Here is a 72,089-nt window from a genome sequence, read left to right on the forward strand (position 1 = left end):
ACTCCCGGAGATGACCATAGTATGAGGAGTTCATGTATTCACCAAGTGTTAATGCGTTGGTCCGGTTCTTTAATAAAAGGAGAACCTTAATATCCTGTAGTTTCTATTAGGACCCCGCTGCCACGGGAGGGATGGACAATAGATGTCATGCAAGTTCTTTTCCCTAAGCACGTATGACTACATACGGAATACATGCCTACATTAGATTGACGAACTGGAGCTAGTTACTTATCTCTCCATGTTATAACTGTTACATGATGAATCACATCTGGCATAATCATCCATCACCGAATGCCTACGAGTCTTTTACTACTGGTCCTTGCTACGTTACTCTGTTGCTACTGCTGTTACTCTGCTGCTACTGGTTACTGTTGCGACTGCTGCTATCATACTACTTTGCTACCGATACTCTGCTGTAGATACTTAATCTTTCAGGTGTGGTTGAATTGACAACTCAACTGCTAATACTTGAGAATATTCTTTGGCTTCCCCTTGAGTCGAATCAATAAATTTGGGTTGAATACTCTACCCTCGAAAACTGTTGCGATCCCCTATACTTGTGGGTTATTAGTTAGCATTGATAATAACAGTATATACTTTCTTTTCATCTAAATAAGCATACTTGAGCATATTGGGAAGAGGTTTAAGAGCAAACATCGGGTCTTCTTTTGGTTTCTATAGAATTCACAAAGGCTCAACCGTAAGGTTGTGCTTCAGGATAGCAGGTTGTCTCAATAATATGTCGTCTAGCTCATTCCTTTCCTTCATATGCATATAATTCTCGTGGTCCTCCAAAAATTGCTGCAAAGGATCGTTAGGAGGAATAGCAATAGAAGCAATCTCTTCAATAATTTTATCATTACTAGGCAAGTAAGTACCACGAGTTTGCTTCTAGAATTTAGAAAAGTTAAATTCATATGGCTCACCATTGAATTCAACAGATACTTTTCCTTTCCTACAATCTATAATAGCTCCACAAGTTTTGAGAAAAGGCCTACCAAAGATAATAGGGCAAAAACTATCTTGCACTGAACCGAGTACTAGAAAGTCGGTAGGATATTTTACCTTTCCACATAGGACATCAACATCTCGCACAATTCCAATATGAGAGATAGTTTTCTTTGTTTGCAAGATGAATAGTAACATCAACTTCTTCAATTTCACATGGTAGGATCTCATTCATGATCTCTTGATAAAGTGAAAAAGGAATAGCACTAGCACTGGATCCCAAGTCACATAGCCTGTAATAATTATGATCTCCTATTTTAACAGATACAACTGGAGTACCTGAAATAGGGCCTTTATTCTTGGTTGTAACAAGGTTAGCGGAAACAACACAAAAATTTATATTGGAATCCTCAATATTACTAGTAACAAGATCCTTGACTAATGCAACTTGAGGATTGACCTTAATCAGGTCCTCATGCTCATCAATCGTTCTTCCACTTTTATTCAGTATGCCTGTGACAAAAGAATGCTCCCTCATTCCTGTGGGGAAAAGGGGGCTTTTCATGTAAAACTGCAGGCAAGATAGGGTCAGCAATATTGATATCAACATGTAGTTCCTTAAAAGGTTTATGGTGCTGATCCTCCTTCTTCCTAGAGGAATAAATATGAGAGGCAAAGTCTTTGCAAAAATCAATTAGAAGATGGGAATCAAGACCAATCTTATCACAAAAGGTATTGAAGTAATCAATTTTCACATAGCTCTCAATGTAATCATGCTCATAATTTATAACGGGTTCAATACCTTTATCAATCTCCCAATCTTTAGTGTTCTTATGGATCCTTTCAATAAGATCCCACCTAGCTTCAGTGCTTTTGTTGGAGAATGCCCCATTAGAGGAGGCGTCAAGCATCTCTTTTATCTTGACGAGAAAGCCTTGCATAAAAATTTGTAAGAATGATTTCCTTGGGGAGCTCATGATTGGGACATTTGAGCATTAGGGACTTCAATCTCCCCCAAGCTTGAGCGATGATTTCTCCGTCATGAGAACAAAAGTTATAAATATAGTTCCTGTCTCGATGTATTTCATGAAGAGGATAAAACTTGGCATAAAAGAGAGGCATACGATCTTGCTAATTTAGCAAATGAGAGTTATCAAGAAGCCTATACCAATCCAAAGACTTATCATTTAATGATAGATAGAATAGATTTCTCATAACAAAATCCATCGATATACCTGCAAGCTTAAATAAGGAGCAAAGTTGTGAAAGATATAACAAGTGTTCGCCTGGATGTCTATCTCCCGCATATCGATTAGCCAAGACACAATCAATAATACCATTTGGTATTTTAAAGGGCACAATTTCCATAGGTGGGGGAGGATTCTCCACCACAATAGTGGTGGGGTGGTTCCCCACAAGCAACAAACCAAGAGTAGAGTTGTCCATAGGGACAAAAAGCGGAAACATCAAAATAAACATGGCACGTACAGCGTAAAGGTTTCCTTACCAATTTCACTTACCAATTGCGCTACACTCCCCGACAACGTCGCTAGAAAATGGTCATGATGACCCACAAGTGTAGGGGATCTATCGTAGCCTTTTCGATAAGTAAGAGTGTCGAACCCAACGAGGAGCAGAAGGCACTGACAAGCGATCTTGAGCAAGGAATGATAACTTTTTATGGGTTCTCTGGTATAAGCAACAAGGAAATAAATGCAGGGAAAGTAAAGGGTGCTGAGGTGCAACAAGTGGCCCAATCCTTTTGAACACAAAGGATAAGCCGGGGGACTAAACTTACAAAGACTAAGGCATCCTTGAGGACACACGGGAGAGATAGTCAAGTGCTTTCGCCATATTCCGTCTAGTACTATGTTTTGTATTGATAAGTGTTATGTGGGTGGATCTTTGCTAGTGCATTGTCTAGGCTAAGATAAGTACACTCTTATGGTTAAACCCCTTGCAAGCATCCGCAAATACAAGAGAGAAATTAAGGCAAAGCCTAACCATAACAATAAACTTTAGGATCCAACACTACCTCATGCAAAAGTATGCGAACTGGGGTTCAGGTTTCTGTCACTCCGGCAACCCATCATAAGCATTCTTTATACACAATGCATTCCCCTAGGTCCTTAAAAATGCGAAGTGTTATGTAGTCGATGTTAAAGAATAACACCATAACTTAAATATCAATCAACACATATTACTTCAACATCATATGACTACTATCAACTAGACTTCACCCATGTCCTCAAGAACTAAAGGAACTACTCACAAGACATAAAAGAGGTCATGATCATAGGGGATGAAAATATGATAAACAATCTGGTCATAACAATAATTCTCCAACAAAATTCAATAGCATTCACCACAAAAGAGTAATCAACACCAGTAGAGTAAAGGGGATGAATAGTGCAAGGTACAACTCGGATTGCAATGGTAAAGTGAGATGGAGTGAAGATGGAGATGGTGGTGGTGATGATGATCTCGATGATGCCCGTGACGATGGTGATGACGATAAAGACGATCTCCCCCTCCGGGAGGAGTTCTCCCCGGCGGAATCTGCCCGTCGGAAAGGTCTTTTCTTCTCTGTAGGTTTCCACCGTGGAGCGGTGGCGCAACTCCGGAAACTCTTATCTCCTTAGGGTTTTTAGATCATGAGGGTCATATAGGCCAAGGGGGGCACCGGAGGTGGGACCCATCGCCCAGGCGGCCACCTAGCACGGCCTAGGAGGGGCCGCGCCACTAGGGCACCTGGGTGCATGGTGGCCCCCCTCCGGCCCTTCTTCGGCCTGTCTTCGTGATTTATTCGGAAACTTCTTCCCCGTAAATTTCAGCTTGTTTGGAGATGTTCTGATATGGCAACTCTTCATGTTCTTTTCTCCACTGAATCCTGCGTCTGCTGTCTCGACACCGAAAAGTTGTAAACTATGTAAAATAAGCCAAAACACTATAAGAACAACATCATATTGTGAAATATATCAATGAATAGAGACAAATTATAATACAAAATAGTGATGTATTTTGGACGTATCATGACCCAAGGGTGTTATTAAAGTCAGCGGTAACACTAAGCGATCCCTCCGAATTGAGGAACACATTGCGGTTTGGCAACCGAAGTACATGCCATGGATATGACTCCGAGGGAAAAGCTAACCATCAAGGATATAAACAGGCTTGCGCCCCGCCGCAATTACTTATCATGCCAGCTAAATAGGGACACAATCCCCATAGGAGCACCTTGCCTCCAGCAAAGTATGTACCTCGAAGACACAATTTTTCTCTCAAGATACCATGGGCAACTATGTGGATTAATAATATACAACTTATTTTTGGGTAAACCAAACCATGGCTAATATAGTCTTCGGACACATATAGGTACCGTTAAGGACCGATCTTTTCATTAAGCAAACCTATACATAGGTGGCTTCTCAAGACCGCCATTGTTTAAAAGGAGTTGTCTATTGAAGTTCTCCCCTTTCGAGGAGTATTCCCTGAGGAGTGAAGGCGTAGACGTGCAGCAGGGTGTTTATATCAACAGTAAGCCAGTTATATCAAACCCTGTGCAAACCTCTACTCTGCAAACCTTTTTACACACACACACACATATATACAACCTCTTAGTGAGTTTGAATTATACGATTAATTTTCTTGGAAATAAGGAACGCTATTTGTGATTTACGAGCTTCGCAATGTCTTTTGCCTCCTGCTTTTTTCGAACTGTTTTTCGAACACCAACACAAGCCTGTCTTCATGCACATCTTAGATTTTGGCTAAATTGACAGGTGGTTTGTCCGTCATGACCACCCTACTAACAATCACAATACTATTGGGCAATTTCAGATGTGCGGAGTTGTGGATTCGCATTATATGCATTGGTTCCGAATTACATCTTTGGTCAAAAGTTGGGTTTCCCTGCTGCTGTGTTCGCTCATTTACATTCCACCAGTTTGGCTAAAAGGGTAAAGGGAGAACCACTACGATTGTATTTCCAGCTAGTCTGGTTAAGTACCTCAGTGGATAAATCCAAAAACTGACCGACATGATAAGCGAGCAATGGTCTGCGATCGGAAGACAAGTGTTAAACTAAGAACCACCGTGGTTTCATCGTGTTCTGCGAAAGGTTTGAAATCATTCGCACCAAGTGATTATAGGTTTTTACACCATGGCATAAGCAAAACATTGCAATTTACAAAGGGTTCTTCTTAGTATCCACAGTTAAGAACTTATGGTTAAATGAAAGCGTTGAAGCCGAATAGTCCATTTGCCTACTTTTCTCCCACATTACCACCTTAGGGTGCCAATATGTTGGCTAAGGATAACAATGTGGAAGTTGAAAACACCCCAGCTAGTATCTGGCGGGGGGCTGAAGCCGCCGACTGGAAACATTCAATATCAAAACAACCAAAACATGAGTTGCAATTAAAAAGACATGGTGTGCCATGCAAAAAATCAAAGGGAATTGTATTATACAACCACTCTTTTAGGATAGGAGGAGCATTGTGCTTCTACTGCTCGGGCACCTTCCATGATAGTGGAGAAATATAGCTCGGGCATTTGTGCTCCTTCCCTGGCGGCGGAGGCACGGTGGCCATCTTCACAGGCTCTACCTTTGGAAAACGCATCATTATCCTTGCAAAGGCCATCTGAGCTCCCTCGATGCAGATGGCGCAACGATTTGAGGCGCAACGATAATCAACTTTTGCACCAGGCCGAAGTAACTGCTGGACATCGGCTAAGTCGGCCATAGCATGATGCACATGTCTTTCATGGCCGGCTCGGTCATCTTATGCAGCTCCATCAGTTGTTTCAACTGATCGGAAATAAGAAGAGGATGATCTGGAGTTTGGAATTGTGCCTAGAATATCCTTTGCTGCAATGCGCCCTCCTGGGAAGCATAATACTTCCCAGCTTCCGCCACACTCTTTGGGAGATCTGCAATCGCACATGAAGAATTTCACACTTGAGTAAGCAATGCAAATCTTCGTCCGCCAAATGTACATTATAGTAAATATCGCTTACCATCTGCAATTTGCTTGATCTGATGGACCTCTTTCCGAAGATTGTGTGCCTCCTTCTGTGTTTCTTGGAGTGTGATACGTTTCAAACATATCTATAATTTTTGATGGTTTCATGCTGTTATCTTGTCTTCTTTGGATGTTTTATGTACCTTTTATATCCTTTTTGGGACTAACTTATTAATTCAGTGCCAAGTGCCAGTTCCTATTTTTTCTGTGTTTTTGACTCTTTTCAGATCTCATTTTGGAACGGAGTCCAAACGGAATAAAAACCCCGAAATGATTTTTTCCCGAACGGAAGAAGATCAGGGGGCCTCTGGGCCAAGCCAGGTGGGCTCGAGGGAGCCCACAAGCTCCCACTCCGCCACCACGGGTGAGGCGGCGGTGTCAGGGCTTGTGGCCTCCCTGGCCACCCCCTGACCTAGATCCTTGGCCTATATATTCCCAAATATTCAGCAAAAAATCAGGGGAGCCTCGAAAATAATTTTCCACCGCCGCAAGCTTCCGTTTCCGCGAGATCTCATCTGGAGACCCTTCCCGGCGCCCTGCCGGAGGGGACTTTGGAGTTGGAGGGCTTCTTCATCATCATCATCGCCCCTCCAATGACTCGTGAGTAGTTCACTTCAGACCTACGGGTCCGTAGTTAGTAGCTAGATGGCTTCTTCTCTCTCTTGGATCTTCAATACAAAGTTCTCCATGATCTTCAGGGAGATCCTAATGACATTCCACTATCTTCTTTGATTGAGAGTAGCAACGCTAGTTTGGACGTGAATTTTGTTGGTAGGAACAATTTTGGCAACAACAATGCTTTTAGAGGAAACTATGTTCCTAGGACTTTTCCTAGTAACTCCTCTAACAATTATGGCAATTCCTATGGCAACACTTATGGAAATCACAACAAATTACCCTCTGATCTAGAGAGTAATATCAAAGAGTTCACCAACTCTCAAAAAAATTTCAATGCGTCCATAGAGGAAAAACTACTCAAAATAGACGATTTGGCTAAGAGCGTTGATAGGATGTCTTGTGATATTGATGCTTTGAAAGTTAGATGCGCTCCTCCCAAGGTCAACTTGGATGAAACTTTGAAAGCTATGCGTATCTCCATGAATGAGAGCAAAGAAAGAACCGCCCAAATTCGCGCTAGACATGAATGGTTTAAAAGGGTGCGTTCTAGTGATGCAAATCACGAAGATCTTAAAGTGCTTGGTCTGTCTCCTCTTGAATCTTTGTTTTCGCGAGTCAAACCTATTTATGGAGGGGCTGGATATGAATCCACTTTGGTTGAAAAACGCCCCAATGATTCGAAGTCCACCTATCCTGATGATAAAGGTGTGGAGAGTGGAGTAGAAGAAGTCAAAATTTTGGGTAGTAATGAAACTCCCACTTTGGATTTCAAGGAATTCAATTATGATAATTGCTCCTTGTTTGAATGCATTTCTTTGATGCAATCCATTGCAAACTCTCCACACGCTTATAGCCAAAGCAAAGCCTTTACCGCGCATATCGTAGATGCTATGATGAAATCTCTTGAAGAGAAGCTCGAACTAGAAGTCTCTATACCTAGAAAACTTCATGATGAGTGGGAACCTACTATCAAAATCAAGATAAAAAACTATGAGTGCAAAGCTTTGTGTGATTTGGGTGCTAGTGTTTCCGCGATTCCAAAGTCTTTATGTGATATTCTTGGTTTCCATGAGATTGAAGAGTGTTCTCTTAATTTGCATCTTGCGGATTCTACTGTCAAGAAACCCATGGGAAGGATCGATGATGTTCTTATTGTTGCAAATAAGAACTATGTACCCGTGGATTTCATTATACTTGATAGAGATTGCAATCCTTCATGTCCCATTATTCTTGGTAGACATTTCCTAAAGACTATTGGTGCTATCATCGATATGAAGAAAGGGAATATTAGATTTCAATTTCCTTTAAAGAAGGGCATGGAGCAATTTCCTAGAAAGAAAATAAGATTGCCTTACGAATCTATGATGAGGGCTACTTATGGTTTGAGCACCAAAGATGACTATACGTGATTCCATCACTTTTCGCCTAGCTAAGGGCGTTAAACAAAAGCGCTTGTTGGGAGGCAACCCAACGAATTTATCCGTTTTCTTTCTGTTTTATGTTTTCCACACTTTCATAATTCTGTTATGATTGTGTTTTTTGTGTTTCTTTTTGCGTTTGTGCCAAGCAAAACCGTTATGATTAGTCTTGGGGATGATCGTTTGGTCATGCTGGAAAAGACAGAAACTTTCTGCTCACGAAAAGAATTTTCATTTTTTTTCTGTAAGAATTTTTGAGTTAATTCTTTTTGCTGCTGATTTCTACGCAAAGTCTTCAGACTTTCGTAATTTTTCAGAATTTGTTAAGTACCAGAGGTATACGTAATATACAGATTGCTACAGACTGGTCTGCTGTTAACAGATTCTGTTTTTGTTGTGTTGTTTGCTTATTTTGATGAAACTATGGATAGTATCGGGGGGGGGGGGGTATTAGCCATGAAGATTGAAAGTACTGTAACCCAACATCAGCACAAGTAGAATTTAAGTTTGCTACAGTACCTAAGGAAGTGGTGGTTTGCTTTCTTGTACTAATGTTATCACAAGTTTCTGTTTAAGTTTCGTGTTGTGAAGTTTTCAAGTTTTGGGTGAAGTTCTTATGGACAAAAAGATAAAGAGTGGCAAGAGCTAAAGCTTGGGGATGCCCAAGGCACCCGAAGAGATTCAAGGATGCCGTAAAAGCCTAAGCTTAGGGATGCCCCGGGAAGGCATCCCCTCTCTCATCTTCAATCCATCGGTAACGTTACTTGGGGCTATATTTTTATTCACTACATGTTAGGCGTTTTTGTTTGGAGCGCCTTGTATCGTAGGAGTCTTTTATTTTTGTTGTGTCACAATCATCCTTGCTGCACACCTAGAGAGAGAGACATGCACTCACCGTGATTTTGTCGAGCTTCACTTATATCCTTTGGTAGACAATTCAGCTCACATGTGCTTCACTTATATCTTTTGAGCTAGATACTTTTGCTCTATGTGCTTCACTTATATCTTTTATAGCACATCAGTGCGTCTCTTGGTAGTTGATCTATGCTTTGAAAGTAGTCTCAAAAGGGGTAGTTATCCAAAGGGATACAAAAACTTCCACCTTCATGTGCATTGAATAGTTAGAGAAGTTTGAGTCATCTCATTTAGTTTTGAGTTGTGGTTATGGTAATATTGAAGTCATGCTAGTAAGGTGTTGTGGATCTAGAAATACTTGTGTTGAAGTTAGTGATTCCCGTAGCATGCACGTATGGTGAACCACTATGTGATGAAATCTGAGCATGATTAGTATATTGATTGTCATCCTTTGCGTGGCGGTCGGGATCGCGCGATGGTTTATATCTACCAACCCTTCCCCTAAGATTATGCGTTGAATGCTTTGTTTCGATTACTAATAAAACTTTTGCAACAAGTATATGAGTTCTTCATGACTAATGGTGAGTCCATGGTTTAGATGCACTTTCACCTTCCACCATCACTATCTTCTTAGTGCCGTGCAACTTTCGCCGGTGCACAAAACCCACCATTAGCCTCCCTCAAAACAGCTACCATACCTACCTACCATGACTTTTTCAAAGTCATTCCGAGATATATTGCCATGCAACTACCACCATGACATGTGCCACCACGTCTACATTGCCATTGCATGATCGTAAGATAGCTAGCATGATGTTTCCATTGATGTCTATGCCATGCTAGATCATTGCCACGGTACACTACCGAAGGCATTCCATATAGAGTCATAGTTGCTCTAAGTTTTGAGTTGAAAGTCTGATGATCATCATTAATGGAGCATTGTCCCATGTTAGGAAATAAAAGAGGCCAAAGAAGCCCACCAAAAAAAAGAGGCCAAAGAGCCCACCAAAAAAAATGAGAGAAAAAGAGAGAAGGGACAATGCTACCACTTTTTCCACACTTGTGCATATTAAGCACCATGATCTTCATGATTGAGAGTATCTCGTTTTGTCACCACCATATAGCTAGTGGGAAATTTTCATTATATAACTTGGCTTGTATATTCCAATGACAGGCTTCCTCAGAATTGCCTTAGGTCTTCGTGAGCAAGCAAGTTGGATGCACACCCACTAGTTTTCTTTAAGAGCTTTCACTTATTCTTAGCTCTAGTGCATCATTTGTATGGCATTCCCTACTCATTCACATTGATATCTATTGATGAGCATCTCCACAGCTCATTGATATGCCTAGTTAATGTGACTATCTTCTCCTTTTTGTCTTGCAACCTCCACCTTATTCCACACCATCTATAGTACTATAACCATGGCTCATACTCATGTATTGCGTGAGAGTTGAAAAGGTTTGAGAAAGTAAAGGTGTGAAACAATTACTTGGCCAATATTGGGGTTGTGCATGATTTAAATTCATTGTGCAATGATGATAGAGCATAGCCAGACTATATGCTTTTGTAGGGATAAATTTCTCTTGGCCTTGTTATTTTGAAAGTTCTTGATTACCTTGCTAGTTTGCTTGAATTATTATTGTTTCCACGTCAATAGCAAACTATTGTTTTGAATATAATGGATCTGAACATTCACGTCACATAAGAGGAATTACAAAGGACATCTATGCTAGGTAGCATGAAAGCATCAAAAATTCATTCTTTATCACTTCCCTACTAAAGGACGAGCAAGAGTTAAGCTTGGGGATGCTTGATACGTCTCAAACGTATCTATAATTTTTGATGGTTTCATGCTGTTATCTTGTCTTCTTTGGATGTTTTATGTACCTTTTGTATATTTTTTGGGACTAACTTATTAATTCAGTGCCAAGTGCCAGTTCCTTTTTTTTTCTGTGTTTTTGACTCTTTACAGATCTGATTTTGGAACGGAGTCCAAACGGAATAAAAACCCCGAAATTATTTTTTCCCGAACGGAAGAAGATCAGGGGGCCTCTGGGCCAAGCCAGGTGGGCTCCAGGGAGCCCACAAGCTCCCACTCCGCCACCAGGGGGGAGGCGGCGGTGTCAGGGCTTGTGGCCTCCCTCGCCGCCCCCTCACCTAGATCCTTGGCCTATATATTCCCAAATATTCTGCAAAAAATCAGGGGAGCCTCGAAAATACTTTTCCACCGCCGCAAGCTTCCGTTTCCGCGAGATCTCATCTGGAGACCCTTCCCGGCGCCCTGCCGGAGGGGACTTTGGAGTTGGAGGGCTTCTTCATCATCATCATCGCCCCTCCAATGACTCGTGAGTAGTTCACTTCAGACATACGGGTCCGTAGTTAGTAGCTAGATGGCTTCTTCTCTCTCTTGGATCTTCAATACAAAGTTCTCCATGATCTTCAGGGAGATCTATCCTATGTAATCTTCTTTGGCGGTGTGTTTGTCGAGATCCGATGAATTGTGGATTTGTGATCAGATTATCTATGATATATATTTGAGTCTTTGCTGATTTCTTATATGCATGATTTGATATCCTTGTAAGTCTCTCCGAGTCTTGGGTTTTGTTTGGCCAACTAGATCTATGATTCTTGCAATGGGAGAAGTGCTTGGTTTTGGGTTCTACCATGTGGTGACCTTTCCCAGTGACAGTAGGGGCAGCAAGGCACACATCAAGTAGTTGCCATCAAGGGTAAAAAGATGGGTTTTTATCATTGGTTTGAGATTATCCCTCTACATCATGTCATCTTGCTTAAGGCGTTACTCTGTTCTTATGGACTTAATACACTAGATGCATGCTGGATAGCGGTCGACGTGTGGGGTAATAGTAGTAGATGCAGAAAGTATCAGTCTACTTATTTTGGACGTGATGCCTATAGACATAATCATTGCATAGATATCGTCACGACTTTGCGCGGTTCTATCAATTGCTCGACAGTAATTTGTTCACCCACCGTCAACTTGCTTTCATGACAGAAGCCACTAGTAAACACTACGGCCCCCGGGTCTATTCACATCCATCGTTTACACCTCCGCTTTTACTTTGCTTTGTTACTTTTTTGCTTTCAGTTCTCACTTGGCAAACAATCTATAAGGGATTGACAACCCCTTCATAGCGTTGGGAGCAAGCTTTTGTGTTTGTGCAATGATCTTGAGATACTCCTCCACTGGATTGATACCTTGGTTCTCAAACTGAGGGAAATACTTACCAACTCTATGCTACATCACCCTTTCCGCTCCGAGGGAACACCAACGCAAGGCTCCAAGGACACGGGGGAAATCCTTTGCATACTTGCCTTGGAAGTCCCTTAAGGCGTAGCCGCAGCAGAAGGATCAAGCCAAGTATTCTCCCGTTGACGTGCCTATTGTTGGCGCCATTAGAAGGTCTTTCGTTGCAGTAGCAGAGTGCGGCGGTCATCGATGTCAGTTCAGACGTTTTTTCGTTGTCTTTCTACCCGAGGGCCTCATTTTTTGTGATGGCCTCCGTGAGCTCTTGTTGAACTTCACTAACCCGCACCTCACTTTCTCTCTAGCTGCCTTGGCCTCTGCGGCTATCGCCCTCTGCTCGACACCCTATTGCTTGGCCTTGCCCAGTTCGGCTTCAGGATGATCAACGTGAGCAGCAACGACTGTAGTAGTCATTCAGACATAATATACTTAGAAACAAAGATAGCAAACATCTCAATGAAAGAGCTAAGGTTTGCAAACTTACTTGGGGCATCTTCAAAATGCTTGTTGACTTAGCCTTGCCCAGTTCGGCTTTAGGCCGATCAACGTGAGCAGCAACGGCTGTAGTAGTCATTCAGACATAATATACTTAGCAACAAAGATAGCAAACATCTCAATGAAAGAGCTAAGGTTTGCAAACTTACTTGGGGCATCTTCAAAATGCTTGTTGATGCATTACAACTCCTCTTTGGAAACCTTCTATTTCCGATTCATTTTCGCCAATTCCAGGGAGTTGGAGGCTGCGGTTAATGTATATGCCCGAAGAAGAGCATTTTTTAAACTTTTGTAGTTCTCAGATTTTTTTTGAAATCCTCCGCGAGGGTGTTTATTATCAAGCCACCACAGCCTTGGGGGCTACACACAAGTTCTTCTTGAACTATCAACTTCTAATACTTGGCTCACCACAAGATAATTTTTTCCTATAATATTAGGTAGACCCTTCTTGAATACTGTCAATGCTCAAATAGATTGCAAAAAGGGAACCGTAAGTGTTAATTTTGGTGGTATGTCTCATGAGTTTCATTTCTCAAAGTTTATTAAGCAAATCCATGATAAAGAATTTCCTAGTAAGGTTGAAGTAATTGATCTTGCTTATATTGCCATTCCTCCTATGTATCCATTAGAACAATATTTGCTAGACCATGAAAATGATATGCATATCCATGAAATAAATGAAATAGATAATATGTTCTTGAGCAAAAACCTATCCTTAAACACAACTTGTTGAAACTCTAGGAGGTTTTCCTCCACCCAAAGGTGATCCTGTGTTTGAATTAAAGGAATTGCCTAACACTTTGAAATATGTTTATCTTGATGAAAATAAGATATATCCTATTATTATCAGTGCTAACCTTACAGAGCATGAAGAAGAAAGATTATTAAAAACTTTAAGGAAGCACCGAGCTGCTATTGGGTATACTCTTGATGATCTTAAGGGCATTAGTCCCACCGTCTATCAGCACAATATTAATATGGAACCATATGCTAAACCCGTTGTTGATCACCAACGAAGATTGAATCCCAAAATGAAAGAAGTGGCGAGAAATGAAACAGTAAAGCATGTAGAAGCAGGTATAATTTATCCCATAGCTGATAGTAGATGGGTAAGTCCCGTTCATTGTGTTCCTAAGAAAGGAGGTATTACTATTGTTCCTAATGATAAAAATGAACTCATTCCACAAAGAATTGTCACTGGCTATAGAATGGTAATTGATTTTAAAAAATTAAAAAGCTACTAGAAAAGATCATTATCCTTTACCGTTCATAGACCAAATGCTAGAAAGATTGTCGAAGCACACACATTTTTGCTTTCTAGATGGTTATTTTGGTTTCTCTCAAATACCTGTGTCACTACCTGATCAAGAGAAAACCACCTTTACTTGTCCTTTTGGAACCTATGCTTATAGACTTACGCCTTTTGGATTATGCAATGCACCTGCTACCTTTCAAAGATGTATGACTCCTATATTTTGTGATTTTTGTGAGAAGATTGTTGAGGTCTTCATGGATGATTTTTCTGTTTACGGAACTTCTTTTGATGATTGCTTAAGCAACCTTGATCGAGTTTTGCAGAGATGTGAGGAAACTAATCTTGTCTTGAATTGGGAGAAGTGCCACTTTATGGTAAATGAAGGTATTGTCTTTGGTGATAATATTTCCGAACGGTGTATTGAGCTGGATAAGGCTAAAGTTGATGCAATTGAGAAGATGCCATGCCCAAAAGATATTAAAGGTATCCATAGTTTCCTTCGTCATGCTGGTTTGTATAGGAGGTCTATTAAAGAATTTTCTAAAATTTCTAGACCTCTTACTAATTTATGACAAAAAGACGTTCCTTTTGTTTTTTATGATGGATGTGTAGAAGCCTTCAAAACACTTAAGAAAGCCTTAACTTCTACACCTATTGTTCAACCACCTACCTGGAACTTGCCTTTTGAAATTATGTGTGATCCTAGTGATTATGTTGTTGGTGTTGTTCTTGGACAAAAAGTTGATAAGAAATTAAATGCCGTTCACTATGCTAGTAAAACTCTACACAGTGCCCAGAGAAATTATGCTACCACTGAAAAAGAATTCTTAGCAGTTGTATTTGCTTCTGATAAATTCAGATCTTACATTGTTGATTCTAAAGTAATTTTTCAGAGTGATCATGTTGCTATTAAATATCTTATGGAAAATAAAGATGCTAAGACTAGACTTATTAGGTGAGTTCTCTTGCTACAAGAATTTGATTTTCATATCATTGATAGGAAAGGAGCTGAGAACCCCGTAGCTGATAACTTGTCTAGGTTAGGAAATGTTCTTGATAGCCCACTACCTATTGATGATAGCTTTCTCGATGAATAACTGGCTGTGGTCAATGTTTCTCATAGTACACCGTGGTTTGCTGATTATGCTAATTACATTGTTTCTAAATACACATCACCTAGTTTCACCTATCAACAAAATAAAAAAAATTCTTCTTTGATTTAAAACATTACTTTTGGGATGACCCACATCTTTATAAAGAGGGAGTAGATGGTATTATTAGACGTTGTATACCTGGGCATGAATAGGAACAAATCCTTCGGAAGTTTCACTCTGAGGCTTATGGAGGACACTGATACGTCTCCAACGTATCTATAATTTTTGATGGTTTCATGCTATTATCTTGTCAGACTTTGGATGTTTTGCATGCCTTTTATATATTTTTAGGACTAACTCATTAACTCAGTGCCAAGTGCCAGTTCCTGTTTTTTCCATGTTTTTGACCCCTTTCAGAGGAAATTTTGAAACGGAGTCGAAACGGAATAAAATCCCCGAAAAGAATTTTTCCGTAACGGAAGAAGATCAGGAGACTTGAGAGCCAAGGCAGGGGGACCCAGGGGCCCCACAAGCCCCCACCCCACGGCCAGGGGGGAGGCCGCAACCCACAGGCTTGTGGGCCCCTGGACACCCTTTGCCCTAGGGGTTGCGCCTATATATTCCCTAAAAATCCCAAAAAAATCAGGAGATCATCGAAAGTACTTTTCCGTTGCCACAAGCTTCTGTCTCCGCAAGATCCCATCTGGGGCACGTTCTGGTGCCCTGCCGGAGGGGGGATTCGGACACGGAGGGCTTCTTCATCAACACCATGACCTCTCCGATGATGCTTGAGTAGTTCACCATAGACCAACGGGTCCATAGCTAGTAACTAGATGGCTTCTTCTCTCTCTTGGATCTCCAATACAAAGTTCTCCATGATCTTCATGGAGATCTATCCGATGTAATCTTTGCTTGCGGTGTGTTTGTCGAGATCTGATAAATTATGGATTTATGATCAGATTATCTATGAATCTTATTTGAGTTTCTTCTGATCTCTCTTATGCATGATTTCATATCCTTGTAATTCTCTTCGAGTTGTGGGTTTTGTTTGGCCAACTAGATGTATGATTCTTGCAATGGGAAAATTGCTTGGTTTTGGGTTCATACCGTGCGGTGACCTCACCCAGTGACAGAAGGGGTAGTGAGGCATGCATCATGTTGTTGCCATCAAGGGTAAAAAGATGGGGTTTTCATCGTTGGTTTGAGATTATCCCTCTACATCATGTCATCTTGCTTAAGGCGTTACTCTGTTCGTCATGAACTCAATACACTAGATGCATGCTGGATGGCGGTCTATGCGTGGAGTAATAGTAGTAGATGCAGAAAGTATCGGTCTACTTGTCTCGGACGTGATGCCTATATGTATGATCATTGCCTTAGATATCGTCATGACTTTGCGCGGTTCTATCAATTGCTCAACAGTAATTTGTTCACCCACCGTGATATTTGCTATTTTGAGAGAAGCCTCTAGTGAACACTATGGCCCCCAGGGTCTACTCCACACCATATTTTCAGCCTTACACTTTTTACTTCGTTGCACTTTCCGCCTTGAGATCTCACTTTGCAAACAATCTTGAAGGGATTGACAACCCCTTTGAACCGTTGGGTGCAAGCTTGTTTGTGTTTGCGCAAGTACTCTGGACTTGACGAGACCCTCCTTCTGGATCAATACCTTGGTTCTCAAACTGAGGGATATACTTACTGCTACTGGGCTGCATCACCCTTTCCTCTTCAGGGGAAAAACCAACGCAAGCCGAGTCTCCGTCAATGTGTCAATTTCTGGCGCTGTTGTCTGTTGCCGTAGCAGACACCATGCGGGAGATAGAACTGCACACAAGGCATTACAATATAGATTTTATTGGCCTACTCTTTTCAAAGATGCTCATAAGTTAGTCCTCACTTGTGATGAATGTCAAAGAATTGGTAACATTAGTAGACGTCAAGAAATGCCTCTGAGTTATTCACTCGTCATTGAACCATTTGATGTTTGGGGATTTGATTATATGGGACCTATTCCTTCCTCCAAGGGGTATACACGTATTTTGGTTGCTGTTGATTATGTCACTAAATGGGTAGAAGCTATTCCAACCAATAGTGCTGATCATAACACCTTTATTAATATGCTCAAGGAAGTTATTTTCCCATGTTTTGGAGTCCCTAGATACTTAATGACTGATGGTGGTTCACATTTTATTCATGGTGCTTTTCATAAGTTGCTTGCTAGATATAATGTTTACCATAGAATTGCATCTTGCTATCATCCTGAGTCTAGTGGTCAAGTAGAATTAACCAATAGAGAAATAAAATTAATATTGCAAAAAACTATCAATAGGTCTCGAAAGAATTGTACTAAGAAATTAGATGATGCATTGTGGGCCTATAGAACAGCTAATAAAAACCCTATTGGTATGTTTCCTTATAAAATGGTATATGGGAAAGCATGCCATTTACCTCTTGAGTTAGAACATAGTGCTTATTGGGCAACTAAAGAACTCCACTATGATTTCAAACTTGCTAGTGAAAAGAGGTTATTTGATATTAGCTCATTAGATGAATGGAGAACCCAAGCTTTCGAAAATGCCAAACTACTCCAAGAAAATGTTAAAATATGGCATGACAAAAGAATCCAAAAGAGAGAATTCAAAGTTGGTGAATATGTTCTATTGTACAATTCTTGTCTTAGATTCTTTGCAGGAAAACATCTATCCAAATGGGAAGGACCATATATCATTGAAGAAGTTTATCGGTGTGTAGCTATTAAGATCAATAATCCTGAAGGCACTAAACCGAAGGTGGTCAATGGACAAAGAATAAAGCACTATATTTTAGGTACACCAATTAATGTTGAAACAAATATTATCCAAACCATGCCACCATAGGATCATATTAGGGAGACCTTCCAGAACACTTCAAAACCCTTAACAGGAAGATGTATGTGATATGGTAAGTAAACGAGCTTAGAAAAATCCATAATTTTTTTCTCGCAGTTTCATAATTTTAGAAAAAATAGGAAACTGAGAAACACATGAGAAGGCAACCAAGGTTTCCATTAGACACACGCGCTAGGCCCCCGTGGCACGATTTGATGTCTAGTGGGCCCCTCGGGTACCTTCCTGGCTCTGTTTTTCTTGTGGAGCATGTATTTCCTTGTATAAAAATTCTCTATATATATCTTCCAATGATTTGACCCTAGTACCATGGAGAAACCCTATGTTCTTGTTTCATGTTGTTTTTTGTTAGAACTATAAAGCCGGGCGTCATGTCTTCTTCCTCCTCAAACCCTCTGTTCTTATGAATATGGAGCTGAAAAAGGAGAAACCGGAAGAAACTATCAAATAGGAATTCACTTCTCCCTTTCAATCTAAGGGATGGCACGAGGAATTCACGAGCTCAGTCTTGCCAGATTCGATTAAACCTGCCAATGCTAAATTCATATCTTACAATAACTTGATAATGAGTGTTGCTTTTTCCCCTAACTGTCACCGGAAAACTACATATGGAAATAATAGAGCTCAAATAGCTAGTTAATAAGCTCAAGGAGGAAAATCGTATCATGAGGGGCATCATTGCCAAGAATTTACCATCTTCACCACCAAAGAAGGAGACTTGAGTACACGGGTATGGGCACTCCCTTTGGCTTGTGCCAAGCTTGGGGGAGGCGCCCCGGTATCGTATCACTATCACTCTTCTTTATCTTTACCAATCCTTGTTTGATCTTTAGTTATTCTGAAATCTAGTCAAATAAAAGTTCAGTTCAATCTTTTTCTTTCGAGTGCTAGTTTCGTGATATATCTATCTATCTATCTATGTAATCGAGTGAGAGTTATATAATAAAGTCTAGTTTGAGTTTCGCTTCTTTACTTCCTTGCTGCAATACAAATAAATAAATTAATGAAAAGATCATATGCCAATCTTATAGTGAGTAGTGACATCACATGGAAAAGTATAAGTGGTAGAATTTGTTGAAGGTTGACAAACATATCATTGGTCGGTGATGCAACACATGAAAGAATTATAAGGGAAGAGAAGATTTACATGAAAATACACTATCCTTGACATCTTTTATGATTGTGAGCCCTTACTAATTATAATATCCCAAAACTGTTAATATTGGACAAGGAAGACAACGTAATGATTTATTCTTGTTCACATTCACATAGAAGTTATATTGTTATAGACCCCCTAACATGTGGTGTTTTCCCAATACCTTTGCTAGCCAAAAACTCCGCACTAAGTAGAGATACTACTTGTGCATGCAAAACCTTAAACCCAAGTCCATGTTTCAAGAGTCCACCTACCTACCTATGGATTGAGTAAGATCCTTGAAGTAAGTTGTGATCGGTGCACAAAGCAATAAAAAATGCTTCTAAACATGTTTGATCATTTAGAGTAAGGGAAATTATTTTGTGCAAGAGTAAAATTATTTTCCTATACTTCCTTTATCTTCTCTTTGGCAAGAATCATGTGGTGGGGAAAGATCTAAACATATATATCCAGCTGAATATGGGTGGCCATGTGTTATTATTGTTGACATCACCCTTGAGGTGAATATGTTGGGAGGCAACATTATAAGCCCCTATCTTACTGTGTGTTTGGTTGAAACCTTTTGCTCATATGTATGCGGTGAGTGTTAGCAATCATAGAAGACTAAATAATGGTTGAGTATGTAGAGTTGCTTAAAAGCTCCGACATGTGACCCTTCCTGAAAATATGATGAATTGTGTTGCAAAGTTGACTCAGAACATAGTTTGTTAGTTTTCAATAGAGTTTATGCTTCATACTTCAATGTTGTGATGAATTGCTACTTGTTTATAAGAAGCCTTTATAATAAAAGTTATATGATGAGAATGCTGTGATGAAGTATTTTTAAAGTTTTATTTTTTGTTATAATAATGATCATGAAGCTGCTATGTCCGTATTTTTATTGACACCTCTCTCTCAAAGCATGTGTTCATGATTTTTTCTATCGGCTTTCGCTTCAGGACAAGCGAGGTCCAAGCTTGGGGGAGTTGATACGTCCATTTTGCATCATGTTTTGTTACTGTTATTTATATTGTTTTTATGCATTTTCCACTTGGTGGAGTAGTTCTAATGTCTTCTGTCTCTCATAATATGCAAGGTTTACATCAAGTGGGAGAATGCCGGCAGATGGAATTCTGGACCAAAAGCTACGTCAGAGATACCTATTCTGCACATCTCTAGTTGGGCTGAAAATTTATGGAGATTTATTTTATAATAAATAAAAATACTTTAACGAAGAAGTGCCGTAGGGAGCACCACACGACCACTAGATACCAGGGCACACCAGGCACCTCTGGCACGGGCTAATGTCTAGTGGCCCACCTGGCCAACCTTTGGTGCCTATCTTCTGGTATTAATTCTACATCACTCTAAAAAATTAATTAGAGGGCTTTCGGGATGAAGCGTCACCGTCTCGAGGCGGAACCTGGGCATGGGCACTTTTGCCCTCCGGCGGAGCGATTCTGCCGGAGGAAGTACCCTCCTGGAGGGGGAAATCGAGGCCATCGTCATCACCAACAACCCTCTCATCTTGGGGAGGCCAATCTCCACCAACATCTTCATCAGCACCATATCCTCACAAAACCCTAGTTCATGTCTTGTACTCAATCTTGTACCGGAACCTCGGATTGGTACCTAGGGTTTGTCTAGTAGTGTTAATTACATCTTGTAGTTGATGCTTTAGGGTTTATTTGGTGGAAGATCATATGTTCAGATTCATTATGCTATATAATACCTCTCTGATCATGAACATATTTATCACCTGTGAGTAGTTACTTTTGTTCTCGAGGCCACTGGAGAAATCATGTTGCAAGTAGTCATGTGAAGTTTATATTTGTTCGTTATTTTGATGATACGAATGTTTTGATTCCCTTAGTGGTGTTATGAGAATGTCGACTACATAACACTTCACCATATTTTGGGCCTAAGGGAATGCATTGTGGAGTAGTAATTAGAGGGTAGGTTGAGAGAGTGATAGAAACTTAAACCCCAGTCTATGCACTACTTCATAATGGGCTGATTTGGATCCCTATGTTTAATGCTATGGTTAGAATTTATTCTTAATACTTTTCTCGTAGTTGTGGATGCTTGCTAGAGGGTTAATCATAAGTGGGAGATTTGTTCAAGTAAGAACATCACCCAAGCACTGGTCCAGTCACATATCAAATTATCAAAATACCGAATGCGAATTAACCCAACATGACGAAAGTGACTATATGAAATTCCCGTGTGCCCTCAAGAACGCTTTGCCTATTATTTGTAATTGTTATGGCGTGTCCTTTTCCACAAAAGGATTGGGCTACCTTGCTAGACCTATTGTTACTATTGCTACTTGTCACTTGTTACAATTATCTTGCTATCAAACAACTTGTTACCACTATTTCAGTGCTTGCAAAAATTACCTTGCTAAAAACCGCTTCTCATTTACTTCCGTCCCATATTGGGTTCGACACTCTTACTTATCTAAAGGACTACGATTGACCCCCTATACTTGTGGGTCATCATGCCGCTCCGACAACTCTACTTGCAATCCGACGATCGACTATTCTTGAGAGATCGGACAAGGAGGAGACGACTCTGGACGCACCGCCCCAACTCTAATTCCATTGCACGACACTGCGCGTCTAGTGATAGCGATCCATGATCCATATCCGTAGGATGTTCTTGGTTGGTCTGTGCATACGAATTTTTTTATATTACATCTGATGCACGTATTGTATATCCCAACAGTGGTATCAGAGCCTCTGCTATAGGATTTGGTTCAGATTGGATGCATATTTGATATGTGGAGGTGGCAAATGAGATCTCTTGTCATTTAGGAGATCGACTATGTGCACGGTCGATGAGATCAACTGCACATCGGGATTCTTGAGGCCATGTTTTTTGTCAATCTGAATCGCTGAGGTCGTGACACAACCTACCCCTACCGGTCGGTTTGCGCCATTGGGGTTAACAGTGGAACATAAATCTGAATTAGATTCGCGGTGATCCATGGGAGTGGTCAAATCAGAAAATTCGGCGTGATCGTAGTATAGATTCGATATGTGATTTTTGAAAACGTCAGGAGCTGCCCACCCCCGCAAGGGGCGCCTCCCCTTTGAACACCGCACGCTATCCGGCTAGCGGGACCGCCATGTGCGTAGCACCATATATTTTGTACACGATCACTCAAACTAGTAGAATGTTATTATATGCATAACTTTGTTTTACACATTTGATGTGAATAGTATGGCTCATACATATGTGATGCATGGGTGTAATTTAACATGACCCGTGTGTCATGATTGTCAACCAACACGAGCCAAAGTGTTGTCATTATAAAGTATAATGACATGTGTTTCGACTTGTGATTCTCTATAAAATTCATTACTAGTTGTAGTACTTGGAGGGCAGAGATAAAGCTCGAGGCTTTGGCATCCCGGTGTGACGAACAATATGGAGTTCCTCCCTGGTCATTGGTGTTGAGCCGACTGATACTTGTGATCTGCATTTGGTTTTCTGTGAAGAGGAATGGGTGATGCAACATAGTATGGGTAAGTATTTCCCTCAGTAGAGAAACCAGGTTTATCAAAACAATAGGAGTAACAACCAACCCCCGTCTTCATCAACCGCATACAAAGAAGGAAACACTTGCAACCAACGCCGGCAAGAGAGTTGTCAATCCTCTTGGACTCGTTCTTTGCAAGCAAGTAAATTGTGTAGATGATAGTGGATAATTGTAAATTGCAAAGTAAATAAAAAGTAATAAATTGCAACATGGTAATTATAGCGTATGTAAACTTATAAGTGAATAGACCCGGGAGCCATATTTTTCCCTAATGGCATCTCTCATGTAGAAGGCATACGGTGGGTAGACAAATTACTATTGGGCAATGGATAGAAAAGCGCATAGTTATGTGACATTCACGGCCATGATCATGTATGTATAGGCATCACATCCATAAGAAAATAGGCCGACTCCTGAGTGCACCTATTACTATTACACCACCCATCGACCGCTATCCTGCATGCATCTAGAGTATTAAGTAAGTTGGAGAATAATGACATGATGTACTAAAAAAGAACTCAATCAATATGAATTAACCCCATCATTTTATACTTACTGGCAATAATACAAATACTTATCTTGTACTCTTATGTCACTAGGATATAGAAATCCATCACACTGAACCCACTACAACGCACCCTCCCACTGAAGAAAGATCAATCTACTTGGCCAAAGCAAATCAATAGATTAGAGAGGTTTACAAACCTATAATAATCATGCAAATAAGAATCACAAAGGAATTCAGAAAAGACTCAAATCTTTTATCATCAATAATCTGAACATGAACCCACAATTCATCGGATCCCAACAAACGCACTGCATGAAAGAATTACATCGGATAGATAAAAGCATAGATGCGATCATCACTATATTGAAGATCAAGAGAGAGAGATAGCCATATAGGTACTAACTACAGACCCGTAGGTCTATGGTGAACTACTCACACATCACCATGGGAGCAGCAAGGATGATGTAGAGGCCCTCCATGATCGACCCCCTCTAATAGGGCATCGAAAAGGGCTTCAAATGGAACACGGTGGACCAGAGACTTGAGGCGGTGGAAAAAGTGTTTTGGGAGGCTCTCGTATGGTTCTGGGATATTTTAGAATTTATAGGCCAGAGAGGTACATCGGGGGCCACTCGAGGAGGGAAGCACACATCACGGCGCGATCACCCCATGGGCGTGCCCTGTTGTGTGCTCCTCCCCTTGTCCAGCCTCTAGTTCCCCCCGAAGCTTTCATGTCTTCTTTTGGTCCAGAAAAAATCATATAAAAGTTTTGTGGCAATTAGACATTGTTTGGTATTGTTAACCTGAAAAGCCAAAAACATGCACAAAACAATAACTGGCACAAGGCACTGGGTTAATAGGTTAGTGCTCAAAAATAAGATTAATTGGTATATGAACACCCTGAAAGCATCCTAGAACGATAATATTATAGCATGGTACAATAAAAAATTATAGATACGTTGGAGAAGTATCATCGGAGTGGAAGGATGTCCATAAATGAGACGTACCATTTCACATATTTATGTTCATATGTGATTGCTATTGCTTCTTGTTTCTATGCATGTTATAATTGTAGAAACACACCGTGTTAATGTCAAGCATATTACCATTTCGGATGTTGCACCTTCACACATCAAGTATGTCTCCTAGTGGGCTCACAAAATCGAGGTGCTATTAGGTGTCCTTGAACCAGAGGGTTCATGTCGGACACAAACGTGCACTGTATCAGGTTAACTTGACAAGGCTATGAAAAAAGTTTTGGGCCTTGTGGTAAACAAGGTTGGGAGCTGTCGTATAAGATACCTACCCGACCGACAAGAGTCATATAGATATACGATTAGCAAGGAGTTGCTTATCAAACAGGCAAGTTGGCTAGTAGTGATGCTAAAACTGACTCTTCGCTCGCGCTAGTCGGATCATGAATCACTCAGAGTTTGCGGGGGGATGCCGACTTCAGTGGAAGTAGTTCTGCTTAGGGCTAGAATTACTCTACATAAACATATTTCTTAGTGACTGCATATTTTATGTTGTAGATCAATGGCACCACCTGCTCAAAACAACTTTGCGTTGAAATCAATTCTGGAAAAGGATAAAAGTGAATGGAACAAACTTTACCATCTGGCATAGAAATCTGAGAATCATCCTCAAGCACAATAAAAAGGACCATGTTCTAGAGGATCCACTTCCAAAGGTACCTGCCGATAATGCTAATGCCACAACCAAGAATGCCTACCATAAATTCGTTGATGAATCGAACGAGATCGGCCGTCTCATGCTGGCTTGTATGGAGCCCAATTTGCAGCAACATTTGGAAGATGTTGGGGATTTCGATATTATGTGGAGTATATTGGGGATTTCGATATGATCGAGAGTCTCAAGAACATGTTTTAGATGCAGGCTAGGACCAAAAGGTTCAATGTCTCGTGATCCTTGATGGATTGCAAGCTGAAGGAAGGTGATCCACTCAATCGACATGTGATAAACATGATCAAGTACATGCAAGCTTTGGATTGGTTAGGCTTAACGCTCTTGGATGATCTGGTTACTGATGTAGTTTTGGGTTCTCTTCCAACTAGCTATAGGACATTCATCTTGAACTGACACATGCACGACATGGATAAGAAGCTCACTGAATTGCATGGGATGCTCAAGGTGGATCATGCATCCATTTTACATCATGATTTCCAATTGATATTTGTATTATTCTTGCTCATTATTCCACTTTATAACACAATTCTTATGCCTTCTCTCACTAAGTTTACAAGGTACATCATAAAGAGGGAAATTGCCAGAAATTGGAATTCTGGACCTAAAAACCAAGAAAAAGGCTGAAAATTCACTAGACTCCAAATGACCTCAAACTTCACAAGGAATTTATGTGGGATATATGTGAATTTATGGACCAAAAATATACTAGAGGGGGGGCACGTGTTGCTACGAAGCCAACAGGGCAGACCCTCATGGCTTGGGACCACCTCCCAGGTGTCGTGGCCTGCCTCTTCTGCTAGAAGATGGGTTTTGACCTAGAAAAAATAATAAGATACTTTCGGGACGAAGTTCCTCCATATCGAGGAGGAAACTTGGGCAGTGGCCCTTTTGCTCTCCAGCAGAGCGGTTCTGCCGGGGAAACTTCCCTCCGGGAGGGGGAAATCAAAGCTATCATCGTCACCAACGCTTCCTCCTTCGTGGGAGGATAAATCTTCATCAACATATTTACCAGCACCATCTCATCTCAAACCCTAGTTCATATCTTGCATTCAATCTTCCTCTCAAAACCTCATATAGGTAGCTGTGGGTTACTAGTACTGTTGAGTACATCTTGTAGTTGTTGCTAGTTGGTTTACTTGGTGGAAGCTAATATGTTTAGATCCTTATTCATAATTATTATACCTATGACCTTGAGCAGGGTGATGATTCATGAGTTGTTACTTTTGTTCGTGAGGACATGGGAGAAGTCTTGTTTTATGTTTTTTTGACTAGAAACTATGAGGCAATAGCCACATAGTACTTTATTCATAGCCCAAAAAACTGCAATACAAAATGTATCAGAACAAAAGAAAAAAAAAGTAAAGCTACTTTCCTATGTACACCCATACATATTCACATAATTACAGTGTACATGCCATCTAGGGAAAACAGTTAATCCAGTTCAACAACAGAGGCTTCATGCTGGCCTTGAACCTGTGAGAGAGCAATGTAATATCATGAATAAAGCTCCTCTTCGAAGCACCAAAGGCGGCCTCTCATTCATGAAATTTCTCCCATTTCTAACCAACCAAATGTTCCAAGCAGACATATAGACCACCTCTCTAAAGAAAGGATTGCCAAAACTTTTCCGTGCACAAATTGGACATTCTCTCGGAAGTCTTGTTACAATAAACATGTGTAGTTAGTACGCGTTCGATATTTTGATGATATGTATGTTGTTGCTTATCTTAGTGCCGTCATGTGAACATCGACTACATGACACTTCACCATAGTATGGGCCTAAGGGAAGGCGTTGCGGAGTAGCAAGTAAATGAAGGGTTGCTAGAGTGACACAAGCTGAAACCCTAATTTATACGTTATTTCATAAGGGGCTGATTTGGATCCACATGCTTCATGCTATGGTTAGATTTATCTTAATCCTTCTTTCGTAGTTGCATATGCTTGCGAGAGGGGGTAATCATAAGTAGGTTGCTAGTTCAAGTAAGAACATCACCAAAGCACCGGTCCACCCACATATGAAATTATCGAAGTAACGGACGCGAATCAACTCAACATGATGAAAATGTCGAGACATAAATTCCCATGTGTCCTCGGGGGCGCATTTTCTTATATATGACTGCTTTCAGGCATTTCCTGTGCTATAAAAAGGATTGGGATATCTTGCTGCACACTTGCTACTATAGTTACTTATCACTTGATACAAATTATCTTGCTACAAAACTATCTATCATTTTTACTCACATCACTTGCAAAAAATACCTTGCTAAAAACTGGTTATCATTTCCTTCTGCTCCTTGTTGGGTTCGACACTCTTACTTATAGAAAGGATGATTGCTCCCCTATACTTGTGGGTCAAGACTCTTTTCTCGCGGCGTTGCTGGGGAATGAAGCGCCTTTGGTAAGGAAACATTTTCGGTATGTGCTGAAATTTACTGTTGCTTGTTATTATGGATAATAATCCCTTAAAGTGCCTATTTGGGTATCTTCACCCTAACCATAAGTGGAAAACGTTTGCCGTCAACCTACTTAGAATTCTGAAAATATTTATTATGAGATTCCTTCGGGTATGTTAGAGAAGCTGCTAGCTAATCCTTATGGAGGAGTCGATACAACTAATCCTGATTACCACTTGATATATATAAATGAGATTCGTGCATTATTTAAGCTTAGAGGTTTATCCAGGGAGAAAGTCAAGAAGAAGGTTTTACCTTTATTTTTGGAGGTAAAAGCATTGATGTGTTACATGCTATTGGATCATATTGGGTCATGGGACCGGAATCGCTTGAAGCTAGAATTTCATCAGAAGTTTTATCCTATGCATCTATTTCATCATGAATGGAACTACATATATAATTTCTAGCCTTGTGAAGGATAAAGCATCACTCAAGCTTAAGGGAGGATTAAATCTATGATGCACACTTGTCCCAACCATGACCTCTCAAGAGAAATGGTTATACAAAACTTTTATGCTCAACTTTTTTAGGATGATCAATTAATACTTGATTCTTCTTCCACCAGTTCCTACATGAAGAGAACTACCGAATTCAAATGGGATCTTCTAGAAAGAATTAAATGCAACTTTGAAGATTGGAACTCAACAAGGTAAATATTCATGTATAAATCTTGAGTGTGGTTGTGTTAAATATTTTATGGAAATTTATATTATTCATAAGTAGAAGTTGACTCTGAGATAGTAGCTTCTTTGTGTGAATCATTTGCTACTCATGTTGATCTCCCTAAGTAGAAGTTGTTTAAATTCCATCCACCTATAGAGAAATTATTATAGGAACCCATTAAGGAAGAAACAATTGTTTACCAAGTAGATCCAGTTGTGCCTACTGCTTACATTGAGAAACCCCCTTTTCCCGTTAGGACAAAGGAACATGCTAAAGATTCAACTATGGTTAATAAAAGTAATTTGAGGACACCTAAACCTTCTGAGAAAATAAAATTAGAACCTAATATTACTATGATTTATGATCTCCGAGTTGATAATATTGATGGTCATGTCATTTAGTTATGTGATGAAGCTGCTAGAATTGCAAAACCTGTTAGAAACAAACACGATGAACTAGATAAAAATAAACTAGTTGTTGGCATGCATGTTGTTTCTGTTAAGATTGGAGATCACTGCTATAATGGCTTGTGTGACATGGGTGCTAGTGTTAGTGATATACCTTTTACCTTATATCATGAAATTATGAATGATATAGAACCCTATGAGATTGAAGATATTGATATCACTATTAACCTTGCAAACATAGACACCATTTCACCACTTGTGATTGTTAGAGATGTTGAAGTCTTGTTTGGGAAAATTATGTACCCTACTGATTTCTTAGTACTTGATTCACAACAAGTAATTTTGGTCCCATTATATTTGGTAGACCTTTCTTGAATACCGTTAATGCTGAAATTAATTGTGTTACCGAAAAGTTAAAGTAAGCTTTGGTGATGAGTCTCATGAATTTAATTTCTCTAAATTTGGTGGACAACCACTTGAGAAATAATTACTAGTAAAGATGAAATAATTGTTCTTGCATCTATTTCCGTACCTCCTATTGATCCGTTAGAACAATATCTGCTAGACCATGAGATGATATGCATATGAATGAGATAAATTAAATAGATGAAATATTCTTTAGAAGAACACCTACTCTTAAACACAACTTGCATGGTTGATGTAAGGGAGATCCCATGTTTAATCTAAAGAAATTACCCGTTACTTTGAAATATGCTTATCTTGATGAAAAGAAGATATATCCTCTTATTATTAGTGCTAACCTTTGGGAGCATGAAGAAAAGAGATTACTTAAAACTCTAAAAAAGCACACAACTCTAATACGTCTCCAATGAATTGATAATTTATGATGTATTCATGCCATATTCACCTATGTTTACAATATTTTTATATTTTTTAATCCACCTTTTGTGATTTATTTACAACTAACTCGGAGTGACATTGTTTTCAGTAGAATTATAGTGTGTTGTTTTTTGTGCAGAAAATGAAAGTTCTCGGAATCACCTGAAACTTTTTGATGATTTTTTGAAGAACATATGAGCAATGTTGGAGCAAAGAACCACCAGAGGGGAGCCAACTTTGGGCCACAAGGCAACACGGCGTGGCCGCAACCTAATGCCTTGTGGGGCCCATGTGGATCCATTTAGCGCGATTCCAATGCCAAAAAATGCCATATATATATATAGAAACCCTGAGAAATAAACAAATAACTTCCGCTTCGTTGCCGCAACTCTCTATATCGATGAAAAACTCATCCGAAGACTTTCCAGTACCCTGTTGGAGGGGGGAAATCATCTCCGATGGCCATCTTCATCATCCCGACGGAGGCCATGACAAGGAGGGAGTACTTCACCCTCGTTGCTGAGGGTATGTACCAGTAGCTATAGGTCCAATCTCTCTTTCTCTTTCTCGTGTACTTGAGAAGGCACAATATTGATGTATCACATGCTTTGTTAATATAGTTCGATCATATTGTGTTCTTCCCTTGCTATTTTGTTGTGATGAATTGAATCTTTCTCTTTGAGATATCATTATGTTGGATTGAATATTGGTGAGATCACTTGATGTATGTCTTGCATACGGATACCTGTAGTGACATTTGGGTATTATATTAATTCACTTGATATATGTTATGGCATCAACTTGCGGATTTTGGTGTCCTTGGGATCTATGCATAGAGGTTGATTACACGTTTTCATACTATGTTCTTCGATAGAAATCTTGGGGGTATTCTTTTAAGTTGATTGTGTTGGATTGAATATGATGAATCTGAAATTGTTCGATCCATGCTGTATAATCAACACACAGATACTTGAGGTGACATTGGAGTATCTAGGTGACATTAGGATTGATTGATATCTATCATGGGTGTTGTCCGAGTACGAACTCTAGGGCTGTTTCTGACACTTATAGGAATATCTCAAAATATAGATGAGAAATAAAAAACTTTGAGGTGGTTCTACGACCTACACCAGTTTCTTCTTATGTTCTCCACCAATAGGAACTTTGGAGTGATTCTTTGTTGTACGTTGAGGGATGATCATATGATTGTACTATGTTAGCATTGTTGAGAGATTGCACTAGTGAAAGTATGAACCATAGGCCTTATTTCCAAGCATTTATACAACATTTTGGTTGCTGTTTTGTACCTGCTACCTTGCTGTTTTTATATTTTCAGATTACAAAAATCTATTTATACTATCCATATTACACTTGTATCACCATCTCTTCGCTGGACTAGCGCCATTGTACTAGGTGTGTTGGGGACACAAGAGATTTATTATATTTGATTGTAGGGTTGTTAGAGAGAGATCATCTTCATCCTACACCTCCCACAGATTGATAAACCTTAGGTCATCCACTTGAGGGAAAATTTCCGGTGTCTGAGAAAACTCTGCACTTGGAGGCCAAACAAAATCTACAAGAATAAAGTCGGGTAGTAGACATCAAGCTCTTTTCTGGCGCTGTTGCCGAGGAGGTGCGTGCTTGAAGGTATATCTTTATATCTTGCAATTAAATATTTTTGTTTTTTGTTGTTCACTAGTTTGGTTGTATAAAAGGAAACTACAAAAAATGGAGTTTAGGTTGCCTCATTTGTTTCGTCTTTATAATGCCTTCCGTGAAAATGATGGTTCGGAAAATTATGCTCAATTGTTAGAGGAAGAGTTTATGAAAATGCTTAATATGAATTCCTTAAATGGTGAGCATGATATTAATATTAATTGTTAGAGGAAGGACATGGATGTCGCCTAGGGGGGGGGGGTGAATATGTCCTTTTAAAATAATTACAGTTTAGGCTTGAATAAATGCTGAATAAAACGAACGTTTAATTAGTCAAGCACAAAACCTAAAACAACTAGGCTCACCTATGTGCACTAACAACTTATGCTAACAAAGATAACCAACTAAGTGATATCAAGATATATAACAAGAAAAAATATGGCTATCAAAAAGTAAAGTGCATAAGTAAAGGGCTCGGGTAAGACATAACTGGCACATGGAGACGACGATGTATCCCGAAGTTCACACCCATGCGGATGCTAATATCCTTTGGAGTGGTGTGGTGGCACAATGCTCCCCAAGAAGCCACTAGGACCACCGTAATCTCCTCATGCCCTCGCCCAATGCAAGATGCCGTCATTCCACTAAGGGACCCTTGAGGGTGGTCACTAAACCCGTACAAACAAGGTTGGGGCAATTTCCACAATTTATTTGGAGGCTCGCAACAACACCACGAAGCTTCACCACAATGGATTGTGGCTCCGAGATAAAGTCAAATTCTTGGGGCATTCTCCACAACCTAATTGGAGACCCGACACTTTCCTGGAGCTGTACACCACAACGGTTGAGCTCCGAGGCACCACCAAGCTTCTAGGATGCCAAAGCACCCATGAAGAGCAAGCTCTAGGGTACCAAGCACCCAAGAGTAATAACATTCTCAACTTTTCACATCAACGTATAAGTGGTCAAGTCCCTCACACTCAAATCCCTCCACAAAAACAAAAGCTATGGAGGAATATGAGAGGAAGAACAAGGAGCTCACAAAGAACTCCAAGATCAAGATCCAAGGGGTTCCCCTCACATAGAGGAGAAAGTGATTGGTGGAAATGTGGATCTAGATCTCTCTCTTTTCCCTCAAGAAATAACAAGAATCATTGGAGGGATTGAGAGTTAGCAAGCTCGAAGAAGGTCAATGCTACTGCAACAAAAGACCTTCCAACGGCGCCAGAAACACGTGGTGACGGGAGACTATTCTTGTCTTGATACTCCTCAGCAACGGCACCAGGAATCCTTCTACTACGGCTACGCCTTTAGGGACTTCCTAGGCAAATATGCAAAGGATTCCCCCCGTGGCCTTGGAGCCTTGCGTTGGTGTTCCCTTGAAGTGGAAAGGGTGATGTAGCACAACGGCGGTAAGTATTTCCCTCAATTTTGAGAACCAAGGTATCGATCCAATGAAGGAATATCACAAGTACCTGCACAAACACAAAGAGCTTGCTCCCAACGCTGTGAAGGGGTAGTCAATCCCTTATAGATTGTTTGCCAAGTGAGAACGGAAAGCAACAAAGTAACAAAGCAAAGTAAAAGCGAAAGTGGAAACAATAGGTGTGAATAGACCCGGGGGCCGTAGTGTTCACTAGTGGCTTCTCTCATGAAAGCAAGTAGATGGTGGGTGAACAAATTACTCTCGAGCAATTGATAGAACCGCGCAAAGTCGTGACGTCATCTATGGCAATGATTATATCTATAGGCATCACGTCCAAAACAAGTAGATCGATACTTTCTGCATCTACTACTATTACTCCACACGTAGACCGCTATCCAGCATGCATCTAGTGTATTAAGTCCAAAAGAACAGAGTAACGCCTTAAGCAAGATGACATGATGTAGATGGACAATCTCATATCTACGATAAAAGCCCATCTTGTTACCCTTGATGGCAACAACACAATGCGTGCCTTGCTGCCCCTTCTGTCACTGGGAAAGGTCACCACACGGTATGAACCCAAAACCAAGCACTTCTCCCATTGCAAGAATTATAGATCTAGTTGGCCAAACAAAACCAAAGACTCGGAGAGACTTACAAGGATATCAAATCATGCATATAAGAAATCAGCAAAGACTCAAATATATATCATAGATAATCTGATCACAAATCCACAATTCATCGAATCTCGACAAACACACCGCCAAAGAGGATTACATCGGATAGATATCCATGAAGATCATGGAGAACTTTGTATTGAAGATCCAAGAGAGAGAAGAAGCCATCTAGCTACTAACTACGAACCCGTAGGTCTGAAGTGAACTACTCACGAGTCATTGGAGGGGCGATGATGTTTATGAAGAAGCCCTCCAACTCCAAAGTCCCCTCCGGTAGGGCACCGGGAAGGGTCTCCAGATGAGATCTCGCGGAAACGGGAAGTATTTTCGTGAAGTCCCCTCCAGTAGGGCACCGGGAAGTATTTTCGTGGATTCCGCTATTTTTTCTGTATTTTAGGGAATATATAGGCGAAGGAGCTAGGTCAGGGGGGCGCCAGGGAGGCCACAAGCCTGGTAGCCGCCGCCCCTGGTGGCGGCTACATGGCTTGTGGCCCCCCTGTAGCTCTCCTGCCTTGGCCCTCAAGCCCCGTGATCTTCTTCCGTTCGGGAAAAATTTATTTCGGGGATTTTATTTCGTTTGGACTCCGTTCCAAAATCAGATCTGAAAAGAGCCAAAAACACAGAAAAAACAGGAACTGGTACTTGGCACTGAATTAATAAGTTAGTCCCAAAAAAGATATAAAAGGTACATAAAACATCCAAAGAAGACAAGATAACAACATGAAACCATAAAAAATTATATATACGTTTGAGACGTATCAGTCAACAATGGGGGAAGAACATGAGATCAAGAGTTGGGCACCAATGGGGAAGAAGACCCCCTTTTATTGGACCCCAAGAATCTTCCCGTTATGTGCATAATAACATAGGAGCGGTACAACCGCTATAAGTACCGGTACAACCGCCAGGATCGAGCACAGGTGGTGGCTAAGTCCCAGCAGTACAACTGCTCAAAATGAGTAGACCAGAACAACTCGGACACCATCGCCCAAGTACCGCACAAAAACAGAGACTAGTCTGGTGGTGGGGCAGTACAGTGCCGGTACAACCGCCTCAAGCCGCCTCACAGGGTTTAGCCAGATTTTGGCGCTACAACCGCCCGGAGGCAGTGATACAACCACTGGCAATAACCTAGGAGCAGCAACCCGAGGGTATCACCCCTAGGGCGGTAGTTCCACCGGACATACCGACCAAGCGATACAACTGCTAAGACAAGCGGTACAACCGCTAGCACGAGAACACGTAACACCAGAACTGCCATAACTTGTGCAAATGAGCTCCAAATTAAGCAAACTCAAGCTTGATGGATTCAAGATGACAATAGCTATCCAACGCGTAGTTATGAAAATGCCAATTATATATAGATGTGAAACCTATATGAATGAAGAACCGAAAAAACTCCAAAATTGAAAACCTCATAAAAGATGCAAATGAAGTCGTTTTTCGATGAACTCGAGCTTGTCATGAAGATGACTATAAGCTCAAGAAGCCATATAGATAAAGGCCGACCAAGAACCAAGAAATATTATGATGCCAAGAATGCAATGCTTTGAGCTCTCAACAAACGATACGATCAATCTACTCACTTGAGAGCCCCCTTGATAGTACGATAATCTATCCTATAACCCGGTCTCCCAAATAACACAATGAGACTGGTAAAATAGAAAACCTATCAATGACAAACCTTTGCCTTGTGCAAAGTCCACTTGAGCTAGATGATTGCGATGTTTTCCTCCTCAAGATGGACCACCTTTATTGATCGCCCCGGCTCGATGAAGACTAGTAGATTTCTCACCATACTCCATTCTTCTTAAATCCATTGCCATGACAATGGACGGTAAGCTTCAAGCATGATGTCTTCGTGATGCTCCACTTAAACTTGCACACCGCAATCTTCCATGAGTTGAATGAGATCTTCCTCTTGACGCAAGCCCATGGAAACACACCTAACCCCTCATATATATCACAACCCCAGACCTAGAATTGTTTGTCATTGCATCTCATGCATGCATTCCTATTTTTATCTTTTGGAAATGAAATGAGGAGTGATCAAGCCTAATCATTTAAATTTTTTTCAAACAAGCAACATAAATATTGCTTCAAATTGATTCAAGGAAATGTCCCTGATTTTCCAATAAAATATTGGACTGAAATAAAAATGTCAACCAATATTTTGGATCATAGAAACTTTTATTTTGGATTTTTGAATTAATCAAACAACTATTTTAAATGGAATTATATTTTCTATATATAAAATATAGCTTTATAAATACTGAAACTATTATGTGGTATTGGACATTTATATTTATGCCACATAAAAATATTATAAGGATTTTGCAAAATGATTTGGATTTATTTTCAAATCAACACAAATGTTAGCAAATAGAAAACAGAAAAGAATAAAGAGAAGAAAATAGAAAACCTTACCTGTTGCCTACCTGCTGCCCCAGCCCACCAGGGGCACCCCTGTCTTCTACCTCTTGCCAGAAGGCAGAGGAGAAGCACGGGACGGCGAGCTCGTGAGAGCGCCACGCCTCCTGCCTGCCTGGCCTCCCCGCCGACCTGGTGGCTAGGATAGGCTCGGGAGAGCCGTCCCGATCTCCTCCCCCTCCTCTCCATTTCTCTTCCTTTCTTCTGCCCTGCTCTCTCTTTTCTTCTGCCGCCATTGGTGAGCTCGGGCTCGAGCTCACCACCGTGCCCTCCGGCCCGTGCTAGTCCTATCCGAGCAGCCCAATCTATCCGCCATGACGTGCTGCACCTCCCCGTCGAGAGAATCGAGCCGGAGCCCCCTGGCGCTGCCATCGTCTTCGTCTTCATCTCCGGTCACCGAGATCCGCCGCCGTCGATCTGCTGCCACCGGGATTCTACGACCTCCCCGATGCCAAAAATGGAACCCCCGTGAGCCACTACTTCTTTCCCCCCTCTTTCCCCTCGCTCTCCCGCACCGTAGCCCCGTTCCCCACCATGTCCGAGAGCTTCTCGTCACCGGCCATGTCGTCGTCGTCGCTGTGGTGCCTCACTTGCGCGCTCGAGCTAGGGATCGAGATCCTGGAGCCGCCAGGAACGTGTTGAGCCCGTTAGCCGCCCTTCTCGTGCCCTGCAGCCATCACCCGCACAAGGCCGAGTGTCGGCCACCGCTTCGGCTCATCGCCAGCACTCTCTCCGGCGACCCTAGCTACTTCTAATGGCCCTCGTCGATCAGGCGCTTCGCCAGCTTCGCGTAGCCGCAAACCACGCTCGATTTGGTGCCCCGTAGCGCCGTTTAGGTCATCTCCGGCGATCCCTCCGCCGCGGCTATGGTCGCTGGCGACCACCCTCTAGTGGGGGCCGACGTGGTCAGCCTAAGTAACCCACTAACACCACCCCTAACCGCTGATAGTGGGCCCTAGGGTGGGTCAAACCCCAGTTAGGGGCTGGTCAACTCGGGGATTAGCCCCTGGTCACTGACCAGTGGACCCCACTGGTCAGGTTTGACCTGGCCCAGCCCCTGTTGACCAGAGACGTCACTGTGACGCAATAAAGGATTTTCTAATATAAAATAAATTCCAAAAGAATAGAAAAACTTGTAAAAATCATAGAAATTAAAATATAACTCGAATGAAAATAATTTATATATGAAAAAGGATCAGAAAAATCCAAAGAATCCGATTATGGCATTTCCATGCATGTTTGAAAAAGTTAACATCACCAAATAGGAAAAATGGTGAATAGGATAAATTTCATATTTAATTTGGAGATGGAATTTGATACTTATTTGAATTCCACTTCAATTGTTATGACCAAACATTGGTCAATGCAAATCAGTACCTCAAAATACTAACTCCATACATGTTGGAACAATTTGTTATGAGCATCAGGTCGAATCAATTATAAGGGTAATTGGAAAGATACCCGGCTTGAAGTGATGTTTGAATCCTAATTCAAACCAACTTCAACTTAAGAAATGATAGCCACATTAGCCCTGCCACCTTTCATTTCATGTCTTGAGCATGCATCATAGTGTTGCATTTCCGTGAAGTAATTGTTGTTCTTTCTTGTTTGTCGGTGTTGTTCCCTCTCGGTAAACGATGTTTCCCACGATGTGATCGTTGACATTGATGAAGACTCATTGCTATCTTCAGACGTGTCAGTCAAGCAAACCCCCCTTAAGCATATTGATATAAACCCACTCTCTCGCTCCTGCTCTCTTTTACTCAATTAGGACAATCACGATTCAGCTGTACATGTTATCGGTAGTTGAACCCATTCCTGTGCATGACCTGATTTTGTCACAGTAAATAGTTGAAACCACTTAGCATGAGTAGCAACTGCTTGAGCCTTGTTGTGCTTACTCATCCATGCTTTTTTACAATGCCTGCTATGCTTAGAGTCGTGTCGGGTCTGATCCATCTGGATGATGAATCGGAATGGTTGTGTTCATGTCCTATAGTCTGAGAGTAAAGGTGTGAATCTGATTTGGTAAAGGTAGCGATGAGAGGCCATGCAGGAGTACATGGCGGTTTGTCTCATTGGGACCGTCCTTAAGAACTGAGTTCTGTGTGTGTTATCCAAGACAAGATACTACCACACATTGGGATACTTAATTCACCCTCTCATCTTATTAATCGCCTAGATCTCTGTCCAGGAGTTGCAAATAGTTTCTGGTGTTTGTAGGAAAAGTGTTGGCGGCCGTGTTTAGCTCTGCCCGATGGGGTAGGCTTCTCTGAAGTAGATACACAGTGGCACGGTGTACCAAGTGGCACCCGGATGGTGGGCTTGGGAACCCTGCGCACATCGTTTGGGGCCGTAGAGGAAACCCCGGCCGGACTTCCTTGCGGGTTCAGTCTCAAATAGGCGATAAATCTGGACTAGGGTCTTGTGTGGTTAACGGTCGTGGCCGACACCCACGCCAGTGCTTCCGCTTGAAGGTTGCCGAGATACATGACGTGCACATGGTGATAAGTGGTGGGAGCGTGTGTGAAGAAGTATACCCCTGCAGGGTGATTCAATCTGTTCGAACAGCCGCGTCCTCGGATATGGACTACTTGGAAACATTACGTGGTACATAGAAAATTTAAATGGATACTCTAAAACATGCAAGATAAGTGTGAGTGCTATGGAAGGCTTTCTCGTAGGGAGACGAGAGTGGATCCATAGTGGTGTATTGCATTGGTGAATATGTGGACTCGTGTGCGCTATCCCACCTCAAAGAAAGAACTTGTAGCCGTAGTACAGGTTAGCCAAGAGTCAAAGCTGGCTTGCTGCAATCAAACCCCACAATCCTTTCATTGAAACATGATGCATATGTAGATAGTTCTGATGTAAGACCTGCTGAGTACCCTTGTACTCACGGTTTCTTTATTTATGTTTTGCAGAGAAGATTTAGTCTCATTAAAAGGTTCTACGCGATGTGTTCGATGTTGACCGGAATAGCTTGAGAATCCCAGACAGAGGTCTGGCTCCTTTGGTAGGGTCGTAGTAGCTTTTCAGGCTCTTCCAACCACTTTTAGTAGATGTCTGTACCCAGACATGATTTGCTTCCGCTTGTTGTTTGTATGACTCGAGTGTCGGGTCACGAGACCCCTGTTTGTAATATCATACTATGTTGACTCTTATGAGTCTTTAATAAATGCTTGAGTCATAGAGTTATGTTGTGATGCCATGTTGTATCTACACATATCGTGCATAATGTGTGTATGTTTGAAATGCATTATATGTGTGGGATTCGACACCTAGTTGTTTGCCTTTAGTAGTACTATTTACAGGGAAATGCCTCTTTGTGTTTCCAACTACTGCTCGGAACACATTGATTGACCGGCATGTATCCTTCTTTGCTGCTATGTCTGTCCCCTCGGGGAAATCTCACGCGGTGTAATGGAGTCCTTGTAGCTTGCTACGACTCGTCTACACACGCTGATGACCGACACCTGCTTTGCTGGGTTATGTATGCCTATCCCTGTACGGATGTACCGCTTGGGTTTATAACTAGTCATGTCGACCCGGGTTCTTGTCGTTTGAACGCTAGCGACACATTTATATACGTTAGCCAAAAGACGCAAATGGTCCCGGCCAAGGTAAGGTGGCGGCCGAGGAGTTTACCGTACGTGAGGCCACAAAGTGATGTGATGTGTTACAGGCTGGGTTCTTATGACCTAGGATCGGGGTCCCGATAGCTTTGGTATCAGAGCTTGACTGCGTGTAGGATAACCAAGCCAAACTGGTCGATGTTGAGTCTAGCAACTCTTTAGTTATATAAGGGAATTGTTTGTGGAAGGGAACGTAAGGCTCTTTTACTCCTTTCCTTGTGTCATTCTTATTCTGAGTCACCATCTTCTTATTTCTACGGGGTTTAAGAATTAGGCTTTCTCATCTATTCATTAGGATGACGAGTTACTATGCTGGAGACTTATAGAAAAGTTGTTATCTTCCTGGATCAGTGTCTCCATAAGAATTCAATTGTTATGTTGTTAGTTTTCTTGCAGGTTGCCTCATATTTCATGCCCGTACAGCCGTTATGCTATCCGAATTTTCCAAAGTTCCCAAATAATCTGATGCAATTGCAAATTCCCTCCTCCCGAGTTAATGTCTTTGGCCAGACAAAGCACACTAAGCATTGTGTTGAGGTATTCTATTACCTCGACATTTTGTTGAAGTGCTAGGAAACCATGTTACTCTGAAAACCACCCAATAGTCTAGATGTGTGCTATGTCTTCAGTGTGATAATTCTCGTGATGTTATTTAGTTTTTGGGTATTCCATTTCTGGGTCTTTGAATCCAAGGATCATTCTGCTCATCTCTGTTGATAGTGTTGCTAGTTCCTTTAGAATGATTAGTAACCTTGTTGTAGTTCCCAAGGTTCATGGTATATCATTCTTCCAACACCATGAGTCATCTTTGGCAGAAGTTCTCCGTGAACTAAAGATCATAACAAGAGTGCTCGTGATGAGTTCTCTACTCCATATTGTGATTCTGCCTACTTCCCCCTTCTGCATGGGTTATCTGAAAGAATTATGTTGAACCGTCCGACATGCTAATCCATGCATCCACAACTCAGGAAACCATGTGCTCTTGAGTTGGCCCTATCTAGTTGTATTCTGACCTTCATCATTGAAAGGATAGTCAAGAGTAGTTGTGCATTCATGTCATCAATGTCTTCCATTCCTGTGGTCTGGCAAGTTGTGCTATTTTCAATTGACTGGGAGAAGTAAACTTCACTGCCTCATCCATTTCTTGGATTGGGTCAAAGTAGTTGTATTCCACAGATCGAAATGCTAAACCAGCTTTTGTTCCGTTCTATCTTGGAGTATTACCCTCTTTTTGTCAAGATTGTTATGAGAATTGCACCATCTCTTATGAGCTCTTGATGTAGTGATACTTTTCGTTATGATTGTTCATTCCTCGGTCTTCGTGTTGGTTGTAACCGAAATATCGACAAGTGAGCCATGATGTCTGAAATCAATACTCCTAACAATGTTATTGCTTGCTAGCTAATGGACAATAAATTCACTCTTATGGTGATGATGATTGAATCATCATCCTAAGATTGACCGTGCTACCTAGTCCATGTTTCATGGTGCACTTTCGATCAATGAATTAGGATTGTGTCAATCCCTCGCTCTATTGATCACATCATCTTGCCCTGAAAAGCGAGATTGTTCCCGACCTTAATAACATATCGGTGGTTCGTGATTTTCCGAATATCTTCTCGGAAGTATTACCAGGTTGTTTCCTGACTGTTATGATAGAGCTCGTGATCAAGTTGGTTTTTCTATAAACCAACCCCTTCTCCAAGAATCCGTATTGGATTCCCAGAGCTAGTTGGTTAAGCTAAACAACAACTTGGAGAGTTGGAAGATAAAAGCTTCACCTAAACTTAGCTCATTTAAAAGGGACATCTTTCCTGTTGTGAGAGTCTTGAAGAAAGATGATATTGTCATCAGATGATTCGTGTGATCAATTGTTGCATATATTATCTTGTTCAATTTTGATTTGAGTATGGGCTATTGTCAAATCAAACTCGGAGCCAAAGATTTTCGTAATGGTGTCTTGCTCAAGGATTTCCTTGAGCCTACACTATTGTATTCTTTGATCTGACCAATGCTATTATCTTGCTCACATAGTTGTGGAAATCCATTTACATGGGTATCTTGATGAATTGTTGTTGAGCCCATCGGCAACATTCTCATTTGTTCCATGATCTATGTTGGACATTAAGCTAGTGCTGGAAACTTTGTAGACATTGTCTTCGTGTCTCGAGCACGAGGTATATGTTAGGTGTAAGAAGTGACTTCCTCTAATTCATGTGCATCTGATGCAAGTTGTCGCCGTGAATTCGAGAAAAGTTAATTTGTTTTCTTCGGAATCATCTCAAGTCAGTCATGCACGTGCGAAGTATTCTATGGTCTGAGAGATTAGCTACCTCCATTCCATATGTATTTCCTAGCACACCAAGCCACTGATTGATTTGTTCAAGGAAAAGAAGTTAAGTGCCATTCCTGAAGGTACCAGACGGACTTGCACATGGCTTCGTTATCCGCAATGATGGTTCCCAAATCAGAACTCAGTAGTGTTTTGTTGTAAGATTTATATGTGTTCACATTTGTCTTGGGCAGTGTGTTCACGTGGGTCTTGCGATCCAGCTCATGTTTTGGAGTTGTCTTCCGTAGTTCGTTTCCTGAGAATCACGCAACGTTATCTCGTCAATTTGTGTTGCAAACTTTCTTTTTGGACATGCTGAGTCTGAAGCATCGTGGCACAAACCGGAGCTGAATCTCAGGCAGTTATAATGGTTGGAAATTTCCCCAAGAATTATAATATGGGTCTCTATGTAACCCGGTAAAGGGATGTAATGGCTAATACATCTAGCCGGAAGACATAATATTATAATATCTTGTATCAGCAACCTTAGCCATCTCCCCGTGAGGACTATGTATGACTTATTTCAGAAGTTGTTCCTCATGGACCTTTTGAGTCCCGAAGTCCGACCTATACTTGATGTGCTAAATATCAAGCATGATCTATAATTGGGTTGTGCTAGTACATCAAGGAGAACATTAGAAGCGGAGTGCTAAATGTCTCTCGGTCGATCAACCAGATTTCGTTCCCTTGGCACAGCTAAGGTGAAGTCTGAGGAAGTGTTGTCTTCCTTTGCATCTGCATCCTCCATCACTGTTCATCATGGTAGTAGGTTGTGTCACCAAGATCTTGGCACATATATTGGTAAAACTTTGATGAATATGGAAATGCTCAAGTTCTTGAGAGCACGCTCAGACACTAGGTTATATCCTCGGTAATACCTGGAATGTGCCTTCCGTTCGCCGAGTTGTTCTATAACTCAAGTTTCTTTCCAACTGAGTATGCCATTCTTTCAAATTCCTCCAACAATCATTTGTGAATTGCCTTACCCTGGTATGAAGAGTTTCAATGATCCTTGGATCAAAAGTAATTCTTTTGCCACTTAAGGGAATAACTCTATGAGTCACCTTCCTAAGGTGCCCCTTTGTGGTATGAAGGGCAACTTAATCCTCGCTACTTTGAAACCTCGCCACCATCTGTTTTAAGCCTGGATTTGTTGCCTACCAATTGAACCTCTGTCATATGTCCCATTTCCTCGTCTGTGTTATGTGTGTTGTGTCTCAGCTCAAGGGACGTTCCTACGTCTCATTCTATGAGTTGATCTTGAGTTGCTCGATCTTCGAGGAGATCGAATCTTATGTCTTCTCTCTGTTCTTTTGTCGACAAGCTAGATGAAGACCTCAAGGACAAAGATGTCAAGATCAACATGGTGCGATGAATCAACGTCCTCGAGAGGAGAAAATGGATCGTGAAGATTGTGATAGTTTAGTGTCCCCTCTTCCTCCTCCCGACTATGCCTGAATCTCGGGACGAGATTCTTGTTTAGTGGGGGTGAGTTGTCACAGCCCCAGACCAGAATTGTTTGTCATTGCATCTCATGCATGCATTCCTATTTTTTTTTTCTTTTGGAAATGAAATGAGGAGTGATCAAGCCTCATCATTTAAATTTTTGTCAAACAAGCAACATAAATATTGCTTCAAATTGATTCAAGGAAATGTCCCTGATTTTCCAATAAAATATTGGACTGAAATAAAAATGTCAACCAATATTTTGGATCAGAGAAACTTTTTATTTTGGATTTGTGAATTAATCAAACAACTATTTTAAATGGAATTATATTTTCTATATATAAAATATAGCTTTATAAATACTGAAACTATTATCTGGTATTGGACATTTATATTTATGCCACATAAAAATATTATAAGGATTTTGCAAAATGATTTGGATTTATTTTCAAATCAACACAAATGTTAGCAAATAGAAAACAGAAAAGAATAAAGAGAAGGAAATAGAAAACCTTACCTGTTGCCTACCTGCTGGCCCAGCCCACCAGGGTCACCCCTGTCTTCTACCTCTTGCCAGAAGGCAGAGGAGAAGCACGGGATGGCGAGCTCGTGAGAGCGCCACGCCTCCTGCCTGCCTGGCCTCCCCGCCGACCTGGTGGCTAGGATAGGCTCGGGAGAGCCGTCCCGATCTCCTCCACCTGGTCTCCATCTCTCTTCCTTTCCTGTGCCCTGCTCTCTCTTTTCTTCTGCCGCCATTGGTGAGCTCGGGCTCGAGCTCACCACCGTGCCCTCCGGCCCCTGCTAGTCCTATCCGAGCAGCCCAATCTATCCGCCATGACGTGCTGCACCTCCCCGTCGAGAGAATCGAGCCGGAGGCCCCTGGCGCTGCCATCGTCTTCGTCTTCATCTCCGGTCACCGAGATCTGCCGCCGTCGATCTGCTGCCACCGGGCTTCTTCGACCTCCCCGATGCCAAAAATGGAACCCCCGTGAGCCACTGCTTCTTTCCCCTCTCTTTCCCCTCGCTCTCCCGCACCGTAGCCCCGTTCCCCACCATGGCCGAGAGCTTCTCGTCGCCGGCCATGTCGTCGCCGTCGCTGTGGTGCCTCACTCGCGCGCTCGAGCTGGGGATCGAGCTCCTGGAGCCGCCAGGAACGTGTTGAGCCCGTCAGCCGCCCTTCTCGTGCCCTACAACCATCAACCGCATAAGGCCGAGCTTCGACCACCGCTTCGGCTCATCGCCGGCACTCTCTCCGACGACCCTAGCTCCTTCTGATGGCCTTGGTCGATCAGGCGCTTCGCCAGCTTCGCATAGCCGCAAACCACGCTCGATTTGGTGCCCCATAGCACCGTTTAGGTCGTCTCCGGAGAGCCCTCCGCCGCGGCTATGGTCGCCGGCGACCACCCTCTAGTGGGGGCCGACGTGGTCAGCCTAACTAACCCACTAACACCACCCCTAGCCGCTGACAGTGGGCCCCAGGGTGGGTCAAACCCTAGTTAGGGGCTGGTCAACTCGGGGATTAGCCCCTGGTCACTGACCAGTGGACCCCACTGGTCAGGTTTGACCTGGCCCAGTCCCTGTTGACCAGAGACGTCACTGTGACGCAATAAAGGATTTTCTAATATAAAAGAAATTCCAGAATAATAGCAAAACTTGTAAAATCATAGAAATTAAAATATAACTCGGATGAAAATAATTTATATATGAAAAAGGATCAGGAAAATCCAAAGAATCTGATTATGGCATTTTCATGCATGTTTGAAAAAGTTAACATCACCAAATAGGCAAAATGGTGAATTGGATAAATTTCATATTTAATTTGGAGATGGAATTTTATACTTATTTGAATTCCACTTCAATTTTTATGACCAAACATTGGTCAATGAAAATCAGTACCTCAAAATACTAACTCCATACATGTTGGAACAATTTGTTATGAGCATCAGGTCGAATCAATTATAAGGGTACTTGGAAAGATACCCGGCTTGAAGTGATGTTTGAATCCTAATTCAAACCAACTTCAACTTAAGAAATGATAGCCACATTATCCCTGCCACCTTTCATTTCATGGCTTGAGCATGCATCATAGTGTTGCATTTCCGTGAAGAAATTGTTGTTCTTTCTTGTTTGCCGGTGTTGTTCCCTCTCGGTAAACGATGTTTCCGATGATGTGATCGTTGACATTGATGAAGACTCATTGCTATCTTCAGACGTGTCAGGCAAACAAACCCCCTTGAGCATATTGATATAAACCCACTCTCTCGCTCCTGCTCTCTTTTACTCAATTAGGACAATCACGATTCAGCTGTACATGTTATCGGTTGTTGAACCCATTCCTGTGCATGACCTGATTTTGTCACAGTAAATAGTTGAAACCACTTAGCATGAGTAGCAACTGCTTGAGCCTTGTTGTGCTTACTCATCCATGCTTGTTTACAATGCCTGCTATGCTTAGAGTTGTGTCGGGTCTGATCCATCTGGATGATGAATCGGAATGGTTGTATTCATGTCCTATAGTGTGAGAGTAAAGGTGTGAATTTGATTTGGTAAAGGTAGCGATGAGAGGCCATGCAGGAGTACATGGCGGTTTGTCTCATTGGGAGCGTCCTTAAGAACTGAGTTCTGTGTGTATTTTCCAAGACAAGATACTACCACACATTGGGATACTTAATTGACCCTCTTGTCTTATTAATTGCCTAGATCTCTGTCCAGGAGTTGCAAATAGTTTCTGGTGTTTGTAGGAAAAGTGTTGGCGGCCGTGTTTAGCTCTGCCCGACGGGGTAGGCTTCTCTGCGGTAGATACATAGTGGCACGGTGTACCAAGTGGCACCAGGATGGTGGGCTTGGGAACCCTGCACATATCGTTTGGGGCCGTAGAGGAAACCCCGGCCGGACTTCCTTGAGGGTTCAGTCTCAAATAGGCGATAAACCTGGACTAGGGTCTTGTGTGGTTAACGTTCGTGGCCGACACCCACGCCAGTGCTTCCGCTTGAAGGTTGCCGAGATGCATGACGTGCACATGGTGATAAGTGGTGGGAGCGTGTGTGAAGAAGTATACCCCGGCAAGGTGATTCAATCTGTTCGAATAGCCGCGTCCTCGGATATGGACTACTTGGAAACATTACGTGGTACATAGACGATTTAAATGGATACTCTAAAACATGCAAGATAAGTGTGAGTGCTATGGAAGGCTTTCTCGTAGGGAGACGAGAGTGGATCCATTGGTGTATTGCATTGGTGAATATGTGGACTCGTGTGCGCTATCCCACCTCAAAGAAAGAACTTGTAGTCGTAGTACAGGTTAGCCAAGAGTCAAAGCTGGCTTGCTGCAATCAAACCCCACAATCCTTTCATTGAAACATGATGCATATGTAGATAGTTCTGATGTAAGACTTGCTGAGTACCCTTGTACTCACGGTTGCTTTATTTATGTTTTGCAGAGAAGATTTAGTCTCACTAAAAGGTTCTACGTGATGTGTTTGATGTTGACCGGAATAGCTTGAGAATCCCAGACAGAGGTCTGGCTCCTTTGGTAGGGTCGTAATAGCTTTTCAGGCTCTTCGAGCCACTTTTAGTAGATGTCTGTACCCAGACATGATTTGCTTCCGCTTGTTGTTTGTATGACTTGAGTGTCGGGTCACGAGACCCCATGTTTGTAATATCATACTATGTTGACTCTTATGAGTCTTTAATAAATGCTTGAGTCATAGAGTTATGTTGTGATGCCATGTTGTATCTACACATATCGTGCATAATGTGTGTATGTTTAAAATGCATTATATGTGTGGGATTCGACACCTAATTGTTTGCCTTTAGTAGTACTCTTTACAGGGAAATGCCTCTTTGTGTTTCCATCGGGCCTTGGTAGCTTGCTACTGCTCGGAACACATTGATTGACCGGCATGTATCCTTCTTTGTTGCTGTGTCTGTCCCCTCGGGGAAATGTCACGTGGTGTAATGGAGTCCTTGTAGCTTGCTACGACTCGTCTACACACGCTGATGACCGACACCTGCTTTGCTGGGTTATGTATGCCTGTCCCTGTACGGATGTACCGCTTGGGTTTATAACTAGTCATGTCGACCCGGGTTCTTGTCGTTTGAACGCTAGCGACACATTTATATACGTTAGCCAAAAGACGCAAACGGTCCCGGCCAAGGTAAGGTGGCGGCCGTGGAGTTTACCATGCGTGAGGCCGCAAAGTGATGTGATGTGTTACAGGATGGGTTCTTATGACCTAGGATCGGGGTCCCGACAATATAACTCTCACGAAGACCATGGGTTAGTACACAAAGCGTAATGGACAATGGTTATCATACCATGGGATCAATTGCTCCCTCTTGGTACATCTTGTACACTTTGTGTGTTGATCAACTTGAGTAACTCTTTGACTTAGCCTTGATCAACCTTGTGTCTTTATGACCAATCTTTGGATAAAACCTTGAATACCACCTTGGTCATCATATAAACTCCTTGAAACAAATAGATGGACTTCAAGAAGTGCTTATGGACAAATCCTTCGAATAAACTCAAGGCAGTCATTAGTCTATAGTGATGTCATCAATTACCAAAACCACATATGGAGAAATATGCTCTAACAAGTATGAATTCTCCGAATATCATGATGCTAATGATAATTGCACTATACATGATAAAAATATTTCCTATAAGCATGTCAACTTTTGTGGAGTGAATAAAATTTGTAAAGACATGCCATATAGGGATGATAGATTTCGTGAGAAGTATAAACAAGATCAAACCAATTGGTTGCTTGACGTGATAGACGAATTTGCTAGAACATTATACTCTCTTCATCCCATTACCTGTGAAATTTTTAATAGGGTTGGTCATCTTAATTTCAAATGCATTTATTTTTAAGATCAAACCTTTTCCAAATACTGTGACAATTTGATCTCTGGTGAACTCTACAATGAACTTAGTTTATTTTTGGGGTGTGAAGAATTGTCACATAAAAATGATTGGTTTGATATCTTCCTTACCACTAATGAAAATGAAACTAATCTACAAGAAATATATTTGTTTTGCATAGTAAAGTGCAAGGAGAATGCTTATATTGCCAACTATAGAGATATGGTAAAACCAATAGAATGTAAAATGAATACTAATGAAAGGATGAAGGTCTCCTAATACTCTCCTATTTTTTCTCCTAGTGAGCCAGGTTGCAAGGAGGAGCTTCCCATATATTCAATAAAAAGCTTGGATAAATTACTAAAACCCACACACAAGGTGGTGATGAAGAAGAAAAGAAGGAAAGGTAAAGGTAAAAAGTTATCCTTCTTAAGTGATGTTGCTCCTATAATTGTTGAGAATGAATCCAAAATAAGTATGGACAATGATACACTTGATGATTTGTTTATGCCTACTACTTGTTGTGATGATGATGTTTGGGAAGATAATGATACTCCTTATAATATTGATTTGTTTTGCACCAACTTGGAAAATTATGATGATAATAACTGTTCACTATTGGTGATATTCATGCTAGTGATGATTATGCTAATGATATGAAAACCCACAAGCTTGGGGATGCTATGCTTGATGAGATTGACATATTTTAGAATATATTTACTACAATTAATGTGTGTCCCAAGCTTGGGGATGCTATGAATAATGAAGATGATCTTTTTATCCCCCCTACTTTGAATGGTCAAATTTGTTATGACGAATGCGTGCCTCCTATTTATGATGATTGCAATTTTTATGAAAGTGAGTTTGGAAGAGTGTTAACTCTAGGTACTAACGATCCCACTATTTTGGAGGGTGTTGAATCTTATTATTATGATAAAATTGAATTTGGAGAGGTCATTACTTTATTTAGTAATTATTCTACTAGCTTCGAAGAGGTTTCAATTGATTATGATGAGAACAAAGTTGCTACTTGTGATGACTATTGTGAGGATACTTATGTTATAAAAAGTAGTGATGCTTATTATTATAAAACTTCTCATAGTTATGAATACCATTTTTCTGAACATTACTCTTTTAGTGCGGAACCAATTTATAGTATTCAAGTTTCGTATGATACTCCCACTATTATGTATGAGAAGTTTGCCTATGGGGAGAGTAATAAATTTTCTATGCTTGTGGATAATGAAGATAATGATTTATGTGATAGTTATATTGTTGAATTCCTTCATGATGCTACTTAAAATTATTATGAGGGAGGAACATATGCTTGTAGGTATTGCAATAATATCAAGTTTCCTCCCTACGTGTTCAATGTCTTGAAGATATGCTTGTTTTGCATTCCTATGCTAGTTGATTCTTGCTCCCATAAATTGTTTTCTCATAAATGCCCTATGCATAGGATGTGGGTTATACTTAAATGTGATTTTCATGTGCATCATGATGCTCCCTTTGTGTTTCAATTCATTAATTTTGTGTGAGCGTCGTTGAAATCATCATGCCTAGCTAAAAGGCATTAAAGAAAAGCACTTGTTGGGAGACAACCCAACACTTTTACTTTATGTTATTGTGTGTTCACATGATTAATATACTGTATTAATCATGTTTTGTGTCTTTTATTTCAATAAAGTGCCAAGCAAAACCATTGGGATAGTGTGGATACTTGCTAGTTTGATTTTGTGCAAAAAAACAGGAACATTTACGTCTAGTGCAGAATTTGTATGATTTTACTCGAGAGTCTAAAAATACCGAAACTTTTACATAGTTTTGATATGAAAATTGTGTGTGTTTTCCTAATGTTTGAGAATTTTTAGAGCTAGGTAAGTATGGTATTCATTTAGATCTTGGCAGGTTGTTTTGTTTTTGAAAGATTCTATTTTGCATGCATAGTTTGCTTATTTTGGTGTTCCCATAACTTATACTTAGAGATATAAATTATGAGAATGATATTATATAGTAGGTACTATGTTATAACCCTTATTAATTTTGTCTTGATAGTATCTAAGTCAATGATCTATATTGATCACACTAACCCATCTCACGAAGTTTTGTTAAGTTTTTGTGATTGAAGTTTTCAAGTTTTGGGTGAGATACCGATATAAGGAGAATAAGGAGGATCAAGAACCTAAGCTAATCCCCAAGGTAATATCCAACGAATACTCAAGCGTCTAAGCTTGGGGATACTCCGGAAGGCATCCCCTCTTTTGTCTCAAACATTATCGGTATATCTTACTTGGAGCTATATTTTCATTTTCATTCGTCACATTGATATGTGTTTTAATTGGATCATCATTTTATTTTGTTGTCCTCCGTTATATGTTATTTATAATATTGTTTTTCAATAAAAATTTCAAAGAATTGCCTTTAGAATGCTTAAATTGCATTGTGTAATGTGTGTTACACAAAAACAGAAACTTTTGCTGTAGTATTTGAATTATTAGATTTTACCGGAACGTGAAAAGTTTCTGAAGTTTTTACACAGAGCTTTCGTACAATTGTTTTATACTTTTCTAAATTTTTATAATTTTTTTAATTACATAGGTACACTTTCGAATTAATTTCTAGAGACTGTCCTGTTTAGACAGATTGTTGTCATAGTTTTGTTATCTACTTATCCTATAGTTTCCATAGCATTTATTGGTATATACAAATTGTGGAAATGATAATAAACAGTAGATTATATTTTAAAATTATTATTCAACTTGTCTTGGCACTACATAAAGGGTAGATTTATTCTTATGTGCACTAACCTATCTCACGAGTTCTTTTGAAGTTTTGTGTGGATGAAGTTTTTGAGACAGGTGAAACCAGTATATGAGTGGAATGAACGAGATACAAAATCTAAATATTGGGGATTCCCAAGGCACCCCAATTAAATATTACAAGAAGTGTCAATCATCTAAGCTTGGGCATGCTACACATCCAACCTCTGTTCGTTAACAAATATCGGCTAGCCTATGTTGAGCCTAAATTTTTATTTGTCCACATGACATGTGCTATTCTTGGAGTGAATATTTTTTCTTTGCTGTTTTAAATAAAATATAAAATCTGAAAATCTTTATTGATAGAGAGTCCTCACATAGCTACTTTATTGTTTGACTACTCGCAGATCTTGACTTATATCTTTTTGAGAGTAGTTTGAGGTTTACTCGCAGATCTTGACTTATATCCTATGAGTAAATTGTGAATGAATGAAATATCATAAATCTGAAATAATCAATGTGCTTTATGATTAGTGGTAGTTTCACATTTGGTTTAGAAAGTAAAAAACTATTGAAGTTTGGCAACTACAATATTGGTCATACAAGCAATTCATGAATGATTAGTAGATGAAAGAGTATTTCACATACAAATATATTATCTTGGACATATTGTGTGATTATGAATAACCATTAATTATTTCAAACCTTGATCAAATTGCTGAAGTTGGACAAGGAAGACAACCTAATGGTTATGGTTGTGTATATTTGCATAGAAGTTATATTGTTATGGATCCTCCAACATGTGGTGCTTATTTATAACCTTTTGCTAGCCAAAACTTTGTACTAAGTAGAGATGGTACTTGTGCATCCAAACCCTTGAGCCAAGTTTGTTCCATGAGAGTCCATCATATCTACCTATATATGGCATTTCACTGCCATTCCAAGTGAATTTGCATGTGCCACCTCTAAAAATTCAAATAGACATCCATTTTGTGTGCTCTTACCGCTCATGGAGCGACGGGGCGGTCAGTATCTTCCATGCTAAGCAAGTTATTCTCATGATGAGTGTTTATTCACTTGTCATTGCATGAGACAGGCTAGTAAAAAGGATTCCCAGTCCTGCATAATACAACGATAAATAAACAAGAACCCCCCTAGAAAGTTGAATGTTTGGAGGGCACCTGTGGATATGGCAAGCCATGGAATGTGTTTGAATGGTTGAGGGGGAGTAAAATTGAAATTCTGTCTAGGAACCGCAGTAATGTGATTAGCATGGAAGATATTGAAAACTCTGTTGTGACATTGACATGAAAGGCACACCACCCAAAATTACATATTCATCTATGCTTTAAAACAATGAGCTGTCGCACCTGTGTAAATCCCTGCTTCCCTCTACAAAGGGACAATCTCTTTACTTTCATCTTACTTACTTTTCATGTTGAATCAACTTCTCATTCCAACATCAATCTATTAGTTGGCAAGCACCATGTGGTGGGGAAAGATCCAAACGCATATATCGTGTCAAATATATTTGATCATGATTCATTATTGTGACAATTATCTCTATGATAAGTATGTTGGGAGGCAAAAGTTTAAGCCCCTATATTTCTTTGTGTTCGATGGATCTTGTTTGGTCTAAAGATATTTCTTGAGTACAACAATCATAGAAGACTATATGATAATTGAGTATGTGAAGCTCTTACTTAGACTTGATAATACATTGAAGTTGTTTGGTGACTAAGAATATGGGTTGTTAAGTTTCAAGAGAATGCATTGTTTGAACCATGACATGTGAATTGAGTGCGCCTCTGTTATGTTATGTTTTATGAGAAAAATTTGTTGGTTATTATGCTAGAAGAAGTGACTGGAGTTATCATTAATCAAACTTACATACTATGCTAGCATTCACACTTCATAAATTATTTCTTTTATCATTTACCTACTCGAGCACGAGTAGGAATTAAGCTTGGGGATGCTGATATGTCTCCAATGTATCGATAGTTTATGAAATATTCATGCCATATTCAACTATATTTACAATATTTTTATATGGCTTTGATGCACCTTTGTTATTTATTTAGAACTAACCCGACTGACGCTATTTTCAGCAGAATTATCGTGGTGTTGTTTTGTGTGTGTAGAAAATGAAAGTTCTCGTAATCGCTTGAAACTTTTTGATGATTTTTTCTAGAACATATGAGCAATATTGGCGCAAAGAACCACGAGAGGGGAGCCACCTATGGGATACAAGGCAACAGGGTGCGGGCACCCCCTGGCCACGCCCTGATGCCTTCTGGGGCCCATGTGGCTCCGTTTAGCATGATTCCAATGATAAAAATACCATATAAATATAGAAACCCTAAGAAATAAACACATAACTTCTACTTCATTGCCTCAACTCTCTGTATCAATGAAAACCCATTTGGAAACTTTCCAGTACCCTTCCGGAGGGGGAAATCATGTCCCGTGGCCATCTTCATCATCCCGGCGGAGACCACGATGAGGATGGAGTAGTTCACCCTGAGGGATGAGGATATGTACCAGTAGCTATGTGTTCAATCTCTCTTTCTCTCTCTTATGTTCTTGAGATGGCACAATCTTGATGTATCACGGGCTTTGTTAACATAGTTGGATCATATGGTGTTGTTCCCTTGTTATCTTGTTGTGACGAAATGAATCTTTCTCTTTGATACCTCGTTATGTTGGATTGAATATTGGTGAGAATACTTGATATATGTCTTGCATGCAGATATCCGTAGTTAGATTGGGGTATCCTATTGATTCACTTGATATATGTTATAGCATCAACTTGCGGATTCGTGTTACCTTGGGGATCTATGCATAGGGGTTGATTGCATGTTTTCATACTAGGTTCTCTGATATAAATCTTGGGGTACTCTTTGAAGTTCTTTGTGTTGGATTGAATATGATAAATCTAAAATCGTTTGATGCATGTCGTATAATTAACCCACAGATAGTTGAGGTGAAAGTGGAGTATCTAGGTGACATTAGGGTTAATTGATATGTATCATGGTGTTATTCTAGTACGAAGTGTAGGGTTGTTTATGACACGTAAATGAATAGCTCAAAAGATTGATCAGAAAGAATAACTTTGAGGTGGTTCTACTACCTACACCTATTTCTTATTATGTTCTCTGCTAATAGGAACTTTGGAGTTTTTCTTTGTTGCACGTCGAAGGATGATCGTATGATTCTACTATGTTAGTATTGTTGAGAGATCGCACTAGTGAAAGTATAAACCCTAGGCCTTATTTCCAAGAATTTATACAATGTTTTGTTCACTGTTTTCTACTTGCCACCTTGCTGTTTTTATATTTTCATATTACAAAAATCTATCTATACTATTCATACTACACTGGTATCGCCATCTCTTCGCCGAACTAGTGCACCTATACAATTTGCCATTGTATTGGGTGTGTTGGGGACACAGGAGATTTCTTGTATTTGATTGCATGGTTGTTAGTGAGATACCATCTTCATCATACACCTCCGACAGATTTATAAACCTTAGGTCATCCACTTGAGTGAAATTTGGTGCTGTCCTACAAAACTCTGCACTTGTAGGACCAACAACGTCTACAAGAATAAAGTTGCGCAGTAGACATCAAGCTGCTATTATACATACTCTTGATGATCTTAAGGGCATTAGTCCCACTCTATGTGAGCATAAGATTAATATGTAACCATATGCTAAACGTATCATTGATCTTCAATGCTGCTTAAATCCTAAGATGAAGGAGTAGTAAGAACTGGAATGTTAAAGCTTCTAGAGGCAGGTATAATTTATCCTATTGCTAATAGTAGATGGGTAAGTCATGTTAATTATGTTCCTAAGAGAGGAGGTATAATTGTTGTTCCTAATGATAAAAATGAACTTAATCCCCAAATAATTGTAATTGGTTATATCATGGTAATTGATTTTTTAAATTGAACAAAGCTACTAGAAAAGATCATTACCCCTTGCGATTTATTGAGAAAATGTTAGAAACATTATGTAAGCACACACACTTTTGATTTCTTGCTGGATATTCTAGTTTTTCTCAAATACTTATGCCAAAGGAAGACCAAGAGAAAACTACTTTCACATGACCTTTTGGAACTTATGCTTATAGACATATACCTTTTGGTTTATGCAATGCACCTGCTACTAATTTTGTCTTGAATTGGAAGAAGTGCCACTTTATGGTGAATGAAGGTATAATACTTGGGCATAAATCTTCAGAACGAGGTACTCAGGTAGACAAAGCTAAAGTTAATGCAATAGAGAAATTGTGATGTCCTAAGGATGTTAAAGGTGTAAGAAGTTTTCTTGCTCATGTTGTTTTCCATAGGCATTTTATAAAATTTTGTCTAAGATTTCTAGGCCATTAACTTATCTTCTTCAAAAAGATATTCCATTCGTTTTTATGATGATTATCTAGAAGCATTTGAAATACTTAAGAAATCCTTAATTTCCGCACCTATCGTGCAACCACCTAATTGGAATATACCATTTAAAATATGTGTGATGCTAGTGATTATGTTGTTGGTGGTATTCTAGGGCAAAGAGTAGACAAGAAAGTGAATGTTATTCATTATGCTAGTAAAACTCAAGGCAATGCCCAAAGAAATTACACTACTACTGAAAAAGAATTTTTAGCAGTTGTGTTTGCATGGGATAAGTTTAGACCTTATATTGGTGATTCCAAAGTCACCATTCACACTTATCATGTTGCTATTAAATACCTTATGGAAAAGAAAGATGCTAAACATAGACTAATTAGGTGGATGCTTTTACTTCAAGAGTTTGATTGTATATTGTTGATAGAAAGGGAGTTGAATACCCGGTTGCAGATAATTTATCTAAAATGGAAAATGTTCTTGATGACCCAGTGCCTATTCATGATAATTTTCCAGATGAGCAATTAGTTGTTATAAGTGCTTCCACTAGTACTCCTTGGTATGCAGATTATGTTAATTGCATTTTTGTTAAATATATACCACCTAGTTTCACCTTCCAATAAAAGAAAACTTATTTTATGATTTAATACATTACTTTTGGGATGACCCACATGTGTATAAAGAAGGAGTAGTTGGTGTTATTAGTTGTTGTGTGCCTGAGCATGAACTTGAATAGATCCTTCGGAAGTGTCATGCCAAATCCTACGGACGACACCATGTATTGTGATAGACTACACACAAGGTATTATAGTCCGATTTCTATTGGCCTACTCTTTTCAAAGATGCCCGTAAGTATGTCCTCTCTTGTGATGAGTGTCAAAGAATTAGTAACACTAGTAGGCTTCAGGAAATGACTATGAATTATTCGCTTTCTAATGAACCATTTGATGTTTGTGGTTTTGGTTATATGGGACCTTTTCTTTCCATTAATCGGTATACTCATATTTTAGTTGTTGTTGATTATGTTACGAACTGGGTAGAAGCTATTCCAACTAGTAGTGCTCATCACAAACGTTCTATTAAAATGCTTCAGGATGTTATTTTGCCGAGGTTTGGAGTCCCTAGATATTTAATGATTGATGGTGGCTCACATTTTATTCATGGTGCTTTCCATAAACTCCAAGCTAAATAACATGGTAACCATAGAATTTCATCACCTTATCAACATTAGACTAGCGGTCAAGTTGAATTAAGTAACAGAGAAATAAATTTGATCATGCAAAAGACTGTTAATTGATCTACAAATAATTGGTCTAAGAAACTTGATGATGCTTTATGGGCTTATAGAACTGCTTATAAAAATCCTACGGGAATGTCCCCATATAAAACGGTCATTGGAAAAGCATGTCATTTACCTCTTGAGTTAGAACATAAAGTGTATTAGGCAATCAAAGAACTTAATTATGGTTTCAAACTTAATGGTGAAAAGAGCTTATTTGATGTTAGTTCCTTAGATGAATGAAGGGCACACGCTTATGAAAATGCCAAGTTGTTTAAAGAAAAAGTTAAAATATGGCATGACAAGAGAATCCAACAACGGGAATTCAATGTTGGAGACCTAGTTCTTTTGTACAAATCACATTTCAGATTTTTTGAAGGTAAGCCTCTCTCCAAATGGGAAGGACCTCACATCGTTGAATAGGTTTATCTCTCTGGTGCTATCAAGATTAACAATTTTGAGGGCACGAATCCGGGAGTGGTAAATGCGCAAAGAATTAAACATTATATCTCAGGTACGCCCATTAATGTGGAAACTAATACTATTCAAGTGATTACATCAGAAGAACACATAAGAGAGACCTTCCGGAACACTCAAGAAACCTGAAAAAGAGGTAGAAATGTGATACGGTAAGTAAACCGACTCCAAAAATTCCATAAAAATATTTTTAGTTGGTTTTGGTATTTTAGAAAAATTAGAAAAATAAAAACCAGACAGGGGAACACACGAGGGACTCCCAAGCCAACAGAGCGCGACCACCCCCGTGGCCGCACCCTGATGGCTTGGGAGCAAGTCATGTGCCTCCCAGGCTCCATTTTATTCCCGGACACATATTCTAACCTAGAAAAATTCATTATATATACTCTCGTATATTTTGACCACTACATCATGAGTTTCTCCTCTGTTCGTGTTTCGAGCTGTTTTTTCTGATAGACCTAGATCGCCATGACATCGTCAAGCCCCTCCAAGGACAAGTTATATGATAAGGTCATCAACCCCTACCTTTCGGAGGTGAGGAAACAACCTCAAGCATTGAGATGCGTGAGGGGCTGCTTCACATCTGGTATATTCAAGGACCAAAGAAGGAGGGAGTGAGAAGGCCAGGCTTGAAGCAGTGGAACACGAGATCCTCAAGTGTCAAGGGATGGTGGAACATGGACTCAACGTCAATCACTCCATGATTATGGATTTTATTCATGACCATAATATTTACAACAAGGAGATTGTGGAAATGATCTTTAAGCTCCATGACAGGCTTCATGATCTCGAGGCCCAAATCTTTGACATACAAAACCAAAACTGTGAGTATGAATCTCGTTTCAAGAGGATGAGTATAGTTGCAAATTTAAGTATCCCAGAGACGAGCTCTTCCTTCTTCAATGGGAACCTATGCCATGAAAGATGGAGAATAATCCTACTTCACCATCACCACCATCACCCAAGAAACTTGAGTACATGGGTATGGGCACCACCTTTAGCTTGTTCCAAGCTTGGGGGAGGTGCCCCGGTATCATATGGCCATCACTTTTATGATTATCATCTATTTTAGTTTGATCCTTAGTTAGTTCGTGATTTAGAGAAATAAATTTTTCGTATTTCTTTGCTTAGAGAGTCTGCTTTGTAATCTATCTATCTTTGTAATTGAGTGTGAGAGTTATACAACAAAGATTAGTTTGAGTTTGCTTATATTATTCTCATACATCAATCATATCAATGAAATAAAATACATAAAAAATCATATGCTAATCCCATGGGGAGTAATGAATTCACATAGAAGAAGTATGATTGATAAGAGTTGTCCACAGCTGATAAGCATAGCATTAGTCATTGATTCGATCCATGCAAAATTATGATAGAGGGGTGATACGTCTCCAATGTATCTATAATTTTTGAGTGTTCCATGCTATTATATTAGCAACTTGGGATGTCTTATATGCATTTATATGCCATTTTATATCATTTTTGGGACTAACCTATTAACTCAGTGCCCATTGCCAGTTTCTGTTTTTTTCCGTGTTTTAGACCTTTTCAGATAAGAACATTAAACGGAGTCCAAACGGAATAAAACCTGCGGGATGCTTTTTTCCATAACAGAAGATACCCAGAAGACTTGAGAACCAAGGCAGGGGGTCTCGTGGGAGGTCACGAGCCCCCTAGGCGCGCCCTGGGGGGGGGGGGGCTAGCAGGCTCGTGGGCCCCCCGTGCCTCCTTTGCCCTACCTCTTTCGCCTATAAATTCCCTAAAATCCCAAAACCAACAGAGAGAGCCACGAAAATACTTTTCCGCCGCCGCAAGCTTCTGTTTCCGCTAGATCCCATCTGGGGACCGTTTTGGTGCCTGCCGGAGGATGATTCGGACATGGAGGGCTTCTTCATCAACACCATTGCCTCTCCGATGATGCGTGAGTAGTTCACCACAGACCTTCGGGTCCATAGATAGTAGCTAGATGGCTTCTTCCCTCTCTTGGATCTTCAATACAAAGTTCTCCATGATCTTCATGGAGATCTATCCGATGTAACTTTCTTTTGCGGTGTGTTTCTCGAGATCTGATGAATTGTGGATTTATGATCAGATTATCTATGAATATTATTTGAGTCTCCTCTGATTTCTTATATGCATGATTTCGTATCCTTGTAATTCTCTTCGAGTTATGGGTTTCGTTTGGCCAACTTGATCTATAATTCTTGCAATGGGAGAAGTGCTTGGTTTTGGGTTCACACCGTGCGGTGTCCTCACCAAGTGACATAGTAGGGGTAGCGAGGCACGCATCATGTTGTTGCCATCAAGGGTAAAAAGATGGGGTTTATATCATATTGCATGGATTTATCCCTCTACATCATGTCATCTTGCTTAAGGCGTTACTCTGTTTGTTATGAACTTAATACACTAGATGCATGTTGGATAGCGGTTGATGTGTGGAGTAATAGTAGTAGATGCAGAAAACATCGGTCTACTTGTCTCGGATGTGATGCCTATATGTATGATCATTGCCTTAGATATCGTCATGACTTTGCGCGATTCTATCAATTGCTCGAGAGTAATTCGTTCACCCACCGTAATACTATACCTAACTGTTGTATCAATGGCGCCAGAAGTTGCCCGTGGACGGGAAATATTCTTCCCTGTCAACATCGTGCGAACCAGTATTGTAGCAGGTAGTAGCAATGTAACGAGTAGCACCAGTGGCAAGGAACAACAGTAGTGACAGCAATAGCAAGTAACAGCAGTAGCAAGTATCAATAGCAGCAACAGTAGTAACAATAGTAGTGGCAGAGCAAGTAACAATAGCAGAGCAAAACAAATAACAGCAGTAACAACAGTAGTGGGACAAACTCGTAGGCAATGGGTTGGTGATTCATTTGGATGATATTCATCATGCAACAATTATAACACGGAGAGATATGTGGCTAGCTCCCGTTCGTCAATGCGATGTAGGCATGCATTCCGTGTGTAGTCATACGTGCTTAGGGAAAAGAACTTGCATGACATCTATTGTCCATCCCTCCCGTGGCAGCGGGGTCCAAAAGGATACTACAGGATATTAAGGTTCTCCTTTTAATAAAGAACCGGAACAACGCATTAGCACTTGGTGAACACATGAACTCCTCAAACTATGGTCATCACCGGGAGTGGTTCCAGTTATTGTCACTCCAGGGTTGCCGGGTCATAACACATAGTAGGTAACTACAACTTGCAAGATCGGATCTAAAACACACATATATTGGTGACAACATAATAATTTCAGATCTGAAATCATGGCACTTGGGCCCTAGTGACAAGCATTAAGCATGGCAAAGTAGTAGCAACATCAATCTCAGAACATAGTGGACACTAGGGATCAATCCCCGTCAAAACTAACTCGATTACATGATAGATCTCATCCTACTCATCACCGCCCAGCGAGCCTACGAATAGATTACTCACGAACGATGAAGAGCTTCATGGAATTGGAGAGGGAAGAAGGTTGATGATGATGATGGCGACAATTTCCCCTCTCCGGAGCCCAAAACGGACTCCAGATCTATCCTCCAGATGAAGAACAGGATGTGGCGGCGCCTCCGTATCGCAAACGCGACAAAATATTCTCTTTTGATTTTTTTCTGGACGAAAGTGAATTTATAGAGCTGGAGTTGGGGGCGGCAGACCCACGTGGGCCCAACAAGCTTGGTTGCCGCGGCCAGGGGGTGGCCGCGGCAACAGGGCTTGTGGCCCACTGGCCCAGCCCCTCTGGTGGATATTTGCGCAGGTATTTTTCATATTTTGCAGAAAAATTCTCCATAAATTTTCAGGACGTTCCGAGAACTTTCATTTCTGCACAAAAACAACAGCATGGCAATTCTGCTGAAAACAGAGTCAGTCCGGGTTAGTTCCATTCAAATCATGCAAATTAGAGTCCAAAACAAGGGCAAAAGAGTTTGGAAAAGTAGATACGATGGAGACGTATCAACTCTCCCAAGCTTAAAACCTGGCTTGTCCTCAAGCAACTCAGTTGACAAACTGAAAGAAAAAAGAAAAACTTTGACAAACTCTGTTTGATCTTGTTGTTGCAACTATGTCTAACTCGTAACCAGAATTGCAGCAAGATCACAAGTTAACCACATAAGCAAGTGACACAAAGGTCTCACGGTAAACTAATATCAATGGCATAATCAGCTAGCGAAAAAATAATAGTGAGTTTCAGATACCAACAATTCAATCAAAACAAGCATGAAGCAATGTGAATAGGTGGTATCTCGCTAGCTCTTTCTGAGACCGCAAAACATAAATGGAGAGCACATTAAAAGATCAAGGGCTGACTAAACATTGTAATTCATAGCAACGAAGATCCAATCATAGTCATACTCAATATCAATCAAAAGAAAAGCATAAAAATGACAGAGGTGCTCTCTAATTGGTGCTTATATAAGAGGAGGATGACTCAACAGGAAAATAAATAGACAGGCCCTTCGCAGAGGGAAGCATTAATTCGCAGAGGTGCTAGAGCTCAAGTTTTGAAAACAGAGATAATAATTTTGGGTGGCATGCTTTCATTGTCAATGCAATGACCAAGAGTTCTCAATATCTTCCACGCTACTCATGCTATAGGTGGTTCCCAAACAGAAAAGTAAAGTTTTAACTCCCCCACCACCAATCAATCACACTCCACGGCTAGCCGAATCCTCGGGTACCGTCCATACTAACATCAATCCGGGGGGAGTCTTGTTTTACAGTTATGTTTTCGATTTAAGCGCGGAACTGGGCATTCCAATTACCGACCCCTTTCTCGTGAATGACAGTGAATAAACACATGTCGATGATAACACGCCTAACATGGAAGATACCAATAGCATCCTGTCACCACATGAGCGGTTCGGGCATGCAAAACAGATTATTTCTTGAAGGTTTAGAGAATGGCACATGCAAATTTACTCGGGACGGAAGGTAAATACCGCAAATAGGTAGGTATGGTGGACTCTCATGGAAAAACTTTTGGGTTTATGGCAGTGGATGCACAAACAGTATTCCGCTTAGTACAAGTGAAGGCTAGCAAAAGACTGGGAAGCGACCAACTAGAGAGCGACAACAGTAATCAACATGCAATGAGTTTGACTATCATGGAGTGCAAGCATGAACAGGATATAAATCACCATGAACACGAACATCATAGAGGCTATGTTGATTTTGTTTCAACTACATGCATGAACATGCGCCAAGTCAAGCCACTTGAATCATTCAAAGGAGAATACCATCCTATCATACTACATCATAATCATCTCAAAATCTATGTTGGCATTCAAGACAAACCATTATAAGCTCCTAGCTAAATAAGCATGGCATCAGAAACTATGATCTCTAAGTTGTCATTGCAAACATGGTTCTCTCACAACAAAGCTGAATCTGGGATGACAAGCTAGTCATATTTACAAAAACAAAATAGATAGAGTTCATACCAGCTTTTTCCAGTCTCAGTCACTTCATCATATATCATCATTATTGCCTTTTACTTGCGCGATTGAACGATGTGAACAATAATAAGAGTGGTCATGCATTGGACTAAGCTGAATCTGCAGGCAAACACAAAGGAGAAGACAAAGTAATATGGCTCTTTGAAAGCTAAACAGGTATGCATGCAAGAGCCACTAAACATTGTAACCAATATCTTATACCTTGACCCAAAGAAAAAGAAAACTATTTACACGGGAAAGCTCCGAACAAGCAAAAGAAGAACGGAAAATCTTTTTGGGTTTTCTCAAAAGGACAAAAAAAACAAGAAAACGAAAATAAACTAGCATGGATAATACAGTGGCAACGTGTAAACACCGACGAACAAAGTGAAAGCATAAGCATGAATGTAAGGTCGGTGAGAACACGTACTCCCCCAAGCTTAGGCTTTTGGCCTAGCTTGGTCTACTCCCAAGGCGGGAAATAACCAGCTCCGGGATATTCCGGAGCGAACTGTGGATGCCACTGCTTTGTGAGCTCCTCTGGCTCCCATTGATAAACTGGCGTCTGGTACTCGACTGGAGGCTCGGGCACGGGCACCTGTGGTTGGGCTAAGCCCCAATATGCGTAGATGTCTGAGGGCATAATAGTGTACCTACCTGCATGAAGATTGAACAAAGAAGGAGCAGGCAAAGTAATAGTCTCTCGAGTACCCTGACTAAATACAAGGTTATAAAGCATCCGTCTACTAGCATCTCTATCCAGAAAATCATGGCGAACCATGCTGTCATAATCCAGATATTTCTCAGGAAGAAGCATCTCTTCTTCCTCGCGAAGTCTAATAGGTATCTCAAAGTGTCTATCAAGACGAGTAGCATAGATACCTCCATAGACGACACCTTTGGAACGGTTTGTGTTCAACCGCTGAGCTACTATAGCACCTAGGCTATAAGTATTATTGCTATAAAGGCCTTCGCGCAAGACCGCAAGGTCTGGAGAGCTAAGTGATCCAGCCTCCCCACGACCAATCAAACATTTTCCCACAAATAATGAGAAGTACCGAAGCACAGGAAAATGTATGCTAGCAATTCTAGCGCGAGACACTCCCCTCTCCTCTCCAACAGCAATAGTACCTATGAAGTCCTCCAAGTCCCGTGGACGAGGATCATGAATATCCCCAACAAAAGGTAATTTGCATGCATTGCAAAAATCATGCAGTGTCATGCACTGGGGGATATCGTACAACATGAACTCAACCATGGGAGGATTCTTCCTCGGATAAAAGTTGAAGCTTTGAACGAAAATATTGGTGAGGAGGAGGTATTGTGAGCACTTATCTTCAACGAACGCGGTAAGACTTGCGTTCTCCACCAAGTAATAAAAGTCTTCATAAAGCCCGGCGGCGTGCAAAATTCATCACTTGGCCACTCGCACGCTCGAACTTCTGTGACTCGAGGAACCACGTACTTGGGGTGGTTATTCTCATCCTCCTTGGGGTTACGGCTTGAAGAGCCTCTCAAGAACCTCCTCATCTTTTTCCTTTTCTGGCTCTGAAAAATTCTGAATTTTTTAGAGACTTCGAAAGAAAAGTGAATAAAGATTAGCCCAACTCGTAGCAACTACTCCTACTAGTGCCTAGAGACCGTATAACGCGCTAAAACTACTTGGGACCAGCTAAAATCAACATTTCAAGCTCAAGAACAGGGTCACCAAGGTAGCAAGAATACGCGAAGGATAAAGCACTAGAACAAAAACTAATTGGACCAATGGAGGAGTCACTTACCAAGGAGTAATTTCCCCAAAACGGTTCGAAGAATGATGCTTTGAGCAAGGAGATCGAAAATCACAGCCAAATGAGCAAGAACACGGGTTTGAGCTGCGAAACAATTTTTTCTGGAGGAAGAAGAACAGGATGGGAGCTGGAATAAGTGGAGGGGGTCCCTGTGGGCCCGACAAGTTTGCTTGCCGCGTCCAGGGGGGTGGCCGCGGTGACACGGCTTGTGGCGCACTGGGGTGGCCCCCAGGACGGCTCTCTGTCCCAGTATTTTTCAAATATTCCAGAAAAAATCATACTAGATTTTTAGGTCCAACGGAGAACTTTTATTTTTGGGGTATTTTTCTCCGGGACGCTAAAACAGAAAATAGGAAAATCTAACTAAACCTATCATTTTTCTTCTAAGCAAAAGAAAGTGAAAGCTTAAAACAGAGGTATGTGACTCTCTGATTCGTCCATTTCATGGTCATCGAAAGAAATCCGTCAATGGGGTTGATCAAATCCTTATGACAAAACTTTCTCGAATCGCAAAAGAGAACGGAGAATTTTCGAATAGCCACTAAGTCACCTCAATGGGGATATGAATCTCCCTAACAAGAAAATCATACTTCATCTTGACACGAGGAATAGGGCATTCAAAGCTCCCAATGAGAATCGATGAAGTTTTTTCGATAACATTGATGCAATGTACTTGATATCGTTTCTTCGGAAAGTGCACGGTATGCTCATTACCGTTGACATGGAAAGTGACATTGCCTTTGTTGCAATCTATAACAGCCCCTGCAGTGTTTAAAAAGGGTCTTCCGAGGATGACAGCCATGACATCATCCTCGGGAATATCCAAGATAACAAAGTCTGTTAAGATAGTGGTGTTAGCAACCACAACAGGCACATCCTCGCAAATGCCGGCAGGGAAAGCAGTTGATTTGTCGGCCATTTGCATAAAAATTTCAGTGGGTGTCAACTTATCCAGTTCAAGTCTACGATAAAGAGAGAGAGGCATAACACTAACTCCGGCTCCGAGGTCAAAATAAGGCAGTTCTTACGTAATTTCCTTTAATGGAGCAAGGTATAGTGGGCACTCCAGGATCACCAAGTTTCTTAGGAGTTCCACCTTTGAAAGTGTAATTGGCAAGCATGGTGGAGATCTCAAGATCTGGGATCTTCCGTTTATTGGTCACGATATCTTTCATATACTTGGCATACGGAGACATTTTGAGCATATCAACTAACCCCATCTGTAGAAAGACGGGTCTTATCATTTCAATAAAGTGCTCAAAATCCTCATCATCCTTTTTCTTGGATGGCTTAGGAGGAAAGGGCATAGGTCTCTGAACCCATGGCTTCCTTTCTTTACCGTGCTTCCTAGCAGTGAAGTCATTCTTATCGTATCTCTTAGGCTGTGGGTTATCAGGATTAACCGTAGGTTCAATCTCCACATCCTTATCATTGCTAGAATGAGCATCATTATGAACATCGCTGTCCATATTGTCACCAGGTTCATGTTCATCACCAGATTGTGTTTCTGCATCAGACGCAGAAATATCATTTGGTTCTTCAGGTGTGACAGTACTTGGTGAACTAACATGCAGGTTTCTATCATCCTTCTTCTTCTCCTTAGGATGACTGGGTGCATCTGCATTAATTCCTTGAGAATCTTGATCAATTCTCTTTGGATGACCTTCAGGATACAAAGGTTCCTGAGTCATTTTGCCTCCTCTAGTAATTACTCTGACAAAGTTGTCATTTAATTCATTGAGCAGGTCATTCTGAGCTTTAAGTACTTGTTGTACCTGAGTAGTAATCATAGAGGCATGTTTACTCAGAAGCTTTAGATCATTGACATTTCTGTCTACACAAGCACTTAATTGACTAAGCATACGAGTACTTTGTTCCAAATGTCTGCTAACATAATCATTGAAACTCTGTTTTTTGGCAACAAAGTTGTCAAATTCATCAAAGCATAGGCTAGAAGGTTTATCAAAAGGAATATCTCTCTCATCAAACCTACGCAGAGAATTTACTTCCACTACTTGTATCGGGTTATCGAGACCATGGATCTCTTCGATAGGTAGTAGATTTTTGACAGCTTGAGATCTAATGCCTTTCTCTTGCATAGATTTCTTGGCTTCTTTCATATCTTCGGGACTGAGGAATAGAATACCTCTTTTCTTCGGGGTTGGCTTAGGAGGTGTTTTGGGAATAGTCCAAGCATTATCGTTGATCAAGATGTTATCCAGTAGAGTCTCAGCTTGTTCTACAGTTCGTTCCCTAAAAACACAACCGACAGAACTATCTAGGTGGTCCTTAGAGGCATCGGTAAGTCTGTTATAGAAGATATCAAGTATCTTGTTCTTCTTAAGAGGGTGATCAGGAAAAGCATTCTATAGCTGGACGAGCCTCCCCCAAGCTTGTGGGAGACTCTCTTCTTTGAGTTGAGCAAAGTTGTATATTTCCTGCAAGGCAGCTTGCTTTTTATCGGCAGGGAAATATTTCTCACAAAAGTAAAAGACCATGTCCCGGGGACTACTCACACATCCAGGAGCAAGAGAAGCGAACCAGGCTTTAGCATCATCCTTTAGAGAGAAAGGAAACAGCTTAAGGATATAGTAGTGGCGGATCTTCTCCTCACTAGTGAAAAGGGTGGCTATATCGTGTAGTTTGGTAAGATGGGGTACGATCGTCTCACACTCATAACCGTGGAAAGGATCAGATTCGACTAGAGAGATTATCTCAGTATCGATAGAGAACTCATAATCCTTATCGGTGATAAAGATAGGTGAAGTGGAAAACTTCGGGTCGTATTTCATCCTAGCTTTTAGAGATTTTTCCTTCCACTTGAGAAGTAATTTCTCAGCGTCATAGGCATCCTTACACGCAAGAAAATCCTCAGCTATCTCTCCCTCCATAACGTAACCCGCAGGTATATCAGGCAATTCATATCTAGGAGAGCTAGATCTAGCAGGAGCAAAAGCAGGTTCTATCTCAATAGTATCGGCAGTTCCAGAAGCATCACGAGCATTGGCAGTAACTCTAGCAATATGAGCATCAAGGAGTACTCCTAGTGGCACATCAGGCAAAGTAGTATCTCCAGCAGTATCGAGCATAGCATCATCAGGCAAAATAGCATCTCTAGCATCATCAAGCATAGCATCTCTAGCAGTATCAGGCATAGTATCTCTAGCAGTATCATACATAGTATCATCAAGCATAGTAGCATCATAAGCATCATCAAGCACATGCGACATATCAAGATTTCTAGCAGGAGGTGATGTCGCAAACTTACTCATAACTGAAGGTGAATCAAGTGCAGAGCTAGATGGTAGTTCCTTACCTCCCCTCGTAGTTGAGGGCAAGACTTTGGTTTTTGGATCTTTTATATTCTTCATAGTGATCATCAGATATAAATCCCAAGTGACTCAGTGAATATAGCAATACCTCCCCGGCAACGGCGCCAGAAAAATGCTGCTAACGGCAGTCCCCAGCAACGACACTAGAAGAATGTTGTTGACGAGTCCCTGGCTTGATGCCTTCGCGACAACAGAGCCAGAACTGCTCCTAGTTGCTCAACAATTAGCAATTGTCTTTCAATGGCCCACCAGCGCATGGGTTCGCGGCAGTTTTCGAGGGTAGAGTATTCGACCCAAATTTGTTGATTCGCCAGGCAGGAGGTGAGAGGATACTCTCGAGTATTAGCAGCTAAATGTATCAGATTCAACCACACTTGAAAGATTAGTATCTGCAAGCGAAGTATCAGCAGCAAAGTAGTATGATAACAACAGTGTCAGAAACGATCTGTTGACGGCACACTATACCTAACTGTTGTATCAATGGCGCCAGAAGTTGCCCGTGGACGGGAAATATTCTTCCCCGTCAACATCGTGCAAACCAGTATTGTAGTAGGTAGTAGCAATGTAACGAGTAGCAACAATGGCAAGGAACAACAGTAGTGACAGCAGTAGCAAGTATCAATAGCAGTAACAGTAGCAACAACAGTAGTGGCAGAGCAAGTGACAGCAGCAGAGCAAAACAAGTAACAGTAGTAACAACAGTAGTGGGACAAACTCGTAGGCAATGGGTCGGTGATTCGTTTGGATGATATTCATCATGCAACAGTTATAACACGGAGAGATATGTGGCTAGCTCCGGTTCGTCAATGTGATGTAGGCATGCATTCCGTGTGTAGTCATACATGCTTAGGGAAAAGAACTTGCATGGCATCTATTGTCCATCCCTCCCGTGGCAGCGAGGTCCAAAAGGATACTACAGGATATTAAGGTTCTCCTTTTAATAAAGAACTGGAACAACGCATTAGCACTTGGTGAACACATGAACTCCTCAAACTATGGTCATCATCGGGAGTGGTTCCGGTTATTGTCACTCCGGGGTTGCTGGGTCATAACACATAGTAGGTAACTACAACTTGCAAGATCGGATCTAAAACACACATATATTGGTGACAACATAATAATTTCAGATCTGAAATCATGGCACCCGGGCCCTAGTGACAAGCATTAAGCATGGCAAAGTAGTAGCAACATCAATCTCAGAACATAGTGGATACTAGGGATCAATCCCCGTCAAAACTAACTCGATTACATGATAGATCTCATCCTACTCATCATCGCCCAGGGAGCCTACGAATAGATTACTCACGAACGATGAAGAGCTTCATGGAATTGGAGAGGGAAGAAGGTTGATGATGATGATGGCGACGATTTCCCCTCTCCGGAGCCCAAAACGGACTCCAAATATGTCCTCCAGATGAAGAACCGGATGTGGCAGCGCCTCCGTATCGCAAACGCGACGAAATCTTGTCTTCTGATTTTTTCTGGACGAAAGTGAATTTATAGAGCTGGAGTTGGGGGCGGCAGACCCACGTGGGCCCCACAAGCTTGTTTGCCGCGGCCAGGGGGTGGCCGCGGCAACAGGGCTTGTGGCCCACTGGCCCAGCCCCTCCGGTGGATCTTTGCGCAGGTATTTTTCATATTTTCCAGAAAAATTCTCCGTAAATTTTTAGGACGTTCCGAGAACTTTCATTTCTGCACAAAAACAACACCATGGCAATTCTGCTGAAAACAGCGTCAGTCCGGGTTAGTTCCATTCAAATCATGCAAATTAGAGTCCAAAACAAGGGCAAAAGAGTTTGTAAAAGTAGATATGATGGAGATGTATCAGATCTCACCTTGCAAGTAATCGTAAATGGATTGACAACCCCTTTATCGGGTTGGGTACAAGTTTGTTTGTTTTTGCGCAGGTGCATTGGTGCCTTATCTTGATACTCCTACTGGATTGATACCTTGGTTCTCAAACTGAGGGAAATACTTATCTCTACTTTGTTGCATCACCGTTTCCTCTTCAAGGGAAAAACCAACGCAAGCTCAAGAAGTAGCAGGAAGAATTTCTGGCGCCGTTGTCGGGGAGTATTCAAGTGAAGCATATCTACCAAGCACCTATCGCAAACTCATCTCTTGCATTTACATTATTTGCCATTTGCCTCTCGTTTTCCTCTCCCCCACTTCTAAAACAAAATTTACAAATATATTTGCCTTTCTTTATTTGCCTTTTTCGTTCGCCCTTTCTTTTGCTTGCTTTCTGTTTGCTTGTGTGCTTGCTAAGTCACCATGTCTGAAAACACTAAATTGTGTGACTTCTATAATACTAATAACAATGATTTTATTAGTACTCCAATTGCTCCCGCCACTAGTGCGGATTCATATGAAATTAATGCTGCCTTGTTGAATCTTGTTATGAAAGAGCAATTTTCTGGCCTTCCTAGTGAAGATGCCGCATCCCATGTTAATACCTTAATTGAGTTATGCGATATGCAAAAGAAGAAAGATGTGGATAATGATATGATTAAGTTGAAGCTATTTCCGTTCTCATTACGAGATCGAGCAAAAACTTGGTTTTCATCTTTACCCAAAAATAGTATTGATTCGTGGAACAAGTGTAAAGATGCCTTTATTTCCAAGTATTTTCCACCTACTAAGATTGTCTCTCTCCGTAATGATATCATGAATTTTAAGCAACGAGATCATGAACATGTTGCACAATCTTTGGAGAGAATGAAATTGATAATTAGAAGTTGTCCCGCTCATGGCCTAAATCTTTGGACGACTATACAAATTTTCTATGCTGGTTTGAATTTTGCTTCTAGAAATATCTTGGATTCTGCCTCTGGTGGAACTTTTATGGAAATCACACTAGGAGAAGCTACAAAACTCCTAGATAATATCATGACAAATTATTCTCAATGGCACACTGAAAGGTCACCTACTAGTAAAATAGTGCATGCTATAGAAGAAATTAACTCTTTGAGTGCTAAGATGGACGAGTTAATGAAGTTGTTTGCTAGTAAAATTGCTCCTCTATATCCAAATGATATGCCTTTATCTTCCTTGATTGAGAATTGCAATGAAAATTTGGATGTTAATTTTGTTGGTAGGAATAATTTTGGTAACAACAATGCTTATAGAGGTAACTTTACTAGTAATCCCTCTAATAATTTTGGCAATTCCTACAACAATGCTCATGGAAATTATAATAAAATACCCTATGATCTTGGGATAATATTAAATAGTTTATTAATTCGCAAAAGATTTTCAATGCTTCCATAGAAGAAAAACTGCATAAAATGTATGACTTGGCTAGGACTGTTGATAGAATGTCTCTTGATATTGATGCTTTGAAATTGAGATGTGTTCCTCCCAAGATTAATATGGATGAAACTTTGAAAGCTATGCGTGTTTCTATGAACGAGAGTAAGGAAAGAACCGTCCAAATTCGTGCTAGACATGAATGGCTTAAAAAGGCATGTTCTCATGATGAGAATCACGAAGATCTTAAAGTGCTTGGTGTGACTCCTATTGAATCCTTGTTTTCTAATGTCAATCTTAATGATGATGGGGCTGGATGTGAATCCACTTTGGTTGAGAAACGCCCCAATGATTCGGAGTCTATTTATCTTGATGCTAAAAATACTAAAAGTGGAGTAGAGGATATCAAAACTTTGAATAGTGATGAAATTACTACTTTGGATTTCAAGGAATTTAATTATGATATTTGCTCTTTGATTGAATGTATTTCCTTGATGCAATCCATGCTAAACTCTCCACATGCTTATAGCCAAAATAAGGCTTTTACCAAACATATCGTTGATGCTATGATGAAATCTCTTGAAGAGAAACTTGAGTTGGAAATATCTATTCCTAGAGAACTTCATGATGAGTGGGAACCTACTATAAAAATCAAGATTAAAAATTATGAATGCCATGCTTTGTGTGATTTGGGTGCTAGTGTTTCCACAATTCCAAAATCTTTATGTGATGTTCTAGGTTTCAATGAGATTGATGAGTGCTCTCTTAATTTGCATCTTCCGGATTCTACTATTAAGAAACCTATGGGAAGGATCAATGATGTTCTTATTATTGCAAATAGGAACTATGTGCCCGTAGATTTCATTGTGCTTAATATGGATTGCAATCCTACATGCCCCATTATTCTTGGTAGACCTTTCCTTAGGACTATTGGTGCTGTTATTGATATGAAGGAAGGGAATATTAAATTTCAATTTCCATTAAAGAAGGGCATGGAACACTTTCCTAGAAAGAAAATAAAATTTCCTTATGAATCCATTATGATAGGTACTTATGGTTTGAGAACTAAAGATGACAATACTTGATTTTATTGCCTTACGCCTAGCTAAGGGCGTTAAACGATAACGCTTGTTGGGAGGCAACCCAATGAATAAATTTATTTTTTGCTTTTTACTTTCTGTTTTGTTGAGTCCACACCATCATGATTCTTTTATGATTGTGTTCTTTATGTTTTAATTAGCGTTTGTGCCAAGTAGAACCTTTGTGATTAGTTTTGGTGATAGTTGTTTAATCATGCTGAAAAAAGACAGAAACTTTGTGCTCACGAAATTATTTTTAATTCCTATTCAGAAAGAGATTTTGAGTTGATTCTTTTTTCTGCTGATTGATATGCAAATTTCCCTAATTTTAATAAGTTTTTCAGAATTTTTGGGAGAGAATACGTATACTAAATATACAGATTGCTACAGACTGTTCTGTTTTTGACAGATTCTGTTTTTTGTTTTTGTTGATTGCTTATTTTGATGAAATTATGGTTAGTATCGGGGGGGGGGGGGGTATGAGCCATGGATAAGTGATAATACAGTAATATAACATAAATCTAAATGGAAATTAAGTTTACTACAGTACCTAAAAATTTGGTGGATTGTTTTCTTATGCTAATGATATCACGAGTTTCTGTTTTAGTTTTGTGTTGTAAAGTTTTCAAGTTTTGGGTGTTGTTCTTATGGGCAATGGAATAAAGAGTGGAAGGACCCTAAGCTTG

The sequence above is a fragment of the Hordeum vulgare genome, chromosome 6H (genome assembly GCF_904849725.1).
Source record: "Hordeum vulgare subsp. vulgare chromosome 6H, MorexV3_pseudomolecules_assembly, whole genome shotgun sequence".
Lineage (NCBI taxonomy): Eukaryota > Viridiplantae > Streptophyta > Magnoliopsida > Poales > Poaceae > Hordeum > Hordeum vulgare.